Source organism: Chanos chanos, chromosome 4, assembly GCF_902362185.1.
Source record: "Chanos chanos chromosome 4, fChaCha1.1, whole genome shotgun sequence".
In the NCBI taxonomy this organism is placed as follows: Eukaryota; Metazoa; Chordata; class Actinopteri; order Gonorynchiformes; family Chanidae; genus Chanos; species Chanos chanos.
Window position 1 is genome coordinate 49081292 of NC_044498.1, and position 71237 is coordinate 49152528.

The 71237-nt window shown below is 40.9% G+C and overlaps 4 protein-coding genes across 5 annotated transcripts in view; 3 read left to right on the top strand and 1 right to left on the bottom strand.

The window, feature by feature from the left end:
• Positions 1–4586, bottom strand: part of LOC115810754 (CREB3 regulatory factor) — a 5123-nt gene extending 537 nt beyond the window's left edge. The window contains exons 1-8 of the mRNA XM_030772756.1: positions 4329–4586; positions 3102–3213; positions 2654–2758; positions 1834–2428; positions 1502–1669; positions 1042–1231; positions 843–916; positions 392–514 (exon numbers count right to left, since the gene is read on the bottom strand). Of these exons, the coding sequence (XP_030628616.1) occupies positions 392–514; positions 843–916; positions 1042–1231; positions 1502–1669; positions 1834–2428; positions 2654–2758; positions 3102–3110 (1264 nt within the window). The 5' untranslated portion in view covers positions 3111–3213; positions 4329–4586. The remainder of the gene's footprint in view (positions 1–391; positions 515–842; positions 917–1041; positions 1232–1501; positions 1670–1833; positions 2429–2653; positions 2759–3101; positions 3214–4328) is intronic.
• A 2872-nt stretch (positions 4587–7458) lies between these two features.
• On the top strand, positions 7459–14603 carry pyroxd2 (pyridine nucleotide-disulphide oxidoreductase domain 2). The gene is made up of 16 exons (XM_030772757.1): positions 7459–7594; positions 8178–8197; positions 8418–8511; positions 8805–8878; positions 9374–9529; positions 9837–9990; positions 10361–10422; positions 10629–10726; positions 10839–10980; positions 11123–11257; positions 11373–11445; positions 11615–11771; positions 11996–12150; positions 13056–13162; positions 13632–13752; positions 14046–14603. The coding sequence occupies exons 1-16, from the start codon at positions 7477–7479 to the stop codon at positions 14114–14116; spliced, it is 1737 nt and encodes a 578-aa protein (XP_030628617.1). The 5' UTR covers positions 7459–7476; the 3' UTR covers positions 14117–14603.
• A 1181-nt stretch (positions 14604–15784) lies between these two features.
• On the top strand, positions 15785–28493 carry zgc:123010 (hsp70-Hsp90 organizing protein). Of its 2 annotated transcripts, none has more exons than XM_030771098.1 (16): positions 15785–15951; positions 21362–21438; positions 21625–21705; positions 22608–22664; positions 22773–22991; positions 23171–23296; positions 23746–23791; positions 24912–25002; positions 25122–25263; positions 25640–25744; positions 26195–26273; positions 26509–26536; positions 26639–26716; positions 26869–26971; positions 27393–27496; positions 28188–28493. In XM_030771098.1, the coding sequence occupies exons 1-16, from the start codon at positions 15894–15896 to the stop codon at positions 28321–28323; spliced, it is 1530 nt and encodes a 509-aa protein (XP_030626958.1). In that variant the 5' UTR covers positions 15785–15893; the 3' UTR covers positions 28324–28493. The 2 variants fall into 2 exon arrangements, with proteins under 2 accessions (XP_030626958.1, XP_030626959.1); XM_030771099.1 differs by having other exon boundaries at positions 21365–21438.
• Positions 28494–36837: 8344 nt separating this feature from the next.
• On the top strand, positions 36838–57150 carry loxl4 (lysyl oxidase-like 4). Its single transcript, XM_030772408.1, has 14 exons — positions 36838–37123; positions 37880–38202; positions 38702–38916; positions 45898–45936; positions 46364–46577; positions 46794–46974; positions 50725–50879; positions 51271–51438; positions 52153–52315; positions 52565–52808; positions 53861–53976; positions 54272–54408; positions 56866–56977; positions 57080–57150. The coding sequence occupies exons 1-14, from the start codon at positions 36838–36840 to the stop codon at positions 57148–57150; spliced, it is 2424 nt and encodes an 807-aa protein (XP_030628268.1).
• The last annotated feature ends 14087 nt before the right edge of the window (positions 57151–71237 follow it).

Consider the following 71237-nt stretch of genomic DNA (forward strand, 5'->3'; position numbering starts at 1 on the left):
TAAATGCTCGAGGAAATACTTAAATGTTTGCATTTGAATTTTTTGTTTTTGCTTACGATACTCTCAGCTAACATTTAAATGCATGAAGAGAAAACTCTGAATCAATAAAAAAACAGGCATTCTGTGACTGTCACGACAGAAAACTAAGGGCTTCTTATAAACTGATTCAGTTCTTTCTTCTCTGTATTAATCTTGTATGGAGTTCTGTGTTGTACATAGCCAGAGCAAAACTGCAATGCATCTCTAAGGAAAATTATGACAACCTTCCTTGCCTTATACAGTATGTTCACATAACCCTCTACATTAATCACACTTCCATTGGAACGATGTTTGTCTTTACTGATGTCAACAGGGTTCATGATATAGATAAATGCTAAGCACTTATGCTCACCCCCTGACTTCTTCAGGATGCTCTCCAGCCTCTTACTCATTCCATCTTTACTGTCCTCTTCACTGCTCTCCACTCTTTGGCGAATCAGATCTTTGATTTGCAACAGCGCCCCCATCAGGCTGTCTGAACAAGTAAAATTCATCACGGCAAAACATAAGCAAATTGCAAACAAGGGCCTAACTAACCAAGACCAATCAGAATGGCATATCTTGCGCAGTATCATTTATATATTCAGTATTACCTAAGGAAAATGTCATAAACCAACAATATAAAGCAAAGTTATTTTGGGGGGGAATACCAAGAAGCACGACAAGATTAAATAATGAATTTGTTAAAAATCCAAGGATAAAACATTTTCATCACATGTCTAATGAACTGTTTCTGATTTCGTATCACCGGACACCAAGCAGCAGTTCTATTAAAAGGGCATTCATTCATGTGAATGACTCACCATACTCCTGATTCAATCCCCACAGTTTGATTTTGTTTACTTCATGCTGGGCTTTCTTTTTCAGACGACAGGCTCTGAGGACATAAAGCGAGAGGAGCGAGCAAATTAATACCGCTTCTTCCCCCGTCTATGGCTTTCACAAGAGCAATCTCCACATCGTGAGGTTCCCCCCTCCCCCCCTCCCTCTTCCCACAGATACCTAGATGCCAGCTTATTTTTCTCTTTTCGCGAGCGAGCCCTGGCTATAAACGGCAGGTCGCAGACGGGCCTCATCCCCTCGATGGCTGAGGTCAGTTTGTGTAGCTGCTCCCTGAGATTACGCAGCTTCTCCGGGTTTGGAGTCAGGTCGTTCGCATCTGTCTTTCGAGCTTTCCTCGCTCCTTTTTTACCTGAGAAACCACATCTTTTCAGTGAGGGGAAAAAAAATATGTTCTTTTTTTTCTTTAGGTTTAATGAGTGTCAGCGGATTACATACCATTAAATACGTAGATCTTTTAAAAAATGTACTGTCTATTTCAGATACAGCTTGAATTTCTGTCATTTTTTAATCACTAAAATCTATCAAATGCATAACATTCTCAGTAAAAAAAAAGAGGTTTATGAACATACAGGCTAACTCCATATTTAGAGTAATATGTTGTTGTTTGTCTTAGTCCCACCATTTACTGCTGTATCCTCTCTTTGGTACAGGGTACTAGGCAGTGTGCTTGAATTCCAAGTGATGGCACTTCTGGTAGTATTCATTTCACTGCCACCACTGCATTCCCAAAAATTCCTAGATTCTTTTTGTTTCTTCTGTCTTAGGTCTTCATAGTCTGGGGACAATGCTTTAAAATGCAACACATGACTTCACATTTTATTTATGTTATTAAAGCATCTATAAATTGTAATTATGGTTAAAAAAAAAAAAAAAAAACTTTTTTAGAACTTTTTTTCCATTTGATGTTTTAACGTTTTTCTCTCCCGTGGGAAAGGAAGAAGCTTCACTCACTATTTTCAGACCCCGCGAGACACAGATCCTCTTCTTCTGAAGACTCTTCCTCCTCTTCGCTGTCACCTCTCTTCTCCTCGTCTTCCTCCACGTCTGAGTCATTGTCAGAGGTCTGCCTGGAGTCTGAGTCATGCTCCGTCTGCAGGGAATAGTTGTGTTCGTCGCTGTGGTGTTCCAAAGCTGAAGAAGCCAAGGTCGCCATAGGTTCCTGCTGCTGCAGCAAATGCGCAGGTGCAGTCTCCTGGCACTGGGCTTCTGAATCGAAACTCTGTAAGGGCTCTTGCACTGTTCCTATCCCTGTATACAGCATCTGGGCAGCTGGGTACGATCCAGGCGTGTCCCTCAGTGGAAGGAGCTTTGACTGGGCGTCTGTAGGGCTCACCCTGCAACCCCACATGCTAGCATAGGTTTCTAGCTCTCCATTTAAGGTTGCCTTGGCACAGCGTGTTATGTCATCTAATTCAGACACATCCCAGTGCTCGTGGTGCATATCCTCGCTGAAGCTGTCGTCAACCAAGTCGCTGAGGAGCTCAAACGGCTGCCTCTGTGAAACGACAGACGATCCCAACATTAGCTGAAGCACGCTCTTTGGTAACTGTTCAGAAAGACAAAAACATCAACAGACAAGACGTTATCCTTATGGAACACCTGGCTTTGCTAAAAAAATATAGTCTGGAAGATAGCAAACAGTAAAGATATCAAATGTAGGATTTCATTATTTCACACTTGTGATTTATAAAGAAAAAAAAAAAACATAAACCACTTTCAACAACTCAGATAGGTCTGGCTGAGTATCTTTGAAAGATGTATGGCTGCTGACCTGTTCTGACTCAGCACTACCCCCTAGAGGTGGCTCTGGGTGCAGGAGGTCATTGCAATTGCTGTATGGCTCACCAGAAATGGGCTCCACACCGTTTACACCAGGCTGAGAGGGAGAGAAAGAGAGGGGGAGAGAGCATGCCATTAAGCCATTATTACGGTACTTTTCTGGGTGAGGTAAGACTGCACTGACATTCAAAATATTCATGGGATGGATTATTTCAATGCAGGTGTTTACCACTTCGACTCTGCCTCGACAATGGAGATGGTGCCTGACACTACAAATGTTCAGTGTTTTACTATATATATTATATAAGTTTTGGGGGGGGGGGGGGCAAAAAAAGGAGGTTCAAAATTGTGATATTGTCAAAGCATCATTATGAACCAATATCAGTTATGACTGTAAAAGGTTGTAGATGAGTATTTGAATCTGTTTGCAGGGTCATTACCTGAGGCATACTGGGAAGAGCAGTATTTATGCAGAGCCACAAACGGTCAAGGGACAAAAATCCTGTGTTCTTATCCACTGGGATGTCTGAAGAAACCAGTCTGCTGCCATTACTACAGAGAAATATAAACACAGTTTTAATCGCTGTGAAATATAAATATTTATCCACGAAAAAGGGTTTCTGGTGGCTCAGTTTCCCAAGACACAAAGATAAGAAAGGCTCAATGGCTACACTGACTCAGCTCTGTAAATGTTTAGTAAGGTAGAGATCTCTCCTATTTCTGGCCACTATAATATGTCCTAGATCCCCAAAATAGCGGTCTAATCGCTCATTTTACTATGTCATACATTCAGGGCAACACAAGGAGTTAAGGAGGAAAGGAAGGGAGTTAAGAGAGGAGTGGAGAGGGTTTTTTTTCTTCTTTTAAACAAGCAATCCCTTAATGTTGGCTTTGAAAGTGCAGGTTACAAATGGGCCAAACAATCCTAGGTTGACATCATTGTAAGCAGGAGCTCGAGGGTATGTCGTAGTTCAAAGTATAGTTTATATCACAGTACCAACTGTAACAACCAACATGTAACAAGTGTAACAAGTGGCAGCATGTCTGCTAACCAATACAACCCAGTAGCAGCGTCATACAGTGGTGTCGGCACAGCAAAAAAGGGGCATTGAAATAATCAGTTCAAATAGGGGTTAAGGAGTTAACTAGCAAACTATCAGTTCTTGCATTCATTCTTCCTGTATTTACCTGTCCCTCTGTTTAGAAAGGACAGAAACACGATAAGATACTAGCAATATATTTATCTATAATTGTTAGTCAACATCTTTGAGAGTGTATTTGTCATCTGTGGCATTACGTGGGTCATGGATTATTTGGAAACCTTTGTGCATTGTGCAAGTGTCATATCATGGACGACAGGATGGAATGGCTCGTGATAATTAATATAGACAATGGACCTGAAATATCGAGGTCTGACCGACAGTCTCGTCGTCTGTACAAACTATCACATACTCTTGCGGCGACAAATGGCTAGCTTTAAACTGATTTAAAAGCGCTTACCGGGCAAGCTGTTCTAGCCATTGTTGATAGCTAACAGTTTCGAACAGACTGCTTTTAAGAACTGCTCTGATCGACCGAGTTACATGATTATTCCAAGATGAAAAATTCCCTAAAAAAAAAAAAAAAAAAGTGTAGACTATGAGGTCGACACGGGTCAGCAATCTTACCTTCAACAGCTCCGACGATGAGTAGTCTAATCCTCTCTTCTCGACTCTTCGCTGCGATTCCGGAGATTCAGCCCTCCTTTTCCCTGCCTGAGCAGAGTCAGCCCCTCTCGCGCTTGACAGCTGATTTGAAGCCAAACCGAATATCTCCAACAAATATACCTCTTATCCTGCACAGATTTTGCTCTGGGGTAGAGGTTATGTGAAAATATTATGGCAAACTAATATTAAATTTTGCTTCAAGTTCAGTTTGACGTGGTATATCTATGATTATCCGCTGTCGCACCCTGATGCGCATGTACTCCAGACAATGTTTTATATAGGTTATGAAGAAAGAGTTGATAACCCTTTATTGACAAATCGAATGACATTTACGTGTCGAAACAGACTGCCAAACATCAGTAGCCTAATGGGGTAAGAGTGAGGCGGGGGACATGGATGCACGTTTGAAAAAGACAGTTGTTTTCACTCGCCTACATTTTTTTTTGCATGTCCTTCGCGCTTAAGCAATTAAAACATATACTTGTTTTAAAACTACACGTAAACAGTTCATATTCTAGATGCGATTTACATCGCTAAACCCCTTAAACTCATAAGTAAAAATTGTAGTACCCACATGAGGCAAACTTGCGAAGACCACTCTTTCTAATGCAGAGCGATAGTTTTTTTTTTTACACCTCTTTTGGCAGCGTTTTAATGCAATGGAAAATCGAAAAAGCCAGTTATAGTGTTAATGTTTTTTGCCTGAGAGACTTTCCTTTTTACAATGCGCATCTAAACGACTCTCAGGAAAGGTCCTGATGTAAAATGGAAACTATGTCAGCTGTAAACACCACACGCTGGAAAGGTCAAATGAGTTCAGCGAACTAATTCTTAGAGCAAACAAAGAAATGGGATTTGTAGCAAGAGCGCCAATATCCGAATACGTACGTGCTCTACGTGGACCACTTCAATGATTAATGAAGCTACAATGACGTAATACTTTTGCCAGGCTGTGAACAGCTGATTACAGGTGTACAGTAAGACGTTTTAATACAGGGTACATGCGTATCACATTACATTGTCACTGTTGTTATGAGCTATGTTGCTGTTGGTGTGTAACTTCTGCCATTTAACTGTTGGAGAACCAAGTTGAACTAAGCACAAAAACCGATAAATAACATTGCATATCTTGACTACTATAAGGATAACTGTAGTTGAAAGTTTGAATGAGCGTCGAGACAGTTTGACCGTAATTATGTACATCCTACATAACAGTAACTTAGTTGTGATCAGGCAGTGCTAAATGAAAGCAATAATGCTCACTGATATTAAGTAATGAAGAGCACGCATATGACGAAATTTTACACATTTACAAATCTCGGTTTTCTGCCTCTGATTGAATCGGTTGGATTCCATGGATTTTCATCAGTTGTTTTTTGATTGTTCCGTGATACTGGTCTGCAGTCAAACCACATTTACTCAGCATAAATACTTAAGAAACAATTTGATCTGTCTCCACCTGCTGTTTCCTCAACAGAACTGTGGGCGTTTGTGCTAACCCCCAAAGAGAGGTCACATTCCTGCAGGATTTGTTCTGGCTCTAACCTAATAAAGTTGCTTCTGATGTTCAAACGTTTCTCTCGAGGTTACCTATTGAACATGTTTATATACAGTGACATGTACACAAGGAATCAATAAAATGAGGAAATTTATGAATAATGTGCAGCTGAAGTATGAAGATGAACACCTCTGTGATCAAACTGAAATTACGCATGTTCTTTTTCATTATTTACTGAACTATTCCAGTTCTACTATAGGACAAATCTGTCTTTTTGGTGACTGTAATAATAATATTATACGTATTTATTAAAAGGCAGCTTAAATTGAAGCTCCACCAAAATTAAGTTAAAGTTACTTTTACCTTATTTTATGTATGCATGTATATATGGATATATGTATGTACCTTTGTATGAGTGTATGTATGTATGTATGGCTATATAAATGTATGTATTTTGCATTCATGTCTTGTTTAATATGGAGCTAGCTTCTGCTAGAAATGTCATTCTTTTCAGTGACTTGCTTGGTTTTGGAGTTCCACACGTGGATGACGCAAAAAGGGCATGGAAAAATCCAACAACACAATAGCAAAATTAATTCAAACCTACTTATTCCCACCTGTATTACACTAAACAAATATTTTCAGTTTATTCTTCACATTAATGTCATTGGTGCCAAAAACACCAATGACACTGTGTTTTAGGCTGGCTCTGGCTAAGGTTAAAGGTATCAGGGAATATTAAAACATTTGTGAATAATTTATTGGTGCTAAACTTCTACAGAGCAAGAGTTCGCCTGAAAATAATCATTTCCCTCTCTCTCCCTATCAAGAGACCTGTGGGCAAACGTAATGAGTGAGTGATTTTCATTGTGCAGGTAAACTGATTCAAATCACTGTCTGATTCACAAGGGCGAGTCTGAGAATATGCAGAGATCAAATTTAGGCAAAGGATGAAAGAAAAAAAACGTTCATAGGCTTGTGACATACAACAAAGTTCACGGTATAGCTTTCTGGGGTTCAAATTATGTCAACTCCTTGACAAGTGGACTTCATACACATGGGCGACCTTAGATTTAATCTCACAAATAGCCGACACGGCAAAAGCGAATCATTAACACACAATGGTGCGCAGTAAGATACCTACTACGTTGTAACCCATTTACAAGACAGCAGTTCAAGAAGTCATCTGTAGTAGCCTACATACCACATAATATGATACTCTTTACACATTATATGATAATCACACACTTTTCGACAGAGTGTGTACCTGTCAATTGATTTCATAATAGTTTGGAGAGAATAAGACACTTATAGACTGAACATATTACACAATAATGAATATTCATGGCAGGGCAGGCAATAACACGCTCTTCAGGTTGCAAAGTATCCGCTTTGTTTATCCGCATGCATACGAGAAACTGACTGTGGCTATCTGCTGAAATTCATCTTCTTTTGACCACTTGTTTGTAAACTCTCGTTCTCCGATATACCGAAGGGGGAACGTCCGTTGGAAAGGGGTGGAGCCCTGGTAGTTAAAGCTGAGTTAGCTTGGCTTGTTGAGCAGCCTAGAGCAAAGGGTGTTCGTTTCAAAAACTGGGGTGAAGTTTTGTCATGGCTGCTGCGGTCCGGATAGGCCGCACTCGGCGTTTCGCCGTCACACTGGGGAAAGTCAGGGCTAATCACACATCAGCGCTCAAATCACAGTATGACGCTATTGTCATCGGCGGAGGTATGGACAATTATGCACGACTGCAAGGTCCTCATCTCTTGCGCGCTCAGTTTATGAATACGACATGCTTAGTGCCTCACTACGATTTTGTAACCAGCGGCGATACGTTTATGCAACTTTTCACTCAACTGTACGTTGTGTCTTGATTTTAAGTTGCACATGTTCCAACGTGTCTGACTGTCAAAATAGTTGCAAACATTTTTTAACTTGTATATGCTTGGACAATAGTCACTCTCATATAACGTTTATAGAGTAGGCTATAGGTTGTACCATTGTTAAGGCGAATCTTTGAGCCCTGTTACGTTCTGAGATCAGAAGATAGAAGTCGCAGTAGAGTCTTGCATAATCGGCTCTGTTTATTATTGTGGAAATGAAGCGTATTTGCCAGCTGTTCATGAAATTTGGTGGTTGTACTTATTTGATCAATTCAGAAAAGTCCATTAAAATTGAGGCAGTTCGTTAGAATTAGCTCAGCAGAGGTAAATTAAAGAGCCAAAAAATGACTAGAGACTAGTGATAGGGCCGTTTTTAAAAGACCAGAAACTCAATTCAAATTCATTTTCATTTTTCTGTTTATACTCAGGACACAATGGGCTTATTGCTGTAAGTAGATACCTCTTTCTTTTCTTTCAAGTATAACAAGTCATTGAATAAAAACTAGAATGGCAACATACTTTCATTCGGTAGTACAACTATTATATTAGTATGTTCATTGAAATAATTCTCAGTGCTTCAGACATCTCTGGTTACTTAATCCCGAGTATTCTCCCCTGTATTTCACAGTTGAATAAATTCCATGTAATTTTGGATGCAATTTCTGTAGGCAGCCTATCTTCAGAAAGGAGGTCTGAAAACGGCTGTTCTGGAACGCAGGCACGTGCTTGGAGGAGCCGCGGTAACCGAGGAGATTATTCCAGGTAGATCTCTGCTTTGCATGACTGGTAGTCTGCAGTTTAAGACACCTCTAGTCCCAGGATACGTTTCACTCCTCATCTCGTAACTCAATCTTTATTCTGTGAATAAATTAGAAATGATAAAGTTATTAATAAAGTTATTATTAAGTTATTATTAAGTTATTAAGTGCTCGGTAACATTATAAAGTCACTGAGCACTGGCCTGGTTGTTTCAATTTTTGGACATCTTGATAAATCTTCGGTTTAAATCTTTGTTGTCTGAAATGTGTATTGCGATGTATTATCTCAATGCGCAGGGTTTCATTTCTCTCGGGCGTCCTACCTGCTCAGTTTACTGCGACCTCACATTTACCAGGACCTGGACTTAAAGGTACTGTCAGCCTTATAAAGAAATGGCAGGTTTAGAGCACTTGCGTTCATTTATTTAAACCAGTTTGGTGCTAATATATGTGCGTCATTAATGGACAAGATCTTGTTTTCATATTTATAGATTTTCTAAAGAATACACCATATGTTTAGACATTTGCTGAAGTTATTTCAGCCGGCAGCAACATGTTCGTTTTGACAGCCACTGCTTCTGGAGAGAGACAGTAGGGAAATGATCTGACTTTTAAAGGAGGAAATGATTCTGATGGTTGTTTGAGTGAATGCTCATCTGAGGCCAGTGCTTTGACAGCCCAGGGAAGCTATAGGAGATAGGATCTAAAAAGGTTTCTTTGTGCCAAAGGTTAGGGAAATAATCAATGCTGAAAGTTGATATGAAACACAAGCTGTAAGTTGGTCACCCCCCCCCCCCCCCCACACACACACACAAAGAAAAATGATGATGACAAGGGCTTCCTCCTCTCCCTGTGTCTCTGTGCAGAATCATGGACTCAAAGTGTACATGCGGGACCCCCATGCGTACACCCCCATGCTGGAGGAAGGAGTGGGGGGGCAGCTGCCTCGTTCTCTGCTGCTTGGCGGTGACCTGGCAAAGAACCAACAGGAGATCGGCAAATTCTCACAGAAAGATGCAAAGGTTACATTTAACAAACTTATTTTTTTTTAAAACATTTCCAAATGGATGTACAGAGCACTGGTAGAATGCATTTCTCACATGACCTCTGGCCATACTTAATCTGTTTCCTTATGGGGATTTATCAGTCCATCTCTGAGGTTCCTGAAGGCGATAATTGCCTAACAGATTTCATTCCACTCATTCCTATGTCTTTGCATTGTTCAGGTTCAAAATCCTATACATTGGCAGCGATGTATGAAACAGACGAAGCGTTCGTTTTTTTTATTCACCTTTGATTTTCTTGTCTGCCTTTTTTTTTGGGGTGCAGATGTTCCCCGCCTTTCTGACTCACTTGGAGAAGTTAGCAAGTGCCATACACCCGTTACTGGACGCCCCACCTGTGAACATCCCAGGAGTGACACAGGGTTCTCTGAGGGAACGATTAGCAGCCCTGAAAAGTTTAAAACCTCTGGTGAAATCTGGTACAGACACGTCTCAGTCAGACACACATTGAGATCCGAATTTACTAAAGTCATATTGTTTATAGCAGCAAAATATTCTAAAATAATTTACAGTTTTAATATATATTATAAGCATAATACATTTTACTCTTTAACTCTAAAATAGCCATTTGATTGTCATATTCTAGAAAGTCATAGATAAACAAATGTTGTGTTCAGCATTTTTAAGCCATTGTTGTCCTTCTTGGAATATTTATGCTTCCCCCTTTTGGTATGAAAATATGATCTTAAGCTTTGACCGAAGAAGTTATCTGAGATTATTGTGGAAGAAATACAGTGCTTCTTAAAGATGCAAAATCAAAAACCGTTCTGTTTATATGTGTTTGTATAGGGATGAGACTGGGAAGGAACATTCCGGATTTCTATGAACTGATTACAGCACCAATATTGAAGGTGGGTTCTACTTTGCAGGGCCATGAAATGTCCTCAACACAGTTTTAGAATATGTTGTCTCTCAGGACAGCATCAAACTGACACGTATCACCCAAATCACGTTGTTAATAAATATTCTGACATAAATCTGCGAGTTTTTTTTGTTGTTGTTGTTGTTCTGTAGATGGTACTGCTGTAGTATGACCATGCTTCGATTCGGCCTTTAGGTCCTGAATCGCTGGTTTGAGTCCGAACCACTGAGAGCCACTCTCGCCACTGATTCTGTTATAGGAGCCATGACAAGCCCCAGCAGCCCCGGCAGTGGGTAAGCAAGTTTCTTCCCATTGCCTGTTTAGTTTGGAAGCGGTGTGAAATGATGCTTTGGTACCCCAAACATCCAAAACATTTTGATTTTGTTTTTTTTCCATATACTCCAGGTATGTTCTGCTGCACCATGTGATGGGGGAGGTCGAGAAGGAAAAGGGCGCGTGGGGTTACGTGGAAGGGGGAATGGGTGGCGTCTCCAAGTCCATCGCTAGTTCGGCCCGATCTCTCGGCACAGACATTTTTACCGAGCAGGTTAGTCCCTGAACCGTTTGGTTTACAACAGGAGCCTCTGATCATGTCTTTAACACCCCCCCCCCCCCACACACACACACAGATATACTATGTGAAAATGTCCTTGTTCTTATACCAGGTCTTTTTTTTATGAGATCATTAGGATGTTGGACAAATTCTTGTTGGTCAAGATGGTTGTGCCAAGGGAGTGGTGCTGAAGGATGGTACTGAAGTTCGGAGTAAAGTGGTTTTATCTAACGCCACTCCTTATGTCACTTTTAGACAGCTCACTCCACAGGTAAGGTTTTAACAGTTTATATACATTTCACAAATGTGAAAACAGTTCAAATCGGGGAAAACAAAATCTCTGGCTATTGAAAGATGTCACTTTTTTTCGGTTGAAATCTTTGCAGGACGCTCTCCCCGAAGACTTTATCACAGCGATAAATCAAATTGATTACACATCTCCTGTCACTAAGATTAACGGTATGTACTTTTTGATGGTTTTTAACAACAAGAGTTGTACTCGGGCCGAACTGAAATATTTTGTGTCTTTTTTATGAGTGACACATCGTGATCAGAAATGAGATTGTCTTTTTCTTTTTTTTCCTCTCTTGCATTCTCACGATGTATGTCCTGTGTCGCTGGGCAACAGTGGCTGTGGACAAACTGCCGAATTTCCTGGCAGCTCCAAACACTGCTGATGGGAAGCCAGGTCCACATCATCAGTGCTCGATTCATTTGAACTGTGAGAGCGTGGATGTCCTGGAGGCTGCATACAGGGAAGGCCAACGGGGACACCCGTCATCCAGGTTTGCAAATGAGCATTACAGTTTAAGTTCTGAAAAGGTCAGAATCGGACACCCAGGTTGACACTTTGTGTTGAATGTAGAGTCAGTTCATCTCAAAACTAAAACTTGCACCTTGACCGGTAGATGCTGCTGTCACGAAGGTTAATAATAGACTGTCCGCAGTCTAGTTGGTTGACTCATATTTGGCATGTTAATGTGAAGTTTGATTTGGGACTTCTTTTCAGACCTATGTTGGAGATGACCATACCCTCTGTGTTAGACCCCACTTTGGCGCCCCCTGGTTGTCATGTGGTCTCCATTTTCACGCAGTTCACACCTTATTGGCTGGAAGGGGGGCGTGCATGGACTGATGAAGACCGGGAGAAGTTTGCCAATACAGGTAATCATTCGTCAATGGCTACCAAGAGTTTTAGCGTGCAGTTGGCGATTTTCATTTGATGAGATGTATTACGGAATAGCCTATGGAAGAACTGACCGATAGTCCTCTCATAAATCAAAAACATAAAGCTGAGAATGTAAAGACAAAAAAAAAAAAAGGTCTTTGTTAAATTTTCAGAGAGAGCTCTTTGCAGGATCTCTTTCACAATTCACTTCTTCTCTTTTTTCCCCCTCAGTCACAGTACTTTTGAAAGCAATAGATGTATCCTATCAGGTCATGTGACTAGCTCTATGGAAACTAATGAGTGATCTGCAAGTTTAATGAATAAAAACTCTAACTGTGAACAAGTTTGAATCTGGTGAAGTAACACCAGTTTTGAAATGAAAACTGAAAATGATCCTCAGACAATAGACGCACAATAAAATTATACATGAAGGCAACACCTTCACATAATTTATTCAGTATCCGTTGGTACATGCATTGTGGGACCTCTGCATGCACTGGTAAGAAAATCCTATCACTGTTCACCAGGACATTTCTAGCCCTTTTCTTATGTACTCCTGCAGAACAGCTTGCAGTCATATATGATTAGCTTATGGTTTGAATATGGTTCCACAAGCCCTCTTAGTTCAAGAACCACTAGAACTTATCTTTTCCTGACTGAATGTTGGCAAAGGATGTTCACCAGCATTAAATGCTTATCGGTTGCGGATACAACTACAAATAAAGCGATTTTGACATCCACAAATCCTCCTCCATTGCTTATGAAGTGCATGTAGATCAGTCTGGATCAGTTAGTGGGATGCTTCTTGCATCTGACTGACTCAGAGATGGTAGTTCTTCATTGATTTCATGCGGTTGTATGTAAACTCCCCACCTAACTTTTGTTTCCTTTGACTGCACAGCCTTTGACTGGATTGATCAGTATGCACCTGGATTCAAAAAATCAATAGTGGGCAAGGATATCTTGGCACCGCCCGATCTAGAGAGGATATTTGGGCTTACCGGAGGGGTTAGTGTCATCTTCACGGAACTTTACTTGCCTGCTATCGGAAATGTCAGACATTGTTTGCATATGGGATACAAGGGGGAAAAAATATCAGTAACAGGAATTTTCTTTTCAAAGTTGCTTTGCATGAATTACTATTTGGGTTTATACGAACAAATAATTATTACTATACAGACTTTTCTCCTTTCCCCTTCTTTTCATTTTCTCATTGTTTTTAACCGTTAATAAGAAGGAGTGAATTTTTGGTCAGTGTTTGGAATGTCGATAATGTTTATACTGACATTTTTTTTTTTTTAAAAAGATCAAAACACGTTTGCCTTGCAAATGAATTCCAAATATTGCTCATGTGATTGTTCATTATTTCCATTTGCTTAAAAGCATGTGAGAATTTGGGGTTTATGCCAAGTACGGGTCATTTTCTCCATTTGTTCATTCATTCATTAATCTGTTTAAACTTTTACTACTCTCCCAGAATATATTCCATGGCGCAATGTCTCTGGACCAGCTGTATCTGGCACGGCCTTTGCCCTGCATTGCAGATTACCGTTCACCAATCAAAGGACTGTATCTATGTGGTAGTGGAAGTCATCCAGGTCTGTTATTGATTTTTGTTTTTATTTAGCTTTACACATTATTCCCACAGCAGCAATTCGAAAAGACTTTTATTTAGTCCTTATAATACGGGAACACTGATCATATCCCCTTATCATAAACACATGCATTTAGGAATTCAAAGGAGAGCTGGGCTGTGGTATTTCAAATATGAGAGATTTATGATACCATAACCATCGGTTTCAATTTCTTGACATCTTGCAGATATTTGAGAGTGGTAGGGTGCGCATTAAAAAAAAACAGCAAAAAAAACAGTTCTGTGTGTATGTCTTAGGTGGAGGTGTAATGGGGTCTGCTGGCTGGAATGCTGCCCTGACGGTTCTACGTGACCTGAGACGAGGTTGAAGTGACTGAACACGCAGACACAAAATCCCGGAAATCTACTCCGTGTGGAGCTGCTCTAACAAACAAGTGCGACAGGTGTTCCACCGTACGTCACCTGTTACCATACAGGAGGAATGTCATTTTTCAGGGAGCCCTCAGTGAAGAAAGTCAGATTACGATTCAGTTTATGTGCATGAAGTCACTTCTCTAAAGGCTTATAAAGCCTGCAATAACTCAAGAGATGGAAAATGTCAACAAGCGTAATGTTCCCTTTTGTGAAAGTTGAGGATTTATTGACTCTTGAGTGTAACAGAATATTAGAGCCAAAGCAGATGCCTTTGAATCCTTCTCTTATGACTGAAAATGCCTAAGGTGCACTTCTGTGTTTCTGATGAAAGGTTTACAAACGTTTGTGTTATGCTTTAAATTCCAACATTTGTTATAAATGCTAGGGGGTACGTTTCAAATTTGATAAATCGACCTGCAAGAATAAAAGCAATGAAATCTTTAACTACTGATGTCTTGGTTTTGAAAAACTTTTTTGAATAGCTCAGTTGATATTGATTATTCAGTCTGATGCAAAATAGATTTTACATTAGCCTCTTAATGCAACAGCAATCTATGATATGGACTGTTGAATCTTAGTCACTGTTAAACAGTGTTTCACAACAATGTTTTTAGCAGTAATTTATTTGTATGTCCAGATGCAACAGAGTCATTGCTGAAGTATTCCATTCAGAACGGTAAAGGTCATGGTGCCTGGAAAGGCCATAGATGCTATTTGCATAAGGGAAAGGATTACAAGGACCAGGTTTCAGTACAGCAAAAGTCCTTGTAATGAACTACGATCAGGAAGGCACATAATCCCATAAAGTACACACAATAATCCCATCGCTTTAACATTTTTATGTTTCTTCACCAGTTAAATGAAAGAGAATATGAAACATGTCATAATTGCTTAAAGTTGTGTGGCGTACATTGCATATTTTCTCCCCGGTATAGCAGCCATCATATGATCAAGATTGTGATAGCCGGCGAAAGGCACCCTTAAGTTTTTCTGCTCTGCCACTCCTCGTGTGCATTCAATCTCACATTTACAAAAGCGTTGCAATCTTGTTACCCTTGCATCACAGCGTTCTGACTAAAGATAGTACAGAAGACCGAAGTTATAGCTCAAAAAAGAGATAACGTTTAACACAATAGACACCACAACAGGTAATACTAACAAACCCCCCACAAGTGTCGTCCTCCGGAAAGTCTGTCAGCCGAGTTGGAATGGCATATAACCGCTTTTGTATTATAAATGTATTTTTAAAAATGCCATAGAATATTTTTATGCGTTGAAATATTGTTGGTACTCGAGCCTCAAAGCACCCACTGAGCCAATTACTGTGCTACAGGGATTTGTTTTTCCAGCCAATGAACTAGCATTTCCATTAGAGGACTCATTAGTACACTAATTAGTCAGAGGAGAATTTATCAGGTTGAAAGAATACTCGTGTGTAGTGCAGCATTCACTTACCTGCCTGAGCGGTTTGTTCATCCTATATAGTTAAGAAATAGACGTTTCAGAACTGTCGCTTTTATTTTGAAAAGTTCACCCGCTGGCAGCCATTTTGGAAAATTGATTTATGTTGCTGACTTCACTTAAAGCCATCGTCAGACGCCCAGGAAGGGAAGTGGCAGTTATCTCGTTCCCGCAGCTCCATTATGACAATGTGTTCCATGTTTTAAAGTTTGTTTACTTTTGACGTTTGTATATACTTTTATTTAGTTATATTCAAATTAATAATGCTGGATGGTCGCAGCGATGAGAATTACCAGGGATATATGCCGGTTGTTGGGTTTAGGGAGGGGTAAGTGCCCTAAGACGTGAAAGTTTCTTTCAAAAGTTATTTTCCACTGGTTAGTGTTAAGACTCAAAGCGCAATAGGCGCTTGTTGCTTCAAGTTACATGCTATTCGTTTACTTGTATATATATTTTAAAAGTTTCTTTCAAATAAAGTATTGCATATTCGCTCCCAAAAATTCTGTTGATCCTTGTCAAAACTTGGCCGTGGGGCAATCATTTCGTTTGGAACTTGAAATGACTTGTTTTTAATTAGGCCTGAATTGGCATGTCTAACCCTCTTCCCATTGCATATATCTTAACGAGATATCTGAAGTTATTTCACTTTTCAGTGTTTATCTAAGGAGTTACAATGACTGTAGTGATAATCATGATGAAATGATAATTCCAGAATGAAATTTGAAAAAAACCAACAATGCCAATGCATTGTGGCATTATGAATCAAATTGTTTATTCTTTAACGATTTGTCGTCGAAGAGTAACAACTCACCTCAAATTCTAGAATCGCTGGCGCAGGTTTATATATGACAGGCCTAGATTTCTAGCAAATGCTTTTTCATTCTTATCAATGAATAATGGGGGAGACCATACGAGCGTACTATTATCGCACAGGTCTTGCACTTAGGTGAAGTTCCTGCGCCGTAAACAGTATGGCAATATGTTGAAAGGTCTTTCGGTTTGTTACATCAGTCTCAGGTCATTTACATCAGGACACTTGCATGTTTTTTTTCTTTCAGCTTCCTATTAGTTTAAGACATTCTGAGTCATTTTTTCTTATCTACCTGTTGGAATTCCAACAGGTCTAATGTCACTGAACTTAGGGCAATGGCTGCTTTCAGTTTCATCAGGAGAAAAAAAACATGCATTTCTCATTGTGCTTGGAATCTGCAATGTACTCTGGCTTGCAGCTTTGGCTAACACTGTAATATCAGTTCAACAATGATCGCACTGTTGTTTTCCCCCCATTGGTTCAAGAAGAGAAGGATTGATTCAGAGGGACAGAGGAAAATATACTGTAGAAAGCAGTGACGTTAGTTTTTGTTTTTTTTTGTTTTTTTTTTTTACTTTTTCTTTTTTTTTTGAGCTGGAAGTGTATTTTTTTTTTTTTTGGTGAGTGTGATGATGGACAGATAGCTGAGGAAACTCGTGAAGCACACATTGATAATCTACTGTACTTTGCATTCCTGTTGAGTGACCTCACCTTTGCAGCCAAACTCTTTGTCACACTATTCTAATCCTTGCTTCCTAGAGAAAACAAAAACTTTTTTGTCACTCACGACTCAGTGTTTTTTGGAGAAGCTTCTAGATAATAAATATAATCTACCACTCTGGTCTGATCCAGAGATTACTGAAGTCACCAAAGGCGTTGTTTTGAAATCTTGCCATGTCATTCCAGTTACCAGTTGGGCAGTTGTAAAGGCTCTTGTATGCCACCGCGGTTTGGATGGAATCATTTTTCCAGTAAAATGCCAAACCGTAATAAACCCTCAGATTACCACATTACTTGACTCTGCTGTCCTAATCTCGCCTTAATCTTGGGTTTTTTGCGTGACCCAGCATGTTTTTGAACACGCCTTCGGTTATTGTATCAGTTCGAGATGCTGCGTTAGGTTAAATCATGTCATGTTGGCTCCAGCTGCAGTGAGCACCAGTCTCTCCTAATGCTGATGATGTAGCAAAATATGAATGTGTCACCAGAGGAGGCTAGTCTCGTTTTTCTGCTCCACTGTTTTGCAATCTTAGTTTTGTTAGTGGGAACAGTCATGTTCCAATGACTCTGGCATTGCTGGGCTGGTATTTTTTTTTTTTTTTTTTTTTTTGTGGTAGAGTTTTATAAAGTTCTCACTCTGTTCCTTTGGGCAAGCTTAGTCCAGCTGAAGAAAAGAATGTTTTGACTGTTTGAGAAGATGTGAAAGTTTGGGAGGGATCTTTTTGTAGAAATGCTTACACTTCCAAGCCTACTGTTCATTTTTTAAAATGTATTCATTATGGGTTTAATGGTACGCAAAAGTCACGGTTTTGGTACGTACCTCGGTTTTGAACTCGCGATTCGGTACGTTTTCGTTACAGCGAAAAAAAAAAAAAGACATGCAAAACATGAAATTTCTTTTCATTTATTATGAATTTATTGTAAACTTATAAGCATGTAAAAACTTGTAAACAGTGGCAACTGGCCATAATTTCCAGTTTGCACTCCACTGTGTTTTTTCCTTGTGCGGGTGACATTCACATTCGGATGATGCAATCTCAGATTAGTAATCATGTTTGACGTAGCCTACTGCCAGAAACATACCTGATTTGAGTTGAGCAATGCCGGCATGCTGCCTTCGTCTTATCCACACATCTTTTCCCATTGTTACTGTAGTTCGCTGGAGAACCGAAATGATCCCAACCAGGAAACCTAAAGGACGCAGAAGGGTCCTCAAGCTCTGGCTTTGCGGCCACCATACTTACGAGGCTGCATCACCGAACACGTGTTAATTCAGTGGCTAAATTACAGCTCCTTTATAGAATCGGAGAGAAAACCGAGTTTTTAATTTTAGTTCCCCATGTGGAAATGTAGAAGAGAGGGCACACTGTATCTGGTCAAGTATCTTTTTATTCGTTACTGTTTCGATCATCTTCGAGAACTGCGATACGAGACTGTGGATGTTTGTATCGTGATTTCGGTCTCAGTATCAGAACCGTTACACCGATATTATTTATTTAGTTTAGCCTGTTAATTGCATTTGCGAGGGCAATTAAAATGAATTGGCCTAGATTTCTTAGTTCATGCAACATACATTTCAGCAGGAAATAGGAGGTGTTCCCTTTGTTAGTGGTGTGCAGTTGGTGAACGAGTCGTTCTTTTTGAACAACTCTTTTTAGTGAGTTGTTCGTACCAGTTCACCAGCACAGCTGACTTGTTGTTCTTCTTTTTTTTTAATTTGTTTTGTTTTTTTGGTCATTCTTTTTGTTTCTAATTTAGCTGCTCCCAGTCAAATCTAAAATGATAGGTCACAGTAACATCCGCCTCTTAAGAAAATTGACTAATTATCTTGCTGAATTGACAAGTGTTTACATTTACCCCAGTGAAGTAACTATTTTTAATCTTTGTATAACAACAGAAGTATCTGAAATTTAGTTAAACTGCTGTAGTCCTCCAGCTGGAACTCGGACAGCTCAAGTTCAAGAACCCGAGTTCGAATGCTTGAGTTCAACAGTTCAGTACAGTAGATGAGTCTGCCTGAAGACACCCAAAGACTTAACTCATGCTCTGGGTCATTTTGTCCGTTCAGTGGATACACCATTCCAGTATCCCATAAGGCTTAGCTGGCAGATCTTCGAGAAACAAGGAAGTAAGAGGCTGAAAGACACGCAGACTCATTTTTGTGGGGCAAAATAGAAACTTTTGTGTAGCTAATAAATGCGACGTATTGGTTCATGTTACCTGATAAAAAATTTGATATTAGAAATGCTTTTTTTCCTCAACAATTAAACGAAAAGCACTTTTGTGTTCGAAATAAATAAAAAGAGTTTTAAGGACATGCACATAACTGTGTGATGTTAAACTGACGTGTTTTAGGCTATGCACATTTTTCGATACATTGATTTATTTTACCATATTTTGAAATTTAAATATAAAGGGAGCATTAGCAAAGAAGAAGTAAATAGCTTTATTGAAATTATGCAAAGTTTGAGTCATTATTTTATCAGTATCAGATTTGCACGTGGCCTTTTTGCATTCAGCGTAAGGCTTCAGCGAGTGCCGTAAGCCGAAGAAACGAGTGAGGAAATGTTCCGGAAGCGCAAAAGAATCAAAACTCCAAAAAACCCCGGGACAAAAACTCAGTTCAGTTTCTCGAACTGTTCGAAACAAATCGGTTTACTGAAATGAATCACACTGCCCACCACTACTCTGTGTTGACTGGCTGTTGATAGCTGTGGTCAAATAATGAAATCTTGTGGGAATTTCACGTCAGGAATCTAATACATGTTTGTTTGTTTGTTTGTTTGCTTGTTTTTTCTCTAGAGAGCATTACCTGGTTTTCTATGAGATTTGTGCCTTGAGGGCAATGTTAAAAAACTGCTGTGAAACTGTGAGGTGTGATTTTGTTTTCAGGCAGCTTGTCTGACTTTGGCAGCTGTTTTATGAAATACCATGTTTTATAGCAGAGAAATTACAGCCCAGTTTTATGTCGCTGTCAGATAGTTACTGTTCAGCTATACTGCTAACATTCAGGGCTTTACCTGTCTCAGGCGTCGCCGGACAGTTCAAAGTCTGTATTCGCCGAAGAGATAACAAGAGATCATGTCGTGACGTGGAACTGACGCTGCTTGTGATGAGTTGCGTTAAAAATCGGTTTGATTAGATGATATATTGTACTCTTTCAGGCCCTCTCCCCAGAAAAGCAAACAGGACATCCAAAATGAAGGACTAATGATTGTCCTGCACTCTGAGTGCTGACAATATTTGTAAAAAGGTTTGAAAGCGTTGGCTGCATAACCAGGCCAGACTACAGCCTGTAATATTGAAACATTTTTTTCTCTCTCTCTCATGCCTTTATTGGAGTAGAACTTGGCGTAAGTCTCACCATCTGGCCTAATTTTTATTTATTTATTTATTTATTTTTTCTTCCCTCATTAAACTGAACCACAGAAACACTGCGACTTTACTTAGCTGTTCCTCTCAAGCTTTCAGACTCATCTTTTAATACTTTCATTATACAGCTGACACACTTGTTCATCCAAGGAATCAACCTTTTAAGAGCTGGTTGGATGGACACATTTTTTCTGGTTTACTGGAATCTGCAAATTTTGAGGCCACCCCAACCCCCCCAGTGCCCCCCCCCCTTTTTTTTTTTTCTTCTTTTTTTTTTTTTTTCGTGTGTACTTCAGCTATACAGAGTGCAATCCTATTCCTCATAAATTTGTCAACAAAATCAAAATGAGAGTCAGCATTGTATAATGACATGGAAAGAGGTTTGGCTTTTTTAGGGTGGATGTCTGGAAAAATGGGCCAGGAAGATCCTAGAGGCTCAAACTAAAACTGTGTAAAACAAAAACAGGCACTCCTCTGCCTGACGACTGCGCCTGGTAACAAACACGTCGACTTGAATCGTACTTCTGCTTTTCTTCAAGTAAAGCACAGTCCATGCCTCTCGGCCATATCACTCACTGTTTCACAAGACTCTTTGTTTTCTGCTGCAAAAAAATGTTTCGTCAGAATCAAAAACGTGTCTCATGTGGGCCTTTTTTTTTTTTTTTTTTTTTTTTTGGTAACCATTTCTGTTTTTTTACACACTGAACTGATTGAGTCAAGTACCTTTTGGGTTTTTTTTTTCTTTTTCTTTTTCGTCTGAGATTGAGTGGAGATTGCTGTGGTCATAGTGACGTTGCATCTTTTAAAGCTGTTGTAAACCTCTCGCTCTTCTCAGCAGGTCCCAGTGAACAGCGGCAGGAAGCTATGGACACAGAGACCGCCTCCAATCAGACTGATGACACACACTCACAGGTACTGGACACTGGACCGGGAACGATGAGTTTGTCACTTTTTTTTTTTTTTCCCCCGGTCATCTTTTTAAACATTTGTTAGCCGTGCCTAAAAGCACCACGTGACTGAATCGTGTCCTTTCATTTTGGGATATATCCCATGTCTTAGTGAGTGTGAATGTGTCGTGTGTTTTAATGTGTGGTAAAGGACGTTCTGAGTGGGGAGGAAGGCCTGAGTGAAGAGGAGAGAGCCAAACGCAGGGCAGAGAGACGAAGAGCCAGGAGGAAGGTGAGACAGGAACACACTAATGTATACACACGCACACACACACGCACACGCACACACAAACGCACGCGCGTGCACACGCACACACACACACACTCGCACACACACACACTCACACGCGCACACACACTCACACGCGCACACACACACACTCACATGCACACACACATGCACACACACATACACACACACACTCACGCACACGCACACACATGTGCTCGCACACACATACACACACACACGCACACGCACACACATGCACGCGCACACACACACACTCACACACGTACTCACACACATGCACACACACACTCATACACACACGCACGCACGCTCACACACGCACACGCGCACACACACACTCACACTCACACACACACGCACGCACACACACACGCACGCACACACACACTCACACACACGTACACACACTCACACACACGCACACACACACACACTCACACGCACACACACACTCACACACACGCACGCACACACACGCACACACTCACACACACGTCTAACTTCAGCATTAGAAGTAATACTGAGTTTGGTAATGACACACAATGATTACTTGTAAAATGATGTAAACTGATCAATTCCGTTAAACAAATCACAAATACTAAGAACAAGTGAAAGTATGTACTAGCATTTTCTTAAAAACGCACAACCTCAAAGAATACGCTCCACAGAAAATGTTCGACCGCTGCTTCGATTTTTTATTTTCTCTGTTAAATGACGTTAAATTTAGCATCACCCCCTTTTCAGCGCACACAGTCCCTGGCCTCCAAGTCAGGCCTCCAAGTCAGACTCCCTGAGTTGCTTTGATGGACCATATCGCGCTCTACCGTGCAGTTTAAAAAAAGAAATCTGTTCTGACCGGCGTTTTCCCTTCCACTTTTTAGCGCCAGCGTCAGAGAAAGAAACTGGAGAAGGTTAAGAAAGATGCAAACACTGGGCAGGTAAGAAACCTTATAAGCAAATCGACCTTTTTTTTTACATTTTTTTTTATTCATAACTCGGAAAAGGAGTCTGAATGTAAGCTTGCTTCGCCTTCTGTCCATCTGGAGGAGGAAGACCAACACGGTGGCGTTGAGTCTGAACTGGAGGAAAGTGACTCGGAGACGGAGGAGCTGGAGGAAGAAGAACGCGTGCAGGCGATGGAGGAAACGGTCGAACCAAAAGCGCCAGCGGCAGCGGTAGTCTCTCAGAACAAAACCGCCCCGACGCCTCCGCTGGCCTCAGGGAACAAAGGCAACAGGCAACCCGCCGCGCGCTCCTGCGAGGAGGTAACGCGCTTCTCCTCTCCAGCCCCGGGGCTCCAGTCGCACCGGTCGAACTTCATCCGGTCTTTACACTGTCGGGTAGCTGTTGTTTAAAACTCTGTGCATTTTGGGTGGAAAGTGATGGTGAACTCTGTTGTCCCCCGCCCCCCACCCCGCCCTACTGCCCCACCCTCTTTGATTAGGAGCCGGAGTGGGACGTGAGCAGTGCCTTTGTGGCGAACGCTGTTAGTCACATCAGACCTAAGGCCAAAAGTAAAACAGGGCGCAAATCCAGAGAGAACAAAGAGAACGAGGCCAGGCCCAGAGAGGTGAGTCAACAGTCATGTTTTCAAAGCAACACAAATGAATGATTCCAATGCCTATAACATGAGACGTGTAACTACCTGTCAAAAATAGCACGCAGCTGTCAGGACTGTGCTTCAGATCTGTTTCTAGCAGAATTGTTTTGTTGCTTTTTCATTTTTTGTTTTTTTGTTTCCCTTTGTAATTCTTCCATATTGATTATATAAGATTCTTTAAGTTCGAAGTTCACTGCTAAACAGCAGTGACCCCTGGACTTGACAGTGACAGTTAACAGGTCGGAAAAAGCCGCTTTCTTTTATTGCTGAGTGGCTGAGAGACACACAGTAATGTGAATGCACATTTACCTCTGAGCCAAATGTACCACAGCTGCCTGAATCAGTTGATGCTGAATTGAAGAGTGGTGTGCGTCTCTCTCTCTCTCTCTCTTTTTATGTTGATGCTGATTTTATTTCAGGTCACTGGTCCTGATGCTGTGACTAAAATAAGTGCTTCATTGGCAGGTGTGTTGGATACCTAACACACACACACACACACACACAAACAAACATATACTCTTGCCATGTTGTTTTCAAACTGGCCTTCCTCCGCACAGGAGGCAGAGTGTATGTACACTGCTCTCCTCACAAACATGAAAATACCCTGTAAAATACCCTATTCCCGTGGTCATTTTCAGTGCTTTCCAGCATTCATCAGTTCTTTGAAACTTTTCAGTCTCTCGTTTCCAGGAAAGGGTTTCAAATTGCAAACTTTCCGCTGAAAGTGTTTCTCAGATGTTTTGTGTCATCTGTCTGGCAGAGTAGAACTTTATCTGCCTGTTTTTCCTGACTGCATACTCTAGTCAAGAGATTTTGTTTACACATGGATGACACTAACCCATATATTTACATCGCATTAAAAAAAAAAAAAGAAATCATTTTAAGGCTGTAAGATTCTAACTTGGCTAAAGAGTGAAACATTCTTCGTGAATAGATGAAATAAGCTGCGCTTTCTTTGTGACCACGAGGTACAACTGAACAGATGGTCAGATGCTCTGGAAATCTAAATTCCTTCAATAACTTTTTCACGATGAAACCACTCTGATTATTTGAACGATCTTTGTGTCGGATCAGCTGAACTCCGGATGGACACGCAGCAAGTGCGACGACAGACTATGCGTTTGAAAAAGCATAAGACCACAGGCAGATAAAGAAATTTGAATAACAAACTGTACGCACAGTTTATTGTAGCCAGCTGGTTTTGCCTGAATGAAAGGGGACATTTGAATAAAGTCCCAAGCCTTACAATTCAAAATCGTGTTCCCTTCAGCTTTAAAGCAGTTAACCCTTTATGATTTCACAGTGTTGTTTCTCTTAGTTGTTCCGGTAAAACAGAAACCATCTACGAGAGCTGATCTGCACGAGTTCTGTCGCTGATCCAAACTCGGTTTAATCATTCTAATGATGTCACTTTGATATTATTAGGATAGTGACGGCGGGGAACGGTGTCTGGCCAAGTTTTTATTTATGTGTTTACTTGTTTATTTTCAAACTGATAACGCGGTCAGCCTAAGCTAGGGTCAGTCTCTGCAGTCTGAAGCGTCAGATGCTCAGTGGTTTATGTCTTTTTTTGGACGATTCTCAGAAAAGGGCATTGAACTGGTGAAGGACGGGCAATACTCTCAGGCCGTCAGCATGTTTACAGAAGCAATCGGATACGACCCGAAGGACTACAGGTACTGGTCCTCACCGCTCCCTGCCCCGGTTCCGCTCCCACTCTACATACTCACTTTATTCGATGTGCATTTTTTGTTTGTTTGTTTGTTTGTTTATTTTTGTTTGTTTTGTCGGGCAGGTTCTTTGGCAACCGCTCCTACTGTTATGAGTGTTTGGAACAGTACCAGCTTGCCCTGGCTGATGCTGAGCAGGCCATTCACTTGGCTCCAGACTGGGCCAAAGGCTACTACCGCAAGGGGAGCGCACTCATGGGTCTGCAGGTCAGTCCCCATTCATTTTTCAGGTTTGGCATTTGTTTTAAAGGCCTCTCCTTCGTACATGTGCAAACATGTTATGACCTTTTGTACATGTGCTGACATGACGTTTTTATGAATTCAATTCAATAAATTACAATGACATATTTTTATATGCTCTGGATATGAGGATATGAAAAAAAAAAAAAAAAAAAAGGACCTCTCGCATACCGTGAACTGTGAATCATACTTATGAGAGTGGACGGTCACCAAAAACATTCAGTACTACTGGAACCATCTTAGAACAGGAGTTAAAATAAACTCTCTCCCTCTCTCTCTCTCTCTCTCCCTGTCTCTCACTCACACACACTCTCGCACTCACACTCAACACTTACACTCACAGAGATACAGCGAGGCAGAGAAGGCCATGGAACAGGTGTTGAAACTGGATAAGAAATGTGAGGAGGCAGTGAATGAACTCTTCAACTGCAAAGTGCTGCAGCTCATGGTAAGAAAACAAAAATATATACATATCTCCTCTTGCCTCACCTATATCTAACATAAACACATTTAAAATATCCCCCAAGCCGAAGTCTTTTACACTGGGGGGCGGGGGGGGGGGGGGGGGGGGGGATAAAAAATCTCCCGTTTGCTGGATGGATCTCTTATTACAAACATATTTAAATTTGAACAGAGTCTTTTAAAAAAAATGGATCGTTTCAGAGAAATCCTCTATGGTACTGTGATAGAAAAGCAATAAAACTGCGCAGAGATTAGAGTTACGAATGCTGTAGAGCTTATTCCGGGATTGAGGCAAAGCATTTCTGAAACTGTCTGCCGCATTGGAGGTGTAACTTGCGTAGCTTTTTAAACAGTGATGGATGGGGGGGAAGCTGGTTTTAATGGAATATGGCAGTGTTTCTCTCTTTATAACCCCTGTCATTCTTTGGTTTGTCAGGACCACGGATATGACGAGGATCAAAGCGTCCAACTCCTAGAGCAATACTCAACGGTGCAGGCTGTCCTAGCAGCCAGAGGTAGAATGAATGAACAAGCCAATGAATGAATGAGAGAACTAATACTGTATCACCACAAGAGGGCAGCATTGTTACATCTTGGCCTCGTTTTATGACCGTGAGCTTAGGAAAAGGGTTTTGTGGACTTTGAATTGTAACTTAACTTTATTTTATTGTCTGGTTTACAATTACCGAGATTTTCTGGTTCATTTGTCTGAAACAGAAACAGAACGTAACATATGTTTTCTGCTCGCAGGAATGAACCACGAATCTGCTCAACCTGGGTGAGCTGCCTTTGTGATTGGACATATATTGAAGTCTGCCCTTGTACGTAGTCACATGTGTCGCATGTGGAGTAAAATTGCTTTATCCTTCTTTTTCCATAGTGGCCCTTGCCCCTCCCTTTGGGTTGGCAACGTAACCACCGAACTGACAGAGAAGCATCTGTGGGACCTCTTCAAAAAGTCAGTTTGAATTTTTAAATTTACACCAGTGTTTCCCAGCTTTCCCAGCTCCTTTTCCAAACCCCCCCCCCCCCCGCCCGCTCAGTTTTTACAGATGTGCCTTTTTGCAGAGCATGTCATGAAGGAACAGTTTCTGTGTTCCGTTTCCGCAGTTACGGGGAAATCGAAAGCATCCGCGTTCTGCACGAGCGATTCTGCGCCTTCGTCAACTTCAAGAACGCCATCATGGCTTCGCGCGCTATGGAGAAGCTGAATGTACGTTTCTGAGGGCAACTCTGCTGTTTCTTTCATTCACTCTTTCTTCCTGATCTGGGTCTCATTTTCACCTTGGAAAACGAGTGTGTCAGTGAGCGAGTGGGTTTTGCCAAGTGACCGGTGTTCTTTTGTTTTTTTTGTTTTTTTTTTAAAAAAGAGACCAATCAGAAATATGAACATCAGTCTACTTGTGAATATTGTTGCTGGTCACTTGTTACACCTTTGAGGTGTACAAGCCTGGAGACACATAGGTGGCAAACCTGTAACAATGGTGTAAAATCTATGCTATTGTTAGCAGTGTCAGTAATCTGCAGTCAGGTTTCAGTTTGAGTACAGTGCACATACTCTCTGTGTGTGTGTGTGTGTGTGTGTGTGTGTGTGTGATGGAGAGATGAACAGCTTTATGTCTCTACCTCTTTAGGGGATTGGCATTGAGAACACAAGGCTGGTGGTCCGATACCCAGACCGCCGCACACAGAGAACACTGCCCACGCCCGCTGTACCACAGCCTGCAGGGGCTGCTGGGTAATTAAAACAACACACTGTTTGCACATAGCACCATAGCACACAGATCAGTGCCAGCGGAGAGGGCTGTCTGATGACGTTCAAACGGGTTTGAAGTATATGAATCGCACTTTTCCCCTTAGACTTAGACTGCTTTTATTGTCATTTCCACATATGCATGACTCATACATACAGGGGAACGAGATTGCATTACACAAGGATCACAACACCACATAAAACAAATAACAAATAAATACCACATAAAACAAATAAATAACGCACAATAAATACTGAGCACCAAAAAAAAGCCCCAAGAAGTATTGAGTAATAAATATTAAGAACAGAAAGTATTGAGTAAAGAGTAAAACTACAACATACAATATAAAAAAAACCCCTACATATTACTAACCTAGACATAACGAGCACACCTGACACGGACGGAGAATTACTAGCAGCAGCATTGGCATTGTGTAGGTGAGTTGTTTGGGGTGTTAGTGCAGTTGATTGTGCAAAAGTGCAATTTATTGTGCAAAGGAGAGGTCAGAGAGTTGCTCTGAGAGTTCCTCTGTCAAGAAAAAAAGTGCTCTTGCATTCCGACATTCACAATATTATTTGATCTTTTTTTTTTTTTTTTTTTTTTAGTGTCACAGTGCATATTGAAGTAATCTGAGTAGAACTGACGGCCATTGTGCGTTTTGTCTGGTCTCTGCAGGTCCAGACGCAGAGGTCCGGTCAACGGAGACGAATGTTACTTCTGGAGGACCACGGGCTGTCACTTCGGAGACAAGTGTCGCTACAAACACATTCCTGAGCAACGGGGCAAAGACAGGAAGCCCTGGCAGCCTTAAGCCTTCGGCTCCTCCTCTACCTCTCACACCATGGAGCCGTGGGGAGAGAGAGGGCAGGCCTGGAGTGTTGGACATATAGGGATCTTATTGTTGGGGGGTTAGGTGCAAGTTCATTGTGGGAACAGTACAGACTGATATATATATATATATGTATATATATGTATATATATATCGGATCACACGGTTGGTTCTAACCTCAGTGCCTTTGGAGGCTGCATGTACAGTGCTATGTCATGTCGCCACCAGATTCTCGACCTTTTTCTCGGGAGGGGGAGGGGGAGGACAGCGCGGCTTCTGGGAAACAGAGCGCAGGCTGTGTGATGATGAGTGAGGCTAGACCTGGGCGTTACGCGGCGTTGGAATGCCTGACCGAGCCACAGTCGCTGTCGTACGGGTTTTGTGGCCGGGAGAAGTCTCTCATATCGTCTTTATATTTGACTTTTCTCTCATCCTGTGCCAACGCCACCAAACCGACAGAGTGGCCGTAGATCAGCTCCGACCCAGGGGATCATCTAGAGTGAGCGGCCCCCGGTGTTCTGGTGGGGCCCTGCCGAGCCGTAGAACCGGACTGCAGTCTCTGACTTTCTAACCACCTTAACAAGAAGAGAGAAATGGGCATGGATGAGAACAACGTGCCGCCATACATGAGAATCATGCATAAAGAAGTGTAAAAAAACAAACAAACAAAAACATGTCTTGAATTAGGTTGGAGGATCTCGTGCCAAGGAGACAGTCAGTGTCCCTCAAAATGACAACAACAGTTCAGTCTTAATGCAGAACCTCGACTGTTTGTGTTTATGCATGTGTTTGTTTTGTGCCGTTATACTGTTCTTGGCAATAGTTTAGTAGAAACAAAACAAACACACTCAAACATACATACGCACGCACAGTCACACACACACACACACACACACACATACACACACTCACACATATGCACACGTACTCACTCACTCCAGTAGCTTTGTTCCTTAGTCTCAGGACAGTGTAGTCATGACCAAGTGCAGTTATTTTTGTGATTTGAAGATTGATGAGATTTGATCTGGGTGTCCCGAAAAGGACAGACTCAGTAAAAGTCGAAAAGTATTTGTCCAAAGAGAGGAGAATTGAAATGCCCACACAAACAAAAAAAAAAAAAAAAAAAAAGAAAAGGAAAAGGAGGTAGAAAAGTATATTTATACATATGTCATTTCCTTTAGGAGGGAAGTTGGTATTGAAAAGGAGTAAAGCCAATCTGTAACTAAGCCAAGACAAACATTGTCTTTATTCACTGGTGTGTTTGAGCAGTCTCGAACTCAGTGATTCAGTGAGAAAAGTCTGCGGATATTTTGCACTTTATTGTTTATCCAATACAGTAGAACACTTAAACAGAGAGGAACATTACCTATCGGCTAGACAGCGTAAAGCTGTGTGGGTTTTTTTTTTTTTTTTTCTCCTGTCAGTATAGCATGGGTATATGTGTCACACCCCCCCCCCCCCCTTTTTTTTTCTTTTCGTGAGTAAGAAAAGGACCTGAGAATGATGCAGAGTTCTGTTGTCACGTGATAGCCTTCAGTCATTTAATATTAATTAATTTCCTACACTGACTTGGTCGAGAAAGAATGGAACTAAATCAAGTAAATCAAAGTGAAAAAGTTAGAACCCCCCCCCCCCAAAAAAAACCCCCAAAAACTTGTATCTGTGCTTCTCAAACCAGAGAAATATGAGTTCCCCTCAAGTTGATACACATACACAACAGCACATGACTCTGCCCAATGACTCATGACTCTGTTTGTCTTGGCTGCTGAAATCGTCGGTACTTCAGGCCTGTGCATATTGTCTGCATCATCTCTGCGGTGTCCCGCCCCCCCCCCCGTCTCAGAGCGCTCGAATGGCTTTGTCTCTCTCTCCCAGTCTGTTTCCACGTGTGTGTGTGTGTGTGTGTGTTAATCTGAAAGGTGGACCTTACACTGCATTAATGTATTATTTTCATTTGTTCAAAGTCCTTCTCAGATTGGCATTCCTCCAAAGGGGCACAAACAGAGGAGCCTAGTCTGGTCTCTCTCTCTCTCTCTCTCTCTCTCTCTCTCTCTCTCTCTCTCACCCTCTCCCTCCCTTGCTCTCTCTCTTTTATTTCAGTTTGCTTTCTTTCACTTGTGCTCAATAGAGGAGAAGAAGAAGAAGAAGAAAAATGATGTTTTGTACTTCATAAAGCTTTATAAGACAACCTCAGAATTCTTGTTTGGGCAAAGCAGCCTTCTGTGCGGTAAAGAGTTTTCAAATTATGTGGTGTATTATAGAAACTTTAACCAAAGATGCCTTAATGTTTACAGAGTACACATTTTTGCCAGCACATAGAAGAAGCCCTTCGAATAGACATGAAAGGGACACATACTGGGGGGCGGGGGTGGGGGCGGGGCTTGTTTTGTTCTTTCCCACAAAAAGACAGATAAACAAGAGTTCATAATGATTTGGTTTTAGTTACACTAGTCCCTCTTTAGAGTCTGACACCTCACAGTGAGGCTTGATTTATTTATTTAGGCTGTATTTATATGATGTTCAGAAGTGTTTTTTTTTTTGTATACTCTCTGGAGGGAAAATTATTCATCTGACGGTCTTTTCGTTTCTTTCTTTCTTTCTTTCTTTCTTTCTTTCTTTCTTTCTTTCTCTTTCAAATCTGCATTATCTGAGTTATTTTTAAACATTAACACTGACTTATCGGGCCCCTCCCTGCATGAAGAGGTTTGCTTTTATTTCAGACGTTTGCTGTTGTCAGGCTTAAAAAAAACCCAAACAAACAAAAAACTGCATCAATGTTTCAATGTTCAGTTTAGTCAAACAGCAAAGGCTAACATATCTACGTTTCTTTCAGTGTTAAACTTATGATGAAGGAATGGCCTGTATTTTTCTTTGAAATTTTGCCCTTATTTTTTTTTTGTTTTGTTTTGTTTCGGAACCTCGTCCATAATTACCAGTCTCCTCTTTTTCTCTCGATGTGCCTTTGTTTCAAAGATAACTATTTTTAAATAAGCAATGAAAAAAAAAAACAGGCAAAAAAAAAAAAGAATACAACTAAGCTAAATAAATTTTAATAGCCTTACATGACTCATCATGTTAAAGGTATTGAAACACAGAAGTAGAACATGTCATTTTTTTTTAGTGTTCGTGCGAGTTACTTTGAGTCTATAGGACCTTCAAAGAGCACACTGTCATGCACTCTTTCACTTTTTCCACAGATATACAGACATAACACTTCACATTCTTCATTCTGTCTTTCTTTTTTCCTTTTATTTTTTTTGTGTTTTGTTTTTATTTTTTTCATCAGTGTAAGTCATTTGCTGTCAGGCATTACAGAACCGTTGTTAATTAAGCATCGTTTTATTCAGTGCTCGATAAGTTTAACATTCAGAGGACAGACCTGAGATCTGCGTTGCCTGGAAACCTTCTTTATTTTTCTCTTAAGTGTTATGGTATTCTGAATTGTATTATCCAAAGAGATCACTGAAATAAATTCAAATCGAATCTTCATTTTGATTTTCATTATCATTTACTTTCTCTAACATTGAAATTAAAAAAAAAAAAAAAAAAAAAAAAAAAAAAGGTGTTATTTTAGACCAGTGAGTAAGGCAGGCCAACTCATTCACGCTTCTTGCACACAGGGAATGCAACACTAGGTGGAGTTGTTGGTTAAGTTAATACGTTTACAAAAATACATACATACGAACATATCGATGAGACCTGCTAACTCTATTGTATCAAACGTTCTGTTGTACTTATTACTGAACAGTACCAGAAAACCGCTTCTCTATCCAGGCATGTTAAATACAAGATATTCGAGGAGGAGTTATTCCCAGTTGTTCTTGGGACCGTGCGTTAATTGGAGGCAGCTCGTCCACAGAAGGGCGAAAGGATATTCTTCTCTCTGTCATCAGAGACGGAGACATGAAAGCTGCGGTAGGCGCAGTAGGAGGACGGGCTGTGGAACCCGGGGGCCCGTGTGAGAAAGGAGGGTCCGTCCGGGGAAGAAAAGGAGAGAGAGTGGTGGGAAAAAAAAAAAAAAACTGCTAGAACCTTAAAGCGTCATTTAGACTGTAACGGGGGACTGGAGAGGAGCCACCTACAGTGTTTATGTGTGTTTGACTATGTCTACCAGCCTGCTATTATGGCCAAAGGCCAGTGGTTTGTGGCCATGATATTGTTTAGAAGATTCTATTGATAACACACAAGAGAGGCCGCTGTTAGTTAAGGATAGGCCTTAGGGTATGGCCTGTAGCCCTGCTGAGGTTACTGGAGTTCAGCTGTGTGGGAGTCAAGAGAGAGCTGGGATGGTACTTTTACAGTCGTATAAGTTCTCCGCTCGGAGCGCGGCGCATTCTAAGGAACTGCGCTATATAGTGTGCGGCAGGATGAAAAACTATTTTATGAAAGGCCTGTTAATGAATTATTGATGAGTGCTGCATTATTAATACACGCGCAATAATAAAACCTTGGCCTTGAATGCTTTTTTTTGTTTGTCTCTTTCGTGCGTCTAATTTTTTTTTAACCTTCTTACAGTGTCCAAAGCATGCCACTACAATACTATGGTGTGTGTGTGTGTGTGAACTTATTCGCCTGGGTTCTGCCCTTACACTTGCTGCTAGGTGTTCCATAACCAGCTGAGTTACAAAACGCTTATGCAAGGCCGTGGGGGGGGTGGGGGGTGGGGGGGTGGGGGGGGTGTGGATAGGGGGAGGTGCTATAATTTGAAAAGGCAGTTGTTTATTGTTGGAGAGCATGTATTTATTTCATGCCACCACAAATTGTGGCTAAGGGCAGAGCCTGGCTTCGGTGGGTAATTACAGAGGTGGAGGCAGCGCTCCACCACAGTTCCGTCTCTCTGTTAAGGACCCTGTAGCCTGTAGCCTCAGTTCATCCTGCTCACTGTGCACATTCATATACATACACACACTCAATAAAGATGACTTTGTTAACTTTCAAACACTCAGACAATACACATGTGCTGATAAAGCCGTACCACCAGTCTCTCAAATCATGTGCTCTTTGTTTTTTTTTTGTTTTTTTTCTTTACTTAACGTTTTGATGTGACTCTTTAAGTTCTCCTCTGTGTTAAGATCAAGACACCTGGGACTGGTAGGCCTTGCTGCTTGGACAGATCTCAGTGGCGTATGTCTGAGTGTATGTATGTATGTATGGTTTCCATGGTGATAGGGGTATCCTGCTGAACTGAGGTATCCTGGATATGTATTTTGGTCTCTCTCTCTCTCATTCTCTCTCTCTGTCTAACTTGGTCGTCCAGTAAGATTTCTCTTTGATTAGATCCCTCTAATATGGGGGCCTTCTTCCTGTCTTGGTTTACCAAAGAGGGAGTGACACCCATTCAAGTACTAAGTCACACAAACTTCAGTTCGAAAACAACTAAATTGCTGGTTCGGAATTAACAGTCCAGAAGAGCTTCAAACGCGCATTATAGAAATATGTTTGTGTTTTCGCAAAGTTTTTTTAATTGGCAATTTTTCTTCTAAATTCTCGCGATTGTTTATCTCTAAGGTGGTACCTGATGGTTATGGTTACTGTTGTTGATTTTGCTGCCACCGCTTCGTGATGGGATGATGAAATCTGGACTGTTATGAATACACGTGACCATCTAAAACAGCCTCTCTGAGGTCTGAACGAAAAAAAAAAAAAAAAATGAAACACGTTTCATCAACAACAGCAATGGAAAACTCCATTCAGACTCATTCAAGTGCACTTCACCCTCTATCTCTCATTCTATTTACAAAACATATTTTAAACAAAGAAAGAAAGAAATTGTTGGGAGAAGCCCAGTCTTAATCTTAGACCTTGTACTTATTTGACCTCAACAGTGATTGCTGTTCAAGAAACCAGAGAGGGGGAAAAAAAAAGGAAGAGCAAAAATGGTAGTCAATATTTTATCCTGACAGGCTTAATGAAGAATTGAGAGAGACCATGGAGTCTATATGAAGTATTTCCATAATTAGGGCCTGATTAATGATGTTTCCTCAAAACAACACAATAAAACAATTCACGAGGGATTAGAACCTGAAGGAATAATATTTCTGCGGATGTGCAGCAAATGGGATTTTTTTTTTTTGTTGTTGGTTTCAGTGAATAATTACTGACAAGCTAATACACACGCTGAGAGAGAATTAAAAGAAATATCAAGAAAATGGTTAGCGCTGAAGCTTACCATGCACGGGAGTATAAAAGTAATCAAAACCACGGAATGACACGCCAGGATGATCCACGCTGTGGCGAGCAGACAGGGATGGGAAGCTTTTTTAGGAGTGAGGTCTGTGGTAACCTCAACCAGGATATATCTACCATGTGGTTACTCTGCTTCTTTTGGATGCTTGGTATTTGTCGTGCAGAGCTATTCTTGACCCAAGCCTTTCCTGCTGCTTGCATGTACACAATCTTTCAGAAGGAGTTGTGTAAGTGTGAAACGTGCAACTACTTATTATAACCCTGTACTTAAGGTGGCAAACCCTGTTTAAAATCTCTCTCTCTCTCTCTCTCTATCTATATATACACAGATGTGTGTATGTATATATATATGTATATTATGAATACACATGAATAGTCATTTTTCAACTTCTGCTATCACATCCAGTCAAATAAAGATTTTGTTTCAGTCATTATAATAGAATCATTTGAAATGTCATTGAGCACTGTTACTATGATCAATGACTGTACTTTCTTTAAGACTGTACTTTCCACAAGAAATGTCAGTGACAGATTTAGGATACGTTATAATCCTAATCCAGAAGAAATTTAACATTGTTGGAGAAAAAAAAAAGTTGTGGGATATTAATCAGCATCCTTTTCTCACAAAGTGCATTGAATTGTCAAGATATTTTGATCTAAATGTTTCCTTTACTTAGTTTTATCAACCACCTGTACATTTACCTGTAAGTTCTTTTTTCCTAGCAAAACTGAGAGAAAAAAAAAATGAGTGCATTGCAGATGGAAAGAGAAAGACAGATGTGGGAGGGATACAGAGAGAAATGGAGAGTGAGAGGGAGGGAGAGGGAGGGAGGGAGGAGAAGGATTGAGTAAGGAGGACCTCAACTCAGGATCACACTCCTCTCCTCATTCACTCTCCCCCCAAAGTCAGCAACTGATGTGACGACCAGTCTGGCTGCAAGGTGAGTGAACTTTTGCCTCTTAACGCAAATCACGTTGAACTTCTCTTGTCTGTCTCGTAGCAGTGACTCTCTTGTGTTTTTTCTTCTGAGATTCTGAATCAATGTTCATCACAGATGGAGGTGTCAGTATATAACTACATTGTAAAACCTACCTTTAAGGCTTTTTACACTGTGTGCTGTTTTTTTTTTTTTTTTTTGCCATCCCACCATTCAAGACCCTAGTATTGCATTAAGGCTGTTTATTTGCTTAACGCTTTAACCTAACCGTGCTAGTTTTAGCTCTTGGCTTTCCTGTATTTAGATAAAGCAAACATATTTTTTAGCTGCATTTTTTTTCCTCTCAAGAAATTCCATTCCATATTGGGAATCACTGGCACGTTGCAAATCTATTAACATTTCTAATTATATGTCTGCACCTGCAGTTTGTGAAACTCTGAAAAAAAGTTTTGTGGTTCAGGATGCTGGATGCTTGTGGTTTTACCTCAACTGGCAGACAAATTTACACACAAAGGAATTGTAATGACAGACATGCCCATTTACCTCTGTGTCTAATGGGATTCTTACTGTATATTTTTACTGTACATTTTCATACACTCAATTTGATATCAATGAGCTGAATACTGATAACGTTCTTCTGGCTTCAAATGCTGCATTATCAAAGGTATTGCTACCAGTATGTTTCATGTGATGCTTGAGATGTGACCTTTTGTATATAGTTTATTGGCTGATAAACAAGCTGTTTTGTGCAGTGTAGATTTCTCAACTGCTTAATGTACCAAACAAAATTCAGGCTGTGTAGGCAATGTGTAACAGCCTTTGGCTGCCAAAAGGAATGCCAACCTCAGAAAGGATGCCCTGTAAAATACCCTGGCATGCTTACGCAATTTCTTAGTACTGTGTAGTTGGGTCAGGTATTACCTCAAGCACAGAGAAATGTTAGGCCTAATCGAAAGCAGACGATATTGACTACTTGTTTTTGACAATACCATGAACTCCCTATTGGTGTTGTTATAATTGTTTCATTTGAATTCATTTGCAAAATTTCTCAGTGAAAGTAACTGCTGTAGAAAACATACGTTCATTTCAGCTTTTAGTACAGAAATGTAAAACCTTGATGTATAGAGAGTAGAAAGTGCAACACTGAAATGATCGACTGTACATATACTTATGAATTTGCTTCGCTATATGTGACAAAACTGATACATTCAAGAAGGCTAGGCAATACCGATACTCTTATACTCTCTTATACTTATACTGTCTCTTAAGCCTAAACAAAATAAATAAACACCAAAAAAAGTAATTTATTAGTTCAGCATCTAACAGCACTGACTTTTCTTTTTCTCTTTCAGAGGCTCTATTTCATATCGACATGATGCTTCACTTGTTAGTATACCTGAGCCCTCTCCTCTTCCTTCCCACTCACGCGGCGCCCCGGTCGTCCAGCAGATCTGTGCGCGCGCCAGCGGCCAAGGTTCGACTTGCTGGAGTCGGGCGGCGGGAAAACGAGGGGCGCGTGGAGGTTCTTCACAACAGCACCTGGGGAACTGTATGTGACGACGAAGTCGATATTCAACTGGCAAACGTCGTGTGTAGAGAACTGGGCTTCCAAAGCGGCATAACATGGGCACACAGTGCGAAATACGGCGAGGGCGATGGTGAGTTGTGAGTGTGGTTTGGCAACTGACTGGACCGTTGGTTTTAGCTGCCACAGCTGGTCATGCGTCATGTGCAGAGCTTGACTGAAACGACACAGCATGTCACAGATGATTAGCCATACAAAAGACTCTTTCAGTCGTTTTTAAGGTGCGCTAAGAAAGGAAAGCTTAAAATGAGCGTTTTTTTCCCCTCTCAGTGTGCATGTAATGGTTGGAAATTCATAATTTCATCGTCGTTTAAGTAGTGTGTGTAGTTTAAGTTAACTGTTTCACACAGGTCAAAGCATGAAACTGCCGTTCTTTACATCCACTTGTTCATCCCTGTAATTTGGATTTTAGGCAGCTATAAAGACTCCCACTAAACCAAAGCGTGTGTAAGACTTTGCTGGCAAGACAACGTTGTCATTAAAACTAAAACAAACGCTCCAGTTAGCACATATAGCGCCTACATCCAGCCAGACAGCTTCACGAGGCCTGTCCCTGAAGCCCACAAGAGTCCTGTACAGTTTTATGAAGAAGTCTCTTCAGACTTTTCTTAACCGCTAGCCTTTTACGACTAAGTTTTTCTTGTTTTATCTGGCCTACACATCACACATGTTGAGAAGTGCTGTAGTTGAGAAAACAATATATGTGGTTAAGATACTGATCTTCATCACTGTCATTCAATGTAATCTTTATGGCTTTCATGGGCCAGTTTAGCTTTTTTTTTCCTTTCTCTTTGTGAAATTGGGGGTTAACACATTCTTCATGTCTCAGGTCCTATTTGGATGGATAACGTGCGTTGTGTGGGCACTGAGAAAACGTTGAAAGATTGCAAATCTAATGGATGGGGGGTCCATGACTGCAAGCATTCTGAGGACCTGGGAGTTGTGTGTAGCACTGAAAGGAGGATGGATCAAGTACATCGTGGAGTTCCTCGAAGAGGCCATGAAATTGCCCTGAGAACCAACATTACCACCTCAAACCACTGGCAAGACATTTACAACCCAAGACCACCTGCCTATCATGGGCACGGCAATGGACACACACAGGACTTTCCAGGTCAGGGCCATTTTTCAAGACCACAGCTACACAACCCGGTAAGTAGGCGGCGGGGGGGGGGGGGGGGGGGGGGGGGTGAATTGGAATGAAATTACACTTTCAGTTGGCAGGTCTCCAGCTGGTTCTTTGACCCCGTTGTAATGTTTCAAGGCAAGCTCGAGCTTGTATGACATTTCAATCTGATCTTGGGACATGCATCTCTTCACGCTCAAGACGTGTGTACTAGCAAATCTTTTGTCATGTTCAAAAAATGTGTGTAGACACTTTCATGCGCAGCTCTCATTCTCGGTCACAGCTGTACAACACTTCCCCACAGACTGCATATCTGCAAGTGTGCCCCTCACCTCTCCCTAACCCTAACCCTAACCCAAATATTTTAATCATACTGAACAGCTCCGATGGTTACATTCATTATCTAAATCTGTACTGTTGTCATCACTTGTATCACAAGTCAATCAATTTGTGTTTAGAATGACTTTAAAAAATACTTTTTTGTTTGTTTGTTTGTTTATGCTTTGCTCCCATTCCCTTCATCAGTCTGGCAGCAAGGTGAGAATTGAGGAGGTGCGCCTGCGCCCCATCCTTATGTCGACCAAAAAACATGTCCTTGTCACAGAGGGAGTAGTGGAAGTGAAGCATGCTGGGAGATGGAGGCAAGTGTGTGACAAAGGCTGGAGCCTGAACAGCAGTAGAGTCGTCTGTGGCATGCTGGGATTCCCCGATGCGAAGCAGCCCAGAATGAGCAGCTATATGTGAGTTTCATATTCTCTTTTCCTGATTCGGGAACACAGCTCATCTAATCGAGTGTATGAATTTAAGAAGTTGGGGGGACTTTGATACTCATCTCTATGGGACTTACATTCAAATAACTAATAACCATGCATTTCATATAGGCACCCTTTTTTAAAAAAAAGTAATTACATAAATTTGTCCAGATAGTTCTCCTAAACACACATACAAATGGATGTACATACGCAGTACCAAAGACTTTTTCTTGTCTTTATTTCCTTTTGGTATCTTCAATGTGAAGAATATGATTGATCTTACTTCCTCCTGAATTAAAACATGGAGATTCCTAGTGTTACTCCTGGACACCCACAACCCTGCAGGTTTTAGCTCTCTCTCTCTCTCCCTCTCTCTCCCTCTCTCTCTCTCTCTCTCTCTCTCTCTCTCTGCTCTAACACATCTGCCTCAGCAATGAAAGGTTTGTTAGTTAACTAATGAGTTGAATCAGGGAAGAGACCTAAGATGTCCAGTGCTCTCAGTGTCCAGGAATAAGATTGGGACATGTTGAGTTAAGGTACCCAGAGAATGATGATAGTTTAAGGACTGGTTCCAGCCACAGTGTTATATGGTCAAAATAAAGTGTACCAGTAAACATCACATCTTTTAACCACAACTTATAAATGAGGCAGCATCTTTAATTTATCTTGAATTTCATTTTTTTTTTTTAAATTTCATTAAAAAATGCTCCGATTAACATTGATATAGTTGATGGAGTGCCTGGCTGCTTTGTGACAAACTTACACAACCAACACATAATTCAAGGTCTTAAAAATAAACCTGTTATTAAGACGTTCTGTTCCCATCTGAATGCATCTCTTCCAAAACTACGTTGTTATCTGTTTAATGAAGAAATAATTAGATACCCGACAAGTACACGATGAAGTTTCAAGGAGAGTGCTGGCTGTAACCGAATGTGAAAGTAGAGGTGTTGCTCTGTTCAGACAGTTCCTTTGTTTTTCCTTATCTTTATTCTCCAGGCACCTCTTATGACCTCAGCGTTTAAGCCAATGATTCAAGGATATCTCTTTCTCTCTCTCTCTCTCTCTCTCTCTCTCTCTCTCTCCCTTGGTCTCACACTGATTTTATCTGCTCTCCTAGTTTTGAAGATGAACGGTCTGTTGTGAACTTTTAGGTTTCTGTGGGAAAAGTCTAATATTCCAGGTGATTGTTATTTTAGTGCGCCATTAATATTGAGACCATGAAACATCTGTTTGGTTTTTTTTCGGGGGGGGGGGGGGGGTTGTTTTTTTTTTTGGAGAGAGCTTGGCTTAGCGGATAAATTCTCTTAAACTTTCTCGCAACTTTTAATAGGGCTAATATCCTTTCCCTTGCTTTGTGATCACCGCTTTATGTTGCTATCATCAGCACAGAATTGAGAGGCCGAACTGTGATGCTACATCTGCCAAATACACTACTGCAGCTTGTCTGCTCCATCACGTGTAATAGATATTGAGTAAAACGCCTCTTTTTTTTTTTTCAATAGGCTGTTCATAGTTGTGGTGTTAGTAAATCCTTACTCCAGACCTCTTATGGTAGCTGGTTGAAAAGGACTGAACTGACTAAATACAATGTGTATATAATGTGTTTATCCAATGCAGTTTATTTTTTGAGCATCATTTTTTTTCAGTGGTTCTTGGTTCTTCATTTAGCGGCTTTGTGATTCAAACAGGATATGCCCTTATTACAGAGGAGAGATTCTGGTCTCTCCTGCCCCTGGAGTTGAATGTGTATGTCTCTGTCTGACTCATAGTCGATGTCCCTCTTTGTGTGGTGCCGAGAGAGAGAAAGGGTGGCCCTTTCTATTCTAACCATATGAGAATGCGTGTTCATGTGTGGTGTGGGTGTGTGTGTGTGTGTGTGTGTGAGCACGTATGCGTACATGTGCGTCTGGGCATGTACATGTTAACGTGCACATGTGAATGAATGTGGATTGCCAGTCAGAAGGTGTGTGGTGGTTCTAGAACCATCTCACAGTGCCACATGGGCAGGGAATGTATTTTTAGGGCTTTAGAATGATGCCGTATCCAGAGCCTAAGTACAGGGTAGCAGTGTAGCAGCGGAAGCCAGTTCTCTCTAACTTAAGGATTTTCTATAGACCTAAATGCCTGCGTGTGGAGGAATGCACGGAGCTAAATCTTCTCATTTGAATGATTGCCCAAATTTGAGACGCATCTGTTAGGTTCCCTCAAGTTTTCTGTATGGTGTTTTTAAACAACATAACATCACCTAGGGTATGAAACCAGTGAATTTTAACTTTTTATGTATTCGTACGACTCAAAAGAAGAGGAACTAATTGTTAACTTTCTTGGTTGATGGGTACAAAAAAAGTGCAATTCCACTGACCAATGCCAGTGTTTGGTGGACCGGAATAACTGATCTCCATATGCACTTAAATGAGTGAAAAAATTCAATACGTCCAAAAAGTGATTTTTTTTTTTTTTAATCCCACTGTTACATACCCTCTCAGCCACGATTTGTTCCATTGTGTTTCAATTTCGTCCCAAATTTGACAAAAAACCTCGAGAAAGTACTGTGTGCGTTACCATAATCTGTGAGCAGATTCAGCACCTGTCTGTGCGGTTTGTGCTGTACTCTGCTTTCACACTCAGACCGTCCTCCTCCTGTCTGTGAAGACTGTGTGGTCAACAGGCGTGTGGAATCGACCACAGAATGGAGCGTTAGCTATTCGGAGAATGAGCCGTCCGCGCTCCGAAACACGGCGTCTGCCACGGCCATTTTGGTCAGCCTGGCCTTGTCCCCATTATAAAACATCATCACCTTAATGTTATGTGTCTGTCTGCGGTTTTAAAGCTTACTTGGTTGGAATTTTTTTTGCATTGTGGCATTCGTGTCTTTTGGCCTTTGATAGAGCAAAACTGAAAGGCTCATGCTGTTGATGTGGCTTGGCATTTTGTGGCGTTTCATATGTATGTCTTTAAAAATCATGAATTCTTTGGGGATGTGTTTGCTCTGTGAATGAGGAAATTACCATTAAGCCTCACACTTTTGATCAGCTGCCATGAACAATAGGTTTTTAAGGAGGAGTCAGTCATTTTTTGAATTCCCCTCTCTCCATACATGACTGAATGAAGAGGATACAGAAATAGATCATTTTTATTACAGTTCTGTTAAAGTCTTTAGGACTGTATTTATGAATTCTAAAGAAAAAAAACCAGACTGAGATGAACAGTTAATATGGCAAGTTCACTTTGGCCAGAGTTGTAACGTTGACATCCAACACTTGTTCTTGATCCAGTGCTTGAATGACGTAAACAAGTGTCATAAAAAGAACCCAATACTACGTTTCTAGGTTCTTCTAAGATTCGTCTTGGGTTTTTTTTAGCTGCATAAAATAGGCAGTTGTGGAAGAGGCAGCGGTGACTCTCTCTAGGGAATCTCCCGTTTGGATTCCCTACCTTCTGTGTGAGCATGTCCACTACCTGACCTCATGACATGGTACGTGGCTGCCATTTTTCTTTTTTTTTCCTCGGACCTGCAGACTTGGCAGAGCTTGTGAAGCCAGTGACATTTTTCTTTCGCCCACTCGGCGTCTCAGAAAGCTCCCGGCAGTCGAACGCGATCCAGCACCACCCCCCAACCCCAACCCCACCCCCACCCTTGCCCTGATTGACTGCTACATGTCCTGCTGAAGATGCTGTAATTACATGTTGGGGAGTACTGAGGCTTTCTAAGGTTCTGCAGAAAGTACCAAAAAAAGGTCAATTATAGTTGTAGCCTAAGCCAGCCTGCTGTGTCAGCAAGAGTCTCTCTCTCTCTCTCTCTCTCTCTCTCTCTCTCTCTCTCTCTCTCTCTCTCTCTCTCACTGTCACTAAGGGAAATTTTGAAGAGTTTCTTTACCACAATGTAGGTTTAACCTAAGTATCCGGTTGTCTATACCTTTTTTTTTTTTTTTGGAAGGGGAGAGATAAAATTTGATCTCTTAAATGCTTAAATGTACCTCAGTTAAATTGCCTCTGATTTAGTTGTGTATTTCATTGTCGTAAATCACACCATATACTACAGTCTTAGTAAGATTCCACCTGATTCCAACTGAAGTTCTCAGTAACACAGTCATAATGGATGATAGGGACACAGCACTGGAAAGGGGCTGTAAGGCAGCCACTGATGATTTACTGTACAATTTTACAGGTTCAAATAGCTTGATTTGGATTCACCTCCAGAGCGGTTAAGGATTCACCTCCAGAGTGGTTAAGGTTAAAAAAAAAAAAAAAAAGCTATGAGAGGTGTTTGCTCTTCTTTTATGGTAATGATAGGGTGTAATTAAGGGAGACCGCAACTCAACCATTCGCTCTATTTGCCAGGTCAGATGAGAGTCACAGTTAACAGGCTATTGCATAACTCCAAGGGAGTCACACATATAGTTATCAAACTGCTGGATGCTTACCTCACAACTACCTTGTGGCTTTGTGAAAAGTCTGCAAGTTTGTGTAGGACTACAGCATACAGAAGAGCATCAGAGAGGAATGTTGCCAGTTTTTAAGCAAGAAAGCTATCAGGTGTCCTATTTACATGGGAAAGCAACTGAGTATGTGTATCAGCAAACAGATCGTGTGAATTTTCGTTCAGGTGCACATATAGATGCAGAGACACAAAGTTGTGAAATGGTTATACTTTCAGTCAGAAAATTGTTGTCAAAGCATGTTATGCTGAGAAACATTTATAGCCAAACACTGGTTAAACCAACTTTGAGAGAAGACAGAGATGACAAACTAGATTGAGTGAAAAAGAGACAGAAAGAGCAAACAGTAAGCGTTCGTGCATCTGTGTGTGTGTGTGCGCGCGTGTGTGTGTGTGTGTGTGTGTGTGTATGTGTGTGTGTGTGTGTGTGTGTGTGTGTAATGGTATTAAAAACAGTGGTGTGATTGTTTTCTCCAAGCAGAACAACTCTCTGTCATCAAGCTGTCTTTGGTCCAATAAACTAAGGGTGGAACTCAGAGGCTAATTACATTAGAAGGTGGCTGCTTCAGTTAGAGGACAGAGAACAAATGAAACCATTACAGTTTGTTGAGATGTTTAATGAATAAGTACAAATGCATATCAATTATGTCCTTCCTTTTACATCATGCAACATTAACTCCACACGTTTGAAAAAACGAATTGCTGAAATGAATTTTCTCCAGTCGTGAAGAGCACAGTAAATGCTGATGTTTAACGTGTCACGTGACTACTTGGAAAATCCACATGCTTAGTCCATAGATTATTTTGTGCAAGTTGGTTCTAGTAACTTCCAGCTTGTGACTTTTTTAGTGTTTCTGTCTCAAAAAGCTGTCGCTGACACCAGATTATCACGCACAAGGATCACAGACAGAGCAAGGAGATTTGAGACAGTCTGTGTGTGATATGAAATTCTTTTGTGTCTAGTCATGATGCGTGTTACTGCAGAGTGCCATGGGCTGGAAACACCCAAGAGGTTTCATAGTGCTAATTAAACTGAAAACCACGAAGAAGAAATGCTTAACCCAGAATGTCTCTGAGAGGATTTTTTTATTTTTTTCATTTTGAACAGTCGCTTCACTTCACTTCTCTCGTGACAGAGAGAATAGAGAGAGAGAGAGAGAGAGAGTTGGAGAGAACAGCGAGGCAGTGACTATACAGGCCCTGAATAACTCTGTTTGCACAGCGTCTTCCCCTTAAACAGAATATCATTTACAGAAGATTATCCATAAGAGTCTCAAAACATACTGAACACAGAGCGCAGTAGAAATAATTGTAGAAAAACATGGGCCTCTTCAGTCAATATGCAGAAATCATTCAGCAGATATGTAATATGCGTCTGGACGTTATGTCGAGCTGTGGAGAGGGTGTGTGTGTGTGTGTGTGTGTGTGTGTGTGTGTGTGTGTGTGTGTGTGTGTGTGTGTGACTAGAGTGGACAACACACTTTGGTCCACTTTCTTTGGTCCAAGAATGCTTGCCGTAAGTAATGATGTCTATAATGCCGGTCAGCTGGATGCCTTTGGAGTTTGTTTTGTGGGCAGACTTGCCTTGCTTGTTCCAGGATGCCAGCGCTCTCACCAGCGGAAACGTCTGTTTTGTGAATCAACATTTCTGAGAGGCTTTTCGGACTGGCTGACCGGTAGGAGGGCAGCTGGGAGCCAGAACGTTGTGTGTCTGTGTTTGTACGTTCAGTTAAACTGGCATTTCCTAGCAGTGACACCCACACTCGCTTCTGAGTTTGTTTGATATGTTAATGGTAAGGTTCAGCCTGTCTTTAAAAACACATGAATAGTTTGATCTTTACCTCGTCTAAAAAGTTCAACCTGCTGCCAGTCTAAAAATATCAAGTGTAACCTGTAATAACTCAGTAAATAATATATGAAACTTTGAGAGAAACCTTGATGTTCTTTGAGAAGGGTCAGAAGGACAGACTAAATTTAAGGTTTCAGTCAAAACCATGTCGTGTGTCTGACTTTTTAGTTTTCTTTATGTTGTTCCTTGGTAGCGTCGTCATTTTTACAACAAATTCACATATTTCATATGCTGTTGTCTTTGCCTTTGCGGAAAAAACCCACACCATATGCCCTGTAACTGTTTCACAAAGACCTGAGCATACAAATGACATACTGTATCACCCATCTGCAGCTGAAATATTCCATATGATGGAAGAGAAAGTGACTGGGTAGAAGTTTGGAACAATGAGTTCCCACTGTAGCTGGTAGCACACCACAAAACCGCTCATGCTTGCCTGTTTTGTTTTTGCTTCTTGGCTAAAAATATTTTGTGTGTATTTATCTGTGTACACAGTGGGATAGTGGGAGTTCTTTTTCTGTATGTGTTGTTTTCAGTCTGTTTACTATGCTTTTATTTTATGATCTTAGAGTACAGTTTTATTGGTGTTCTTTGGACCATGTGGCAAGCAACGGAGCAGCAGATGGACGGGGTATATGAAAAATGTAAAGACAAAACGTGTTTTTTCTTTCTCTTACAGAAAAATATGGGATAAGAAAGTCAAGGATCCATCTACCAGGTGAAAACCTTACTCCAGTTTTTAACATCTTCTTCATTTAATTTTTATTATCTCTGAGTTTAGTTCTTCCCAAAAATGTGGTTATATGAGAATAGTGCCAATGTAGTGTTTAGTTAATGGAAATGACAGGAACACTCATCAAAACACTGTCTTTTTTTTTTTTTCCTTGGCTGCAGTATCGCAAAAAGTAGATGTTTATTTCCCAGTCCAGTGGTTCTTTTTTAAAAGTGTTTATTATTTTATTTATCTTTATTATTTAACAGCTCTAAATGTATGAACTGAACTTTCCATCTCACGCTGATATCATGCTGCTTTGGACGCTATTCTGATGTGAGCCAACAGGATGTGCCAATACTCACAGGAGATCCGTCTCTCTCTCTCGCTCTCTCTCTCTCTTTCTCTCTCTCTCTCTTTCTCTCTCTCTTAGGTTAAGCATTATGATGAAAAAGAAGGGCTTCTGGGTAGAGAAAATCAACTGTCTTGGCATTGAACCCAGCCTGACTGAATGCCACGCTCAGCTGTCCATACCCCGTAGCCACACCCCCTGCAAGAATGGCCGCCACGCTGTGGTCCATTGTGTACCAGGTCCCCAGTTTGCACGTATATCCTCAGGAAGACCTCAGGCCCCTCACCCTCACCAGGCAAGGACTGACTATCCTTCTTCTGTAAATAGGCTGGACATCACAGAGAGAGAGAGAGAAAAGCATTTTTCTTGTTAAATCTCAGATTGTCTCTGTGTCCGGTCCTCAGTTTGTGTTTTTCCTGCTGTCATTTTCTCAATCCCTTAACTCTGAGAACCAAGTGTTTTTATTCTCGTCAGTAAAGACCACTGTCATTAACTTGTACTACTCTTTCAGTTAGCGGTGCGGCTAAAGGCAGGGCCACGCCTTGGGGAGGGCCGAGTGGAGGTTCTTCGTGAAGGAAAATGGGGTACCGTGGTTGACCACCTCTGGGACCGCATCTCTGCCAGCGTGGTTTGCAGGGAGCTGGGCTTCGGAACTGCCAAAGAGGCCCTCGGTGGAGCGTACATGGGCCAGGGTATGAGACTTTTTTTTTTATTGAACATGCCATAGAATTTTACCAGAACTGATCAAACATAAGGGCAGGCAGTTTCAGTATGGAGGAATTAAGCTCTGTGTCGGAAGCTTGTTTACAAATGAGACTAACAGTGAGGGTAAACAAGAGAGGTTGCCTTGGTTACCTGATAAAAATCAAGGAAGGGAGGCCTTTACTGGTGGATTATGATGCCTTCCCTTGCTCCTCCAAATATGTTTATCATCAAGCATGTTTTCAGAACTCAAAGTATGTTTTCAGACTACTTAAGACTACTTTTCCAGACAAGTTAGACTCACTAATCTTGCATATCTAAAGGCTCTACGGCTGTCTGGTACTGAATGGTCAGATGATTTTGTTGGGCGTTGTGGACTGTATTCATTAGGGAGTATCTTGAACACTGATCCAGGGGGCAGCAGTAATACTGTGAGACAGCCGGCTTCACACAAGCGTAACGCGATTCAGCCCGTACTCAACAGAACTGCGTGTACGTTTACTTTGGCACTGACAGACCGGACCCATTGCTTAGCAAGGTTCAATATTGCCTGAGCCATCTCCCATAGGAATGGGATAATGTTGGCAGTGTGAGGAGATGGCAGAAGAGAAATGATGAAAGACTGTAAAGTATTAGTCTGATTAAATAAATAGACCTAAAACATGCACACCACACTTTTTTTTTTTTTTCTTTAATCAAAGGAAATAAGTTGAAACGTAACACAACACAGATGTTTTATCAGGTGTCCTAACAGGGAGGAGGTGGGAGACTGTCTCGGTTACTTCAAGCCCTGGTCCCTGGAGTTTAGTGCAGTGATTAGTGCGATGGATGGACAGAGAGAGTTTAGTTCTGCTCGTGTTACTGTAGACATTATAGGCGCTAAACTGTACCGGTAGCAATGCGTTTTAACTTTAAGACTTTTTTTGGGGGGGGGGGTAATAATTAGCTTTGTTTTCATGCATAAGCTTATTTTTCTTTTGGTAATTGTTCACTTGTGTTTCTCTCTGAGGCTCTCTGAGGATTTTGGATTGAATTTATATTTATTTATCTTGTCACGGGTGTAAAAAACAAACAAACAAACAAAAAACAGGTGCACTCCCTTCTCCTCTACTCCAAGAGGGGAAAATGTCAGAGTTTAACCTTGCTTGGCTAAGGGAAGCTAAGACATTATTGTTTTGGAAGTGTGTCCTGTGCTGTGTGTTTTCAGGATGGCAGCTAACAGCACAGCATGGTGGTGACAGAACCACATCCAACCAGAATGTAATGTTCTTTAGACGCTTTGCCATTGTGTGTAATTTTCCTGGTGCAGCTGATGCAATGAAATACAGACGTGGAGAGAAAAGGAGGAGGCATAAATTAGCGTCCAGATGAGAGAAGAAGGCCAGACAGTATGAGACAGACAGAGAATTATACTGGGAAATCTGTTGAGATGGTTACCCATAGACTGGGTTGTGGTCACCACAACCCAAAGAGTGGGCTTCTAATGACGGCGTGTAGTTTTGTTTTTTTTTTTTTGCATTCAGTGCAGTCTGTTCCCGTCTGCCAACGCAGTGTTCTTGAGGTGAGGCATATCAGAAGAAGACCGTGTCAGACAGAAAGCAGCGCCCACACTCCGTGTGCTATCAAAGATCAATCTGCGATCTACACCTCGTGAATTGATCTCGACTCGGGTCTGTCATGATATAACTGCGTCAGGTGATCACGTGCCTGGCAGAACAATGCGGTTGCTCTTTGAGAAACATCTCACCAGAAAGGATCATTCCCATTGCTCGTGAAAAGCCTTGTGTGTGTACAGCTGGACTCCCAGTATGATGAAAGACAGACTATCTGTGCTGATGTCTCTGGATGACTGGTTGCCTCTCTGTGGTGAAAGGGAGCGTGAAAGCCTCAGCTTACCCCTGTGCCTGTCTCCTTACCACTGAGGGTGTATATAGAAAACGAAAAGTCACTGTCTTTGTAAGCACGCCCAGACACTGCCACGTACATATCTCATATGAACCAATTTCCTTAAAGTGTTTCTAAGAATGAACGTTGGTGGATTTACAGGATAATATCTCTGTGCTTGAGACACTTGAAATATTTAATATCCACCAGAATATTTCGCACAGCTGTTTCAATTAAAGCTTTTAAAAAATAAAAAAAAATGAAAAAAAAAAAGGGGACTTTTTTGACTTGGCGTGAGGAAACAGAGGTTGTATGGTAATTTAATCTGCTCCTAAAATGGGATTATAGACATCCCGTGAAAGAAAAACAGCATTAATGTGGAATATATCTATATATATAGATATATATATACGTCGTGTAATTTCAGGGAAAGGATAATGTCAGTTTCTTTCAAAAACCACAGTCTAGTGAAACTGCTCCTTGCAAAATATGTCACCCTGGCCACTCCTTTTTCCAATGGGCAAACTGAAGCCACTAACATCTAAAGCTACATTCACCTCCTTTTACATTTAACCTTTTCAAGAGGACAGGGAATATCATATCGCCTGGAGAACGGTCTCTAACGGTGACGTAGCCCTCGGGCCTTGCTCTGGGGACTTAGGAGATCAAATCTCATGCCGTACATTGGGTGGTCACCACAGTTTTTCCCGAACTGCTGTTGCCTATGGAGTTTTCCGCCACTGTCCTGATGGACTTGCAGTATATACAGATTTAGATTGACATGTGGTTATATTGCTTGATTCACTAACTTAAATAGTTGCCAGTTTCTTCGGTTTGCTCAGAGCTTCCCCTTAGAAAGGCTCTCAGAAACACTGAAGCCAAGACAGGCCAAACTCAGCAGGAAGCCAACAAAAAGCTTAAAATGCTTGAAGGCTTGAAGTGCAAATACCTGAAATGGCTCCTGCACAACTTTTTTCTTCTTTCTTTCGTAATTACTCTCTTTCAGGTGTCCTTAAAGAAAAAAAAACCACTGACTCACCATTGAATTATAAATAACAGCGACGTCAAAAAAAGAAAAAAAAAAAAAGTCAGTAGTCGCTCTTTCGTTAAAAATGTACTTTCGCTGTTATGTTTGTGCTGCTGGGTCTACTTCATTTCATAATTATCGAAATTGATTCGTAAGTGTTTTTTTTTTTTTTTACCACAGAGCTCCTCTGTTTGCATCTGCTACGCCAGCCTGCTAAAGGACCGAGGCTTGGGCCGCGTTTTGCTCGCGGAGGGTAAACAAAGAGGGAAATGATGTGTGACTACACTAAGAGCACTGTAAATGTCCTTATCTTTTGCTGCGCTAGCAGACGTCGAGACAGGACTGATGACGTTTATACACGGGCACTGCCCAGTTGTGACATGGCAGGAAAGACCAAAAAAAAAACAAAAACCGCTGATCTCTATCGGGTCCGCCCTCTCTCGAACTGCTTTGGTTTCTCGTGTTTACTGAGGAGATTTATTTTTCGGAGGGAAGGTACGGAATGTGACAGGTGGCGAGGACAGAGCGTTAAAGTGCCAACGCACTCGGCGTGTGAGGCAGTACATAGCAGAATATCCAAAACTCAGATCCATTTTAAAGGAAATGAACCAAAAATTGGCACATTAAATACGCACAATTTTACTCAAATAGCTCTGACTGTGGTTTATAGCAGCATTTACACTATATTTAATTTTAAAAGTATTTTTTTCCCCATGTCAGGACTTTGAGATCTTGAATAAGATGCTTCTGTTTCATACTCAGAATTATGGGCTTGGCCCTTTAATATTGATGTTTTAGTGATGTTCATGACTGCTCTCTGATTTTGCAGGCACAGGGCCCATCCATATGAATTCGGTACAGTGTAGAGGCACAGAACGTTCAATTTTGGACTGTTACTACCAAGACGTGCCTCTCTGGACCTTCAAACACAGCCAAGATGCCTCTGTCAAGTGCAATGTTCCCAATACAGGGCTAGGAGCCACGGTTAGCATTGAGAACTCTCACAACACATCAGAATACACAATGTATCCTATGACTATGACATATCCCCAAAGAAACTGATGATAACAGCTATGTTGGTTCATCCAAGAACATATGTTGATATGTGTTTGTTCAACAAAGAAACTGATGATAAGAACTATGTTTGTTCATCTAGGATTGCTTCAGTACTTCATTACAGCAGAGCAAGCATTAAGACATTAAGACAAACTTGTGTGTAGAATCCGAACAGACCGTGTGTTGAATTTGTAAAATCTCTCGAGCATTCTTGACTGGGACTGCTGTGTAATGTGTCTTCTGCATTTGTATAAAATACTTACACTAACTTGCCTTTTCTCATATCTCTTGCTGTCTCCTCTGCCGTGTGCTATGTCAGGTGCGGTTGGCAGGGGGCAGACAGGTGGGAGAGGGTCGTGTGGAGGTTTTAATGGAGGTGGGAGGCAGAAAACGCTGGGGAGCAGTGTGCAGCGAGAACTGGGGTATTAACGAGGCCATGGTGGTATGCAGACAGCTGGGATACGGCTTTGCCTCACGTGCCCATCAGGTGAGATTCTCTTCAAGTACAGGTTTCTGCACTGAGGAACGCTGTATGTTCCAATAATATTGGCTGAATGTGTCTCTTGTTTTCACCCCACTGTTGCTCCAGTGTTAATTAAGCGTGTATGTTTGCATGTGTGTGTGTGAGTGTGTGTGTGTCCGCGTTTGCGTTTGCTTGTGTTGAGAGGAGAGTGTTTTGACGCAAATAAGGTTCCAACAAAAGTTGTTCTGTGATGGTGTATGGGTGGGGCTGGAGCAGTCAGGATTCTGGTAAATAGATTATTTTAAGGCTGAGGAAAATGTATATATGGCATGTGTTTTGGAAAGGCATACTGCACATCAAAGGCGTCTTTGAAGTACTATGAACGTGTTTCAAACTATAACGAAAGACCAAGTACTTCTGGAAGCTTCTGACTTCTACCAACATTTAGGTGTTGAATAATTCTATACACTGATAAATTCTTAAAGCTTCCAAAGCTCTTTGTTTCAGACAGATAAAAGGTGAAATGTAAATTCTTCAAGAGGTTCAGTGTTATATGACTTGAATGAAGAAAATATAAATAAAGAGACTGAGATATTAGGACTTTAGATATGTAACATCTTTTATCCCTCTCCTCTGTCCAAAGTCCATACATAGCAAATTCAAAGGTTGCCTGAGCCACCTGAATCTTAGGTTGTGACTGTAAACAATGACAAACTGTGTTTTCCCCCTTCTGCACAGGAAACATGGTATTGGCCTGGGGACCCTAATGCAGAGGAGGTGATCCTGAGCGGGACTCACTGTGTGGGAACAGAGCTCTCCATCCAGCACTGCAGACGAAACAGCTACGTGCACTGTCCCCGCGGTGGAGGTGCCAAAGCGGCAGGAGTCACCTGTTCTGAGAGTAAACGTCCACTTCACTCACCTGTATAAAACCACTGTCATTCTCAAAGGGTCACTGCAGATCCAGATGTGTAAAGCATTAGATAAAAACGCGTTCTATAAAAATTGGAAATATGCATGGGAATCATGTAAATGCTGATTTTGAATAAGAGAAAGTAAAGTATGATGTCGTGTTTTTTTTTTTTTTTTTTTCAAAACACCGTTAAGATTATGACCCGATTGTTTTGTCTTTACCCTCTCCCTCGTGTAGCTGCTCCTGACTTGGTCGTCGATGCCCAGCTGGTACAGGAGACGGCATACCTGGAGGACAGGCCGCTGCATCTGCTGACCTGTGCCCACGAGGAGAACTGCCTGTCTTCCTCCGCCAACCGCATGCAATGGCCCTACGGCCACCGTCGCCTGCTACGCTTCTCGTCCCGCATCATGAACCTGGGAAGGGCGGACTTCCGCCCGCGTGCCACCCGGGAGTCCTGGACCTGGCATCAGTGCCACAGGTGGGTTATGGTTCCGTGACTCACCGTCAAAAATGGAGTGAAATAGAACCCAGGGTCTGCGGATGATGTCACTGAGGATGGGATATGTTCCTGGGCCCTGAATGTCATTGACAGAGCCCTGACTGTGTTTTTGAGAAGAGGGAGGAATGTGGGGAAAGTCATATGGCATCCCTCCGCTTTATAAAGCGCTCACTGTGCACTGTTTGACTGGTGTGGTGTTAAAATAGGCACTTAAAGACTTTCTGTCTTAACTCAGAGATACGTCTTCCAAAAATTACAGAAACTATTTTGACTCCTGCCACTCTCTTTATGTTATGACCAGTTTTCCTGCAAACTCCCACCAGTCTCAACCACTCTGTTGAGTCAGGTGACACAAACCTTTTTTCCTCTAGCTGTCGTCATGAGAATGTAATGTACTGTGAAGAGGCAAGTGTTCTTTATTGGCCGGATAGGGGTGGTCGCTAACCTTGTTGTCATCTCTCCAAATTAATTAGCATCTTTGACTGACTCCACTCCCTCAACATGTTTTCTGAAAAAATGATTGCTGACCCATTCTGTGGGCACAAGGCAAAGTATTGTAAGAAAGAGTAAGGGCCTTGGATAGTCCTGGGCTGTACTTTGCTTCGTTAATCTCTTAAAACAACACCGGATAGGTTTGCATTTCAAAGACATTCATTCAGACGTCCTAGGTAAACAGGGCCGCATCTAGCGCGGCAACAACTTTCTGTAAGGGGCGTTACCATAGCTGCAAACACCCTCATGTTATAGCAGTGAGGTCATTAAGCAGCTCCCCATAGTGATCCACTGTTCTCTCGTCACTCACAGCCAAGTTTCGCTTCATTTCAGCCCAAGGTGTTTCTCCAGACACTATGCTCCTTGAACTCTTAAGAGTTGCCCAATCCCACTTCTTTTTACGGTCACTAATGACGAAGACGAATATTTTGTGGTTTCTCTCAAAACAAAACCAAGTCTGATTGTAATCTTTTTTTTTTCTTTTCTTTTCTTTTCTTTTTTTTTTTTTTCTTTTCTTTTTTTTTTTTTTTTTCTCACAGGCACTACCATAGCATTGAAGTGTTCACACACTATGACCTGCTCACTCTCAATGGAACCCGAGTAGCTGAGGGTCACAAAGCCAGTTTCTGTCTGGAGGACACTTACTGCCCTGAGGGTAACAAGACTTTGTTATGTGTTTAGCATGTATTATGTCATTTAGCTTTAAGTCCAACATGCTTAATGCCTTTTGTAGATGGAGAATCATTGGCCTTTTGGAGATGGAGAAGTTTTTGGTTCTGTGGTACAGATTTGTGATTTAGAAATGATATTCAGAGCAATCCTCTAGAATTCTAAAGCAAACCTGTGAACCTTGTTCACATTTCATGTTTCCATTGAGAAAAAAAAGTAACTGTTCACATCAAAATGTGACAGTAAAATGAACTGCTCTCATTTATTTTCTTTTTCATCAGGACTTCACAAACGCTTCTCATGTTACAACTACGGAGATCAAGGGATTTCTGTGGGCTGCTGGGATACCTACCGCCACGACATTGACTGTCAGTGGGTAGACATCACTGACGTCAGGCCTGGAGACTATATCTTCCAGGTCGGTTGTGTCTCTTTTATTTGCCACACACCACTTTCCCTGATATTTCCCAGATATACTGAAAGAATCAAACAAATACCGTAGAATCCTTGTGTAACGACTGAGCTAGTTCCCAGAGTACGAGAGACCAAAATGCCACTTAATGCTGATGGGTGTCCAGAGTAGAAGAAAAAGACCTCCCTTCTTTACGCGGCAGTCATGGCAGATACCGTGGAAAGCATCCTCTCTTTCATTAACTTTGCAACATGTTCATTATTTAAATCAGTGTGGGAGACACCATCAAAGTTGGCACCTCTCCTTTTTTTGGGGCTGACTACAGCCACTCAAAGACAGACCCCCTTATAGTCCTGCTGCTGTGAAATCTCAGACTCATGGCAGGGACCAATTAAGGGTCTCTTTTTTTGAAATATGCCTGGTTGTAAAAGATGGGTTAAAGGGAAGCTGTGTTTTAATTACAGCATACCTAAGGTCCTTAACCGTTTCTTTTTTTTTTGTTGTTTTTTTTTTTTTGTTTTTTTTAAAAACGCGTTTTACTCTGAATGCCGCTGTGATGGATGCTCGTGTATTTTAGGCCTCGTTTGGCATATCTTAATTAAAAACCTGCCTTGCACTGAAGCTATTTGTGGTGGAAGAGAGTGTTGCGGTGATACCCAAGGGTCACGTCGCTTATGTGATCACGTGCGTCTCGTCACATACTAACCAATGCCCAATCAAACCAAACCAACGGAGAGAGAGAGAGAGCAGTGATCCACCGTGGTTGCACAGTGTGGTTTCCGCCAGCGGATCCAAGGAAGTGAAGCACGGCTGTTCATTCCAGAATCTCTAGGAAAATCTAGTGGCCGTTTTTCCTCGAACAACTCACTTTTAATTAAGTGAGTCAATTACCAAAAATAACCTGAAATTTAAACATTTGCTCTTGGAAGAGAAAAGATCCCTAAAACCTCCCTCTGTTCTGACATGGTTAATTAGCCACCCTGGAATTTTCTCCTGCCTGCTTTTACAAGCACTTTCTAATTTTAAAAACACATACCATCACCAGAAAGGACCTAGGTGACTTGGTCCAGTTCACAATTCATGCACTGTAATTTGTAAAAAACAAAAAAAAAACACAACCTGAATTCAGTTTAATTTGGAGCTGTAGAGAAATTGCTACCAAGAATACTTTCATACCATCCTGTTTCAAGACCAAATGTCTTGTATTAGTAGTTGTATCAGATAGCTGTCAGGATAAGATGATGATACAAGTGGAGTAATTAGTCTTTCACATTTATTCAGAGATTATAATTTAAGCTCAGTCAGTGTCTACACACTACCATACGTATTAAATGTGCATTCTGAAATGCATTTCACTAGAGAGTTAAAATAAATTTTACAGAATATGTCTGCGGTGTTTAGCGTTGATCTTCTAAATTGTATAATTGTATTCATTAACACTGTCTGTGTTGGTGTTGCATGTTTTATCACTTAAAGTTGCATAACTCCACATTGTAAAACATGTAGCCCGTTAACAGAACAGAGCACAATCAAACATTTGAACTGCTCATTTCACTCACAATTTCACTATCTGGGCTGCACGCAACTTTTATAATGGTGTAACACCAGAATTAAAAATGTACTTATAAACAGAGTACTCTGTATCGAACTTACACCTCAAGATTTTTTTTTCTTTTTTCATAACTTCTTTGAAACTATGCCACGCAGATTGTTATCAACCTTTAATCTGATGTGTAAAAGATTGCTATGGCAACAATATTATACATAGGTGTCTGTGATCCTCAATCATTGCAACTTAAAATCTCCGAGAATTACAGTTGACTTTCCGCTGTGAAACAAGGGGGTGCGTTTATCTTTCCTGCTGAAACATGGAAAAATCATTAAAACATTTTTTATAGGTAGCAGTGAGACAAGCAGTAAAAACAATAACAGTCATGGTTGCCTGTTAACACTGGGATAGCTAACGATTTTACGTTCAGCTGATCTTTATTTCAAATGAGTTTTTCTCGTTGTGTGGGCGGGAATCTGTCACACTGCTGTGCTGAAGGCTTATGAAGGTGAAAGGTCACGTTCTCTTCCTACAGAGACATGAGGAGGATGGAAGAGTTTAGTCTTATCATTGTTATATGTCTAAACCACAGGGCAGTAACAGTGTTGTTGTCTTGATGTTAGGCTGTTACACAATGAAACAGACAGCTTTTATAACTACTTCACCTAACCGCCCTATGGATGTTAGCATGACACTCTGAAAATATACTGTGTGTATTGTTCTTACAGAAGATTGTAAAGCACTCTACACTCAACTTCTACATTACACTTACTGCACATTATGTTACACTTACTGCACATTATTGTACACTAACTCAACATTACCCTTACTGTAAACTACATTACCCTTACTCTATGTGTATTTGATGTTATACAGCCTTTTATCTCCTGTTTTCTTTGTGTTGATGTTTCTAGGTGGAGGTCAACCCAACCCTGGATATGGCAGAATCAGATTTTATGAATAATGTCATGCGTTGTCGATGCAAATATGATGGACACAGAGTCTACTTGTACGGCTGTCATGCAGGTACGAGACACACACACACACACACACACACACACACACACACTGTAGCATGTGCTCACATTTCTGAATATTGTTCGACTGGCTCTGTTTCCTCTCATTCAGGAGATGCTTACAGTGCTGAGGTTGAGGACCTGTTTGAACACCAGCGACAGATCACCAATAACTTCATCTAAAGAGGCGTGTTGGGTACTAGGACAGTGTGTGTGTGTGTGCTGGGATGGGTCCCCAGAATGCAGCATACAGGACAGTGAAGAGGGTCACGAATACAGCATCTCTTTACTGACCTCATAACTATGCACCAAAGACCAGCAGTGACACCACTCACACCACTCAGTGGGAAAAAGAACTCGGACGAGCCAACGCCTTCCGATGAGGGGGACCCTGATTCCTGTCTCCATGACAACAGAATTTGGCAGGGTATATAACAGTTAAAGTGTTTTCCAAAATATTGATTTTTGACCATTATTCAGAATCTGGTAGGGCATTGCTTTATGAGTGGGCAGTGAACTGAAACTATTAGGGTATGGGACAGTGTGTTAGGCAGGACTAAATGAAACTGATAATGTTGGAATTAACACTGTTAGAACAGGCCAGGAGACTGAAACTTATTGGTGAGGACAATGTTGTTACAGTTACAAAGGAGAGTTAGCTGGCCTATGTAAAAGTAATCTTTCATTGTAAAAACTGTCCAGGTACCCATAAACATTGCCCCCTAGTTTTAGAGTGATTTCTATGGCCACATGGTTCATATATGTACCCAATCAGAGAGGAACTGATCTTGTCATCGATCAGAATTGAACTTCTAATTCGGGACATTTTAAAACAAGTTCATAGATTATAGGTTTTTCATTTTGCATGGGTGCTCAGTGACTCCGTGGTTAATGGCACTATTTAGATAGTGATAGAACAGGATAAAAATAAGACACACTTTGAAATTCTTTGATGAGACAGACCCCTGTTTCCAAAGGTCCAATTCTTTTATCAGTGATGCACTTTATTAATTGGGAGTATTCTGGTAAAAAAAAAAAAAAAGAAAGAAAGAAAGAAAAAGAATATATATGGCCAACAACCCCCAGGGATAGATTTTTATTTTATTAATAATATTATTTTTTTTTTAGCAGTGTTGAGGTTCTTGGGTTTTTTTGTTGTCGTTGTTTGCTTGTTTTTTTTTTGTTTTTTTTTGTTTCATGACGGTGCGAGTCCTTTTGACATCTTGCGATTTCAGTCCTAAACCCTGAATAGTCTCGTTTTATATGCAGTGTATATGCTGTAGATTAATTTATTTAATGTTTAGTTGAACTAGGTTTTTATTTTAAAAACATTTCTTTTGGATGAGTGAATGAACATTCATCAGCATTCTTTTTGAATAAAAATTACATTTGTGTGTTTATTATTTTAATGTTATAACAGTATCGGATTTACCTGTCACTAAATTGCATAAAAAGTCAAACTGATGCTTCAATCCAACTTGAATGAGGGGGATATCAAAACGCCTTCTTTTCCACGTGCTGAGGCCTACTGCAGTGTTTTATAACCAGCTAACAGCTGCCTCGGGGTGCTTACACAAAGACCACAAGCTGGAAACTTTAGTTTTAAAGGGAAACAACATGTATTGCTCCTTCATATCAGGAGGGGATGTTATACTCGTATTTTTTTTTTTTCATAGTGAATTATGCCTGTAGCATTTGACCAGTACTGTATCTTTCTAGTTACCATGTCATTTATAAGATCCATATTTAATGTGCACAATGGCAATGATTTTTACTTATGTTCCTGCCATGAATCCTAGAATGAATTTGACCTAGTCATTTCTGCTTACTCTTCTTCAGAGGTATCTATTTCAATGTACTTCACTTCGTTCAGCTACTTTGCAAACAGCTCATATTCTGCTGCACAGTTGTCAGCTGCAAAAACATCTTTGAGAGACTTAGTTGGATATAAAGCTTTAAGTAAAATTTAAGTGATTCTTTAAAGGAGAATTTCAGCAGCTTTTCAGTCATGGGACTTACACCAACAGTTACCTCCAGTTTTATTTTGTTTTTGTTTAATCAACTGCTATGTGTTCACAGTTTTTTTTCTGAGAGATGGTTGTATTACAACATTTTAATATGGTGCTTTCATGAGAATCTGATCTCATGAAATAGGTGTCAAATACTGAAAAAGTGGACAAATATCAGTATTTGACGCCAAGGTCCAAGTGTATCACCAAAATTATTGTGTGAAAATGTACTATTCCTAACAATGAAACCCCTCTTATTAGTAATGTTCTTGATGCTCTTGAATTTTTGTAATATGTTTGAATGAATATGTCGATAACTCCAGTGAACAGAGTGCAGAATTGTGGTCACGTCAAATTTTGATGTGTTCCCTCCAAAAGTGCCACGTATTGATGTCTGTTCACCACTTCAGTATTTGACGCGTGTTTTCATGAGACCATGTTTTCTAGGTAATTCATGTTTTTATTTGGTTGTGTGCAGTTGCTTGGTGTATGTCAGATTATCTTACTGAATTATTTAATTTTGTGTAAACCTACTAAGTTTAGAGATATTTTGTGATGTTTATATTTGCTCTGACACTCATATTACATCATCGCTTAGTATCTGTATTAATGCTTTATCAGTTCAAGTTAAAGGTCAGAGTAACTTTTTGGTTCTTTTGGTGCTAAAAACAAAATATGCTTTTCTGACAGAATACTGAAACTGAGGGTTCAAGAACTCTATCCATTAGACTTGCTTTGCTCTCAGGGATGAAAAGTGTATGTCCTCAAACCTTGTTCTGTTATCCTCATCACCTCCAGTCAGGCTTGGCAGGGCTACTTGGAAAAACAAAAGTGTTGGTGAAGGCAGTCCCAGAGATTGTAACATGAAGTTTGGATCCTTGTTACTGCCTCACAACAGCGTTTTTTTTTTTCTCTCTAGTGTTTTGTTGTTGATTTTCCAGTTGTGAACACTGGCTACACACTGGTTGGCAGATTTTACAATCATGCATGTAAATGCTTGTAAAAAGACTCTGTTCTTTAATGTGAAAAATACCAATTTATCAAATAGAAGCCCAGCTGCCTTCTGCCTCAATTTCTGAGGTTTCTATCATTGCCTCCAATACAACAACATGATACTTTATTAATAAATATCTCTGACAAATTGAGATTTGTTACTTTTCTTCATTCTGTTATTCATTTAGACTGAAGCACACTGTATCAAGCCTGACAAAAGCAAAAAAAAAAAAAGTTGGAAAAACTTGGAAAAAAAAAAAAAAACGTTTATTTTTTCTGATGAAAATGGTGTTTACAGTTTCTCTCTGATGATTCAGGACATCTAATTTGTTTAGTTTAGAGCTTATCATTTCAGATCAGAACAATGTTGTAGCGACTTGGGTACGGTTCACCACATTCTCATTTTGTCTGCTTCGTCTCTAGACATAGCATCTTAGACCAAATTCTCCCAAAATATACAGGGTTCGAATCTGGACAAACACATTGGCTCCTGTAGACTGAAAACCTTCTATGATGTGGGAGAATTTTGTATGACCAAACCAACAGCTGTCGTCCTTGTTGGTTTGGTTATGTCAAATTCTCCAAAACTACACGAGTGTCAACATGTTAGAGATTGTTACCTTTGTATGAAGCAGTTGTTCCCATGTGGCAAGGCTGCAACAAATATCACGTTTAACTCTCAAACGCAAAGCATCATATTCATAACCTCTTCATACACACCGAAACTAGTGCTCTGAGCTAATTCTAATTCTGCATTGTGGGGCCTGGTCCACCGATGCAGACAGAAGGCGAATTTGCTGTGTTAATGCTGTGTTAATATGTCAGGGTAACCTCCAAATGAAGGGCATTCAACTCATTCAGAGTGGCAGTTCAGCCTAAATCATTACACCATATTGCTGCAGAGCAGGGGTTTTTATAACACACATCTCTATTCCAAACATACCGTAGCAAGACTGACACACGCTATTCATGGAATAGAGGTACGATGGGATGTTTTATGGAGGCGAGAGACAGTTTTATTGGTATATCAAATGACTGCCAGTTGTGTTCGCTGATGCGGAACACTACCGTTGCTGAAGCACAAAGCAATAGAACATGCAGAGCTTGAGAAGAACAAATAAGATATTGCACACACCATGTCTTCTGCATTTGTGGAGAGATGTTAATCCATGACTTAGGTTATGAAAAATCAAACGTTATTTTTATGTCAGAGAAAGCGGGTGTTAGTGCCGTAATCTGAATACTTAAAGGGGAATACTCGCCCATTTTTTCTTTATCTTTCCACTATTGTGCCCTTCATAGCTCCAGAGAAGGCGGTTTGATGCATTCTACGGGCAGTAATGGTTAAGTTTCAGGATGCTAATATTAGCCTTCGTAGGAAGAAACAACGGGGCTGCAAGAGACCATTAAACCATGCTTCCATAAAAGTTTGGTCAAGTACACGGTTTATTATGTTTGGAGTTAAGAGTGCGAGGTGTGTGTGTGTGTGTGTGATGGAGCTGTGGTTCTAAACTCCAGTCCTAAGGGCCCTGTGTTCTGCACGTTTTTGTTTTTTTTAAGTCTTCATCATCACCGTTAATTGAGCTAATCAAGGGCTTGATGATGAATTGATCAGTGGAATCAAATGTGTCAGTCCTGAGTTAAAACAAAGACATGCAGGACAAGGGGGCCCTCAGGACTGGGGTTGAGAACCGCTGTGATAGAGAGCTAACCCACGCGCTTCTGTGAACATAGACACAGGTAAGGATTTAATCATGACTATTCTGTCAGATTTTGAGTATATCTTTTCTAAATAATACTTACTGAACAAACACCAGTCCATTAAAAAAAATGCCAGGAGCATCAATATCAGTCATAAACAATTTATCAGTTAATTTAAATATATATCCATATGTCTCATATTCCAATAATGAACTGGTTTGACACACATGGTAGGCTACTTTTCCTATGATAAGACACTTCCTTAAGCATATCCAATTTACATGATAATCTAATGTGCAGTTTTACATAATAAGTGTGTGCGTGACTGAAAGCATGAATTTCTTTGGCTTCTCACAGATCTGCACTGAAATTTACTGCAGTTAGCCACTCCAGTACATATGCATTGCCCTCTGAGAATGGCCTGGCAATTACAGCTATATATACTGGGGAAAATGAAAGCTGTTAAAGGCTCTGATTATAGGGTAGACTGGGGACACAGCCATTCCTCTACCCAGGGCACAGCCTGGGAGATTTCCACTTTTTGGGGAGGGATAGAGGAACTGCTGTTGCAGTTTCGTAATTTTCGTAAACTGCTGCTGGGTGGAAGGGAGGTAGCCGAAGGTGGTAAGAGGTGGTGACAGAGATCCTACCCACCTGTCTATACAGTTCAAAACGATGGCTCATCAGAACCTCAGTGGGCTGCGTTAGAGTGAGCAGTAAGGGTTGAGGCTGGAGGAAACTGTGGTTGAGGGAGAGGGGGTGACGATGACATACCTGTGACATTTGACCAGGTGAACTTCTGATTCGCAACAGTAAATCCTCTGTTGTAGTGTGTAGGTAGACTCTCTCTCTCTCTGTCTCCCACACACACACACACACACACACACACACACACACACACAGCTCTTCTCTCTACCTCTGGTTGTAATTTGCCTGTGGATTTAAAGGCAGTCAGAGATAAGAGTGTGACAGGGTGGAAGTGGAGTTTTTCCTTCCTGCCCCGTTGCACAGCACTCATTTCCAACCTCTCACATTTATTTTAGGCTCTGTTTGCTTTTCTCTGCTGCAAAAACAGGAGAAACAGGGAGGGAAAAAGAGCGAAAAAAAAAAGAAAGAAAGAAAAAAAAAGCCCTCTACATGTCCTCAAGAGTTTCTGAGACTATTCCCAGTCTCAATGCCTATCACTGTGTCAGCACTGGCGTTTCTGTTCCATAAACTAAATTACAAGAGCAACAACCTGCCAACAAACCGATCAAACAAACAAATGACCAAAATCAAACAAACAAACGACCCGAATCAAACAAACAAATGAACGGACAGACAAATAAATCAGCACACGCGTGTTCCCGCTGTTCTCTAAATAATTGCCTTGCATTACTTTCATTAAAACACATCCCAGTCTAAAGTAATCCAGGAACAAAGTGTTTCATAAGCATGAACCATGAGCATTATTTGAAATGTGTCTCCATCTAGTGGGCCCTGATTACCAAAAAAACCCCCAAAAAACCCTAGGCATTTTCCTCATGCCAACACAGTGACCAAGCATTGTGGGTGTAGTACTCATCTCCAGGATGTGAAAATGAAGGCTTTAAAATTTAAATTCCAGAAATTAACAACGTATCAAAGGTTTCTTCATCTTTAGGTTCAGACGAATAGGCAGAAGGATAAAGCCTGTTGCCAGAGTAACAGATGTCAGGTTCACAGAAGGCTGCAAAAAACGGGTCCCATGGCACTGATCACTGATCCCATTAATTAACTGTAACGATATGTGAGGAGAAACTCAGCATTGCTCTGTTCTCTGATGTGCAGATATATTATAGCCTCAACAAGCTATGCTAATGACTGCGTATTTTTCCCACCGTGACAACACACCACAGTGCCAGAGTTAACAAACAAGGCCGGTCCCATTTGGACAGACCCACAGACTGCCGAGCCTCTAAATTCTCTCTCTTTGGGTTTGGTCTGTCGCCTCCAATGAGTCACCAGTGAGACATCATTTAGGAGAGAGAGTCCTGACCCCTCGTGCATTAACACAACTCATGTCCAATAGGCACCTCAGCATAACCGACGTCTCTCCGCGGAGGCTGTGCTCGCTAAAGCGCTTCATCTCCGGATTCAAACGCATCCCTGCACGGCGCGGGGCCATAGCAAAGTTAATGGAAACGGCGCCAGCGCTGAGATTTTCTCGTAACCACCCCTCATGTGTGAAACTGTTCCCCCTGGGTAAGAACACCAGAAACGCATTAAGTGTGGGCCGGGGTTTTTTTTTTTTTTTTTTCCAACCTGGTATCGTCTATAGACCGTGTCTCAGTCCACTGGCTTGCATAATTGAAAGCACTTCTGCATGAAGATATAGCTATGGTGGGATATCAACAGCAAATTATTTCAAGGACAGATTACAGATAAAAAAAAATGCTTTCCTTAACAGGTAGAGTCAATGAGTGGTTTTTACATGATAAGGCAATCTGATAAATGTAGGCTGGTCTTCAACATTCAGACTAATAAAGCACCACAACTTAATATTATTCATTTTCGTTTGAGGTGGTGTGAATGTAATTGATGCATGTTTCACTCTGGTCATCGGTTCACATCTTTATGAGAAACCTCATAAACTTCATGTATAAAGTTCATCAACTATCACAGCATCACATCTTCCAGTACTAACTTTACATTTGTTTAAACTAGACTGAATGACAGCATAAAGGTACTGTCTCTCTCTCTCTCTCTCTCTCTCTCTCTCCTCCTCATCTCTTCTCTGAGTCATCGACTCTGTCCTCTGCAAGTGGCTCCTAATTCCAGCAATGAAAATCTTTATGGTAACTGTGACTCAGTGGTTGGCTGAGAGACTGCAGTGGTTGGCTGTCTCTCGCACATGCACGCATTCACTGCCACTGTGCGACAGCTTGGCTTCCTGTGTGGAGGTGTAAGTGAAGCACATGGTAAACCCCCCCCCACACCCCCAAATAAAATTCCCTGCCAAGCCGCATTAAAGCTCCGCATCCTTATCAGACTTTTGGACTTGAAACATTTTATTAGCCGAACCCTTTTTTCGCCTTTCACTCCGGTTTGTCCTAACTGACGCTTCAAAAACGCTGATAAAAACATGTGGACAGGTTGAATGTCCACACTGTAATAAACTAAAAATAAACTAAATGTATGCATGCCTGGCGTCCTCTCTCAGAAAATGTCCATTTACTCTGGGCTAAAGAAAAAAATGGAAATCCCACTGAAAAAAACACAAAAAACTTTCAAATGTAATTTAGCTAGAGGTCCAAAAACAGTGTTGCTGTTCTCTCTCTTTTTTTTTTTTTTTTTTTTTTTTTTAAGAAAACGAACACAACACAACTAACCCCATGATAGATAAGAAGATACATTTTTTTTTTTTTTTTTTTTATCTTCGTCCTTTCGTGACAGCGTGTAACCCTGAAATCTTATCACTGTACCATCGGGAGAAAACTCAGCAGATAGTAAAAGGACACAAAGATCTGAGTTTGAACGAATCAAGACTGAGAAAGCTACGCTGTGATCTGTCTGAGTTGCACTTTGACTTCCTCATCAGTTTCATCATCTGGAATAGATAGCATGCCAGAATGAGACTGAAATGACCCCAGCTATCAATGACTCGGTGACAGACCTGACAGCTGATGAATGAAATTGTTTGGATCCACCTCCATGGCCTTCCAGTGTGGGACGGAGTGTCATTTAATGAAAGAAAACAGGACCTTATAAATCATAATTCAAATCACGTTTCACGACAAAATCACCATGTAAGCACCAAAGGCCAAAAAGCTGCTCCCTATGGCTGGACGGGGGAATGTGTTCTTAGACACCAAGATTCCTCTGTGGTCTGACGTCCCTGTTTAGCTTCACAGTTTTCATCTTGAAAATATGGAGCCATGGCCTGCAAGAGTAGGCCCAACTGTTCCACAGGTAAAACAGACTGTGGTATTCATCTCCTCTCTCTGTATTTCTCTCTTTCTCTCTCTCTTTCTCTCTCTAAATCTCTCGATAAATCCATCCTAAATTTATAGTATCAAAACTGTAACTCTGCAAGCCTATGTTAAAATATGTCTACGAACCTTATATGTATTTGTATATGTAACTGGTGAAATCATTTGTATATTACAGAAGGTATTTTTCACGATTAAAAGGAGAAAGAGCTGACGCTGAGGTAAACGGACCTTGCTTTTCATAGCTCAAGCATATTGTTTCTAGATGGGCAAGTCGCCATATCTTTTCCCCTCAGAAAGAAGAGCACAGTGTCTCTGTGATAAACAGCCAGTGTTCTGCGTTTCAATTCATTTCTGATGCCGATAAGCCCCCGTACAGTATGATAAAAGAAACCGAACAAAGTGACATATTTCAAGAGATGCAGCCTGTTTTTTCTGCATGCCAAGTAGTGACTTGACCGAAAACAAGCTGCTTCAGGGAGCAAGTTAAGAAATTAAGAAGAAAAAAAAAAGAGAGACCTAGAATATCGTACGACGGTGGCATAATTAAAACGAAATTTATAAATATCCCTCTTCTTATGCAATAATAAACAAACAGTTATCATCCCCAGTTTAAAAGAAATGATGGCTTGTTGCGAAATCAATCAGGCTCGGGGGAAAAATCCGTAATTAATCCAGTACAATGAGAGATGGACCCAGGCTCTCGGCTATTCCTTCTCGCCTCACGCCGAACTGTTATTTATCTGTGCTGTCATACTGTTGTTCTGATTATGGATGTCATACAGCGATAAAACACTCAAGAATCGATATTTTTGAAATTAAAGCAAAAAGCGAATTTCCTCACTTGGCTACACTCCGAAGCAGGTGTTACCCTGCTGGAAGCTACTCTGATTGTGATACATTTCACAAACAGTCCAGGCACGAGACAACACCAGACAACGGGTCGCTCGCTGTCTTGAAAAAGAGGGCAGTCTTTCTTCTTTGGGAACTGATGAGACTCATGACTTACCAAAGGGTTTGAATTAGAATTAGTATTAACTGTTTGGCCCAGTATTAAGGGAAACACTTGTACTTTTCTAGAACCTTCCCTTAAACCTTATTTATCCTGGTGATTCTTTGAAAGGAGCAGTTGCTTCGAAAGGTCCACATAGAGTCTATCGAAATAATTTTAGGGAACGCATGACAACTCTTTTAAAAAACCATAAAATGTTTATCTCTTTCTTCAATTATATGGACCTGGCAAAAGTTAAGATGAGGCTAAGATCTGAGCTGTTTTCCCCACAGTTTTAGAGAGAAAAATACACTGTGTGTAAAACACGGAGAACTTGGAGAGCAGATCTGATTATGTGGAATTGAGGTTGTTTGTCTGTCGATCCTCTCTGAAATGCCCTAATCAATAACGCATTAGAGATTGGGAATAAGATCAGCGGCATTTCTGAGTTTAGTTTGGATGCAGAACAACCACACACCTCAAGAGCCTCCAAGACTCTGCATTCAGTCAGAGTGCTGCTGTTGCATAGGTAAGCATTTTCAGAGTCAATAAGGAACTGCAATTAATGCCTTGGAGCAAACATCCATGCTGAGGTAATTGAGCTGCTTTTGCTGCATTCTGCTATGTAAACTGGCCACCTCACAGGCCAAATACAGCTTAGTGAATCAGGTGAAAGAGCGCTGGGTAGAACTCGGAATCAAATCTTTCGGCAGCGGACAAAAGGGGGTTATGACGTATGTCCGTGTTGATTTCAGAGGCACTGGCTAGCCCTCTCATGAAGGTGAGATACCTGTGAAGTACTTGTCTCCGTGAAACCTTTATGCAAACCACATAGTCAGCTGTCATTGAACCCTTTCCTACATTACTTCCCACATTCCTTATAGCAGAGACGGACACATCGCTCCTGTTTCCCCGTGATGCCGCTTCAGATCAATCCGCAATTAATGTTGGAACATCATGAGAAATTTGACTCGGGAGAAGGTTAGCCACCTCGTGCTGACAGCCCTCTTCATCTCTGTAAAAAAAAAAAAAAAGAAAAAAGAAGAAAGAAAAAAAAGTTTTTGTTTGTTTTATCTGAAGGCGTAATCCGTCTGTTTAAATTCTCTGAGGTAACCGACTTGATTTATGTGCCTTGCGACTCCTCTTCTTCAGTGCACGCAGGATAAGAGGTGAAATTTGTGTTCCTCTCTGTAAGCTGTGGGGTTTTTTTTTTTGTTGTTCTGCCACTGGATATCTTTACATGCTTTTGCACTAGGATGCACTGAGCTTGGTGTAAGGGCATTTCTTATTTAGCAGTAAACACCGACGTTTTCAGTCACGCTCCATTTGTCACAATCTGCCATAAACGCTTGTCTATAAAAATCACATTTTGATTTTCTTCATTGATTTGACAAATCCTTAGGTTATAAAACACCAGTGTTATGAATGAGTGATGGACTGACAAATCTGACCTGCACAAAGAGTGGCATCTCAGCATACAAGAAAGGCAAATCAATGCTTGCTGGTCCATGATGGGAAAAAAACCCAAAAAACTCAGTGCATCTTGGCAGTGTGTGCACCAGGATAACCTATGAACTTTCGACTGTGCAGGAAAACCGTTCTGTAGTAGCACAAATATGTCAAGAGTAGTTGTCTAGTTTATCAAACTTCAAAACCCGACTTCAGATGAAAGACAAGAATCCAATAGTAAATGATTTCTGAATCTCAAAACTGTCAAAATGATTTCAGTCATCATTGTCCGTGTTATTGTTCTCATCTGTATGGACTAATGTTAATCAGTTAAGTCCATCCATAAACAAATATCTTTTGCAATCTAATTACATTAAGTGAAAAAATTGTTTAAAATCCAATCTTGTCTTAAGGATACCAGTTTTAAGAATACATCTAGAGTATTTTGAATGATCACATTTTAAAAAATATTCAGAAACGTTCATTAGATTGGATTACAGTGAATTGTGGTGATTTGTGTTTATTTGAGTGTGTATGTGCGTGTGTCTGCGTGTGCTCGTGTGTTTGCGTGTTCGGAGAAACACTCGGTCAGTTTTGAAAACTACTGGACCCAAACGCGTGCTTTGTCTTTGAGTCTTTCTTTGCTGCTCTGTCACACTCCAACACCACATCATCTCTCACATTCACTCCACCCTGCCCCTCAGACACCGGACACTGTGAGTGAGCTCATTCAAAACTATTTATTTCCTTCATTTCCTGTGATCAGCTATAGAGAACAAACACTATTAAGCTAGCCAATCAATACAGGGAACATCATCGCTGCTATCCCCCCTTCACACAGCAGATTTATGCTCCTTGCCACCAGGCATAAATCATAAATTCATACATTAAATTAAAAGACTGACTGATGATGATGATATATATATATATAACTGTGCAGTGTAAAAACAGATTAAATATAAGTTTAAGAAGCAAGTTTAACAAGCATGACAACAAATTCCATCTACTTTTTCTCTCCCCCCCCTCCCTCCCCACCGAAAGAAATCGCTCATCTCTCAGAGAGCATGCTCTCCGTAAGAATGCTTTTTTTTTTTTTTTAAGACTGTACACTCCATTAAAAGCTGGATCTTCTGATGCGATGCTGTTGCAGAGCCAAATGTAAATGTGGCAAAATGATGCTGACTGTAAACTTGCATAGTTCCTAATTTCAGCACCCTGTGTGGCGGTGGCTCATAAAGTAGAGTAACAGTTACTGGTCCCGTTTTGTCCATACCATCAGCTATGTAATGCAGTAAATGCATATCTCAGTTAGGACGCCCCCCCCCCCCCCCCCCCCCCCCCCGAACTCCATGAATTTCTCCATCTTTTGCATGACCACTAAGACGAACCCACCAACCAACCAAGCAACCAGCCAACCGAGAAAAAGGAACAAAACAAACAAAAGAATGAACAAGCAAGCGAGCAAACTCAGAAACACAGCCGGCCAACCAACCCAAAGAAACAGCCAAACAAAAGAGTGGTACACACCAAAGCAGCAGGTTTCATTGGCCCACACCAGGGCTAATAGGATCTTTACAGATTATGTCATGCATTAGAAGGGCCAATGATGATGGGTGCATTCAGGGAGAGTGTGAGAAATATGACTGCATCCATCAATAGGCAGCCATGAGGCCTGACTGCAGGGCGAATCTGCCAAGGACATTTGAGTGCGCTGTCAGAGTCCTGTAATATATGGGCCCACTAACAGACTAAACCAACATCTCAGCATGTGTGCAATCCTCCACCAACCAGATCACTGCTGTTTACACCTCTTTGGGAGTTAGCAAATCAATGTCGTGCCTAAAACAGCCTCAGCTAATTTCAGGATCGTTTTTACAATGGGGCAATGTGGCTAGTAGCATACAAGATTAGCCTGTCATGTTAAACATGTTGACTTTCTAATTCTGACTAATGCATAACAACTGAAACAGACTTCACTGAGTCATTGGTACCAGACTGACTTCTAGTGTTGACATGGAAACGGCTAACAATTAGCAGCTGAAAAGAAGAATAATGATAGGATGGACTATAGGTTTAAATATGTTAGCACACTGATGGAAGGATTCAGAGGACTGTAAAAATCAGTTGAAGGTAAGGGTTTACTGAGACGATGAAATGAACAACATTAAGCAGAAGAAGAGTCTGTAAATTAAGCAGAATAGCATTCATAAGCTATATAACTGTTAACATAATCAGTTCCTTACAAAAAATATTTGTAAAACAATTCTAAAGTGATTAAAAATGCCTGTGTACTCAGACATGATTTAAGTGCTTTTAGTCATGCAAGATATATATAAGATTATACATAAAGTTCAAGCCATTAGCTAACTTAGCTAACTTAGCTTAGGTACGTTCTCCTTGAAACAGTTGGTAGTATGCAAAGAGACTATAAACGGTTAAACATGCTATGTTTATTTATTCATTTTTTTTTTTATAACAGCTTATTTTGCTATTAGTATAACTGGTTAACAAATTGTTTTCTGGATTGTCAAAAATTGCTGAATAGCTGATTTCGTCAACAACATTCACATTCATACTCCCAGAATTCCATGTGAATTTGATACAGTATCTAAGACTTAACAGAGACCAGAGAAAGCAAGAAACGAAATGAAGCCCCAATACACACCTATTTTTGTGGTGTGGATACAGATACTGAAATAAAACTGTGATAAAGACAGTGACTCACTCAGCATTCAGATGCAGAATAAGTTTAACTTCAGGTGCCAAAACATTGGTGTCTGTTAAACTGATGCTGCATTGGAATGCTGTGTAGTTAACTCTCTTCAGTATACGGTAGTTTTATAAAACAGGGAGCGATCATTTTATGCGGCTAAGCAAACCTAAAAGTTTGGGATGTCAAGCGTATATGTTAGTGGTCCCCAGTCTCTTATGTGGTTTAAGGATACAAAACAAACCTTAACTCCCTCTGTAAATCTTAGCACTGCAAGATCAATAGCTTTTTTTTTTTTTTTTTTGGAATACACATCAAGTCGTTTAGCCTATTAAAAGGCGGCAGAAAACCACTCAGTCTTTTATCAAGTCACTGTACTGCAACAGCTGTTGGACAACCAAGCAGAAATGTCATTAACGCGATCGGTGAAAGTCATCTATGTCAAAGGGGTTCTAGACCATTATTAA

Coding starts and splice junctions, on each gene's coding strand:
- pyroxd2 (XM_030772757.1), top strand. CDS start 7,477: ATGGCTGCTGCGGTCCGGATAGGCCGCACTCGGCGTTTCGCCGTCACA. Junction 9,530..9,836: donor TCTCACAGAAAGATGCAAAG/GTTACATTTAAC, acceptor TTTGGGGTGCAG/ATGTTCCCCGCCTTTCTGAC. Junction 10,727..10,838: donor CCCAGCAGCCCCGGCAGTGG/GTAAGCAAGTTT, acceptor CATATACTCCAG/GTATGTTCTGCTGCACCATG.
- zgc:123010 (XM_030771098.1), top strand. CDS start 15,894: ATGGTCGCAGCGATGAGAATTACCAGGGATATATGCCGGTTGTTGGGT. Junction 21,439..21,624: donor CTGATGACACACACTCACAG/GTACTGGACACT, acceptor TGTGTGGTAAAG/GACGTTCTGAGTGGGGAGGA. Junction 21,706..22,607: donor GACGAAGAGCCAGGAGGAAG/GTGAGACAGGAA, acceptor TCCACTTTTTAG/CGCCAGCGTCAGAGAAAGAA.
- loxl4 (XM_030772408.1), top strand. CDS start 36,838: ATGATGCTTCACTTGTTAGTATACCTGAGCCCTCTCCTCTTCCTTCCC. Junction 46,578..46,793: donor AGGCCCCTCACCCTCACCAG/GCAAGGACTGAC, acceptor CTACTCTTTCAG/TTAGCGGTGCGGCTAAAGGC. Junction 51,439..52,152: donor TTGCCTCACGTGCCCATCAG/GTGAGATTCTCT, acceptor CCTTCTGCACAG/GAAACATGGTATTGGCCTGG.